Below are 61,789 nucleotides of genomic sequence, written 5' to 3'. Positions count from 1 at the left end.
GAACACAATCTTTTTTTCTATATTCTATCTCTCTTTCACATTCTCTCCTTTGTCTCTCTCTTTCTCTATTTTCCACATTCTTTCTGACTGTCTCTCTCTCTCTCCCTCACTCTCTTTTTTCCCTTCCTTCTCTCCTTCCCCTTCCCATCTCTTTGTTTCTCCCTCTTCCTTTTCTCCCTATCTCTCTCTCCCTTTTTCCCCTTCTCTCTTTCCCTCCCTCTTTTCCACATTTGCTCTTTTTCTTTCTCTCTCTTGCACTCTCTCTCTTTTCCTCATTCTCTTTCTTTCTACCCCCTTTTCCTCTTTCTCTCTCACCTTCTCTTTTTTTTCTACTCTCTCTCTTCCACATTCTTTGTCTCTCTTTTCCTGTCTGTCTCTCTTTTTCTCTATTCTCCAGATTCTCTCTGTCTCCCTCTCTCTCTTTTCCAGTCTCTCTCTTTCTTTTCTCTACATTACCTCTCCCTTTTTCTTTCTTTTCCAGTCTCTTTCTTTCTGTTCTACATTCTCTCTCCCTCTCTCTTTCTTTTCCAGTCTCTCTCTCTTTCTCTCTCTCTCTCTCTCTCTGTGAACCCATTGTCCTGGTTGATGGTGCTGAAGGTGATTCCTCTGCTGTCTCTCTCCCTCAGGAACGGAAGAATGGAGTGATTTATGTAATGGTTCATTTTTAGAGGGGAAAGGACAGAGCAGGGGGGGGATTACCCATCAGGGTGGGTGTTCACTACAGAGCTGATGGTGTGACCTGAGAGAGTGAGAGAATGATACGTGTTAATAGTATGCATACACACACATATATACCTCCATCACCACCAATTTTTTTTTTTTTCGTGAGACACGAGAGGTTTATAATGAAATTTAACTGAAGTCACATATTTGCATCCATTCACTTAGTCCTTCTCATACAATTGTTCACAAGCTCCACCTGCAGTGCTGTGCAAAGGTAAAAGACCACCCATGAGTTATTTAATCTTCAGTCAAAACAGCCATCAAGTACAAGTCATTCATTTTTCAGCATCAGAAAAAAGCAGAAAACATATTTAACAGAAAATCAAATCAACTTTTTCAGTATTTAGTGAGTCACTCTTTACCTTTATTACAGCTTCCATTCTTTTCACGAGACTCACTTTCAGTTTTTCAAAGAAATCTGCAGGGATATTTTTCCACACCTCTAAAGTTCAGTCTTAGACGTTGGTTGCATTTTCTGCTTCTCACAATCCAAATAATCCAAACACATTCAGTGATGCTCAGGACTGGGGTGGTCAGTCCATTGGTCAGTCTATTTTCCTTTGACATTCCCCTTTCCTTATGCAAGCTGATTATCTTACTTCTAATGTCCTCAGAAATATCTCCTGAAAAAATGAATAACGTGTACTTAATGGTCATCGTTACTGTAGATTTAATGAACGAAGGGCGGTCTCAGACTTTTGCTCAGTAATCTCCCTTATAGGTTCACTATATAAGTGAACAATTACAGACTGCAGCTCATCTGTTGCTGCACAGTTAATCATCCTCCCTCTACTCTATTCATCATTGGTCAGTTTCATCATTGATCTGAGGTCAGAAACTGACCACTGATGTTGAGGTCTGGATGGTCAGAAACCGGGCACCAACAGGTCAACTGGTCTCTAACTGTGACTCTAACCTAAGGAGAACTTGCTGGATACTAAAATAACAGTTGAATGTCCACAGTGTGGTTTTTCCTGTCTGTTTTCATAAGGATTTATCTTGGACCCATATTTCATTAAAATAATACGAAAGGTTTTTTATTAAAATATATTATTCTTACTGTGGCCAAATCTTTTAAAGCTCTGCAATCTCTCCTCTGGGACTCAGAAAATGGTAAGGGTGGTCTATAACGTTTATTATAGGCTTGGAATCAGTAAAATAAGCCTTTCCAAATATGAACTAGCAACAATTAATAGCTCTAATATGAAAGTCTGGCGAGTAATGACCAGTGGAAAACCCCACATATTTCCCGTCAGCAGTGTGACATGGATAGACACAGTAATTAAATCTCTGTGGAACAAGTTGTTCTGTTCTGGCTGCATCTGGATTGATCATATCTAATGTCTTTGTTTTACTTGCAGTTTTGTCCACTAAGGGTCAACCACAAAGATGTATGTGTGAGTGGAGAACTGTTAGGGTACATGCTGTGATGTTCTTTACAATTCAGGCTGTCAGAGAATATGAGAATATTCAGTGTCTGTGTGTGCGAGAGAGAGATAACCTAAGAGACAAGCTATCAGCCAAAGAGGCAGGAGGAGAGATGGAGAGAGGCAGGAGGAGAGATTATACCGCTTGTATAAGGAAGGAGAAAGTTACATGAAAATAGGTGAAAAGAAGAGTTTTCAAAACTGGAGTTCAACTAATGATTAAAGGCTACAGAGAAAATGAGACTCCCAACAACCACCTGGTAGACACCAAACCTGCCCCCATCAGATAAACAGCACTTAAAGCTTTCATCTCTGAGAGAGAGGAGAAAATCAAACTGCTTCAGATCTGAAAACATCCACAGGTGTTTCTGTCCATCCTTCCACTGTGAGAAGACAACTCAGCACTATGAGTCTGAAAGGATGTGTAGCTGTTCAAGAAGCCTCACTGAGAAAAGGAGATGGACACATCAAACAAAGAAGCTGGACAATGGACTGACCACTCCAGAGTCCAGACCTCAACATCACTGAATGTGTTCAGATTACTTGGATTGTAAAAAGCAGAAAATGCAATCAACTTCCAACAAACTTTGGAGGTGTGAAAAACATCTCTGCAGATTTCTTTGAAAAAACTGAAAAGAATGAAAGCTGTAATAAAGACAAAGAGTGGACACACTAAATACTTAAAAAAATGATATAGTTGTTTAGCCTAAGTGAAGAAACCTTCACATATATATATATGAAGGTTTCTGTCTCTGATTTTTGCACAGTGCTTGACCCCCCAACAGGCCAGGGCCAACTGACCAGCCCAAAGTTTTATTACATACTTCTATGCACCTAAGAATAGCTCAGCTAAAGTCCCTGTAGTTACTGAATAATAAGCCTTAGTATGTAATAAGCCTGAGATTTTAAGGGGTTAAATTATGCACGTAACTAATAATCTTGTAAAAAAATATTTTCTATTTTTTTTTCTTTCTCCTGTTTAGGTTTATTGCTAACTGCTTCAACAATAATAAAATACTCTGCTTGTATAAGTAAACTTGTAACATTTGTGCTAGTAAAGCACTATTGAATGAGAGAGAGAGAGAGAGAGAGACAGAGAGAGAGAGAGAGAGAGAGAGAGAGAGAGAGAGAGTATGTAAGGTCATGCGGTTGTCACTAAGAGTACATTCAGAGCCAGTTTCCATATGCTGCAATCTTCCTGGTAGCCAAAACACAGGGAACAGGGTCAAGAGGACGACTGTAAGTCAGCAGAATTCATAAATATTAATAAAGTTTTAAAAACTTCTGCTGTTTGGAAGGCAGAAGGGAGCAAGGTCAATCAGAACATGCTACCACTTAATACTACAGATGACCTTTATTCTTGATTATGTGACCTATCACAGTGTAGGAGTAACATTACGCTCCTAAAAATAACAGTTCTTAAAAGGTTCTTGGTTCTAGGTTCCAGGAGAAACCTTTAATTGCGTCAAACATTACATTATGCTGAGGTTCTTCGCATCTCATTTACAAACGTTTCCATCCACTGGAAGTGGTTTGGAAGTGGCAGCGCTCCAGAGAACCTTTTATGGCACCTTTATTTGTAAAGTTAGCGCCAGTGTTTTTAGGACAGCGAGCTTCTCCATTACGCTCGGACTGGAGTGACCTGTTACATTTTTAATATAACTAACCGCTGAGCTGTACAGCTACCTGTACTCGCTCAGGTTTCCACACAAAATCTTCCACAGGGCTTCATGACGCTGTAGAATCAAGCCGAAACACTTTAGCAGCTTATTGAAATGTATAAGTTTATCTTGCAGAGTTCGACATTTTCCCCACTTGGACTGGCTGAACAGCTTTAAAAGCAAATAAATAAATGAGTGAGTGAGTAAATAAATCACTGAATACAAAGATATTTTACGCATTACTCCATGTATTTGTAAGTGCAATGCTGCACCGCTCTTTCTTCTCTCTGTTACGTTATCTTAATATAAAAATACACACGAGGCAAAATGCCAGCACATTCATTTGTACACGGAGAGGAGCAGAAGGTAAGAGAGAAAACCATGGCAACCCTCTGCCTCTTGCCTCTTAGCTCTATTTAAAATGGAGGAATCCTTCTCTCTCTCTCTCTCTCTCTCTCTCTCTCTCTTTGTATGTCATTGAACAAGGACCCTGTGGTGAGGCCTCTTTATTGCTAAAGATAATGGCCCCTATTATCAATGACAATTAATACGTTTTTCACTTCTTCTACTTGGCCATTTTTTTTTCTGGGTCAAATGAGATTGGAGCCTCTTAAAGGGCTGGTGGGCTGGTGGGGTAAAGAAAGAGAGAAAAAGGCATAAGAGCAAAAGAGAAAATAGAAAGAAAGATGAAAAAGAGAGGGAGTAAGAGTGAGAAAGAGATATAGATGTCGAGAGCAAAAGAAAGAGGATGGGAGAGAGGTGGATGGAGAAAGAAGGAGGTGAAAGAAGGAGAGGTAGTGAGAAGATAGAAACAAAATATAAAGAAAGAGAAGAAAGGGAAAGAGAAAGAGGATGGGAGAGAGGTAGAGAGAGGGAGAGAAAGAAAGAAAGGGAGAGAGAGACAGAGTGTGAGAGAGAAATATAAAGAAAGAGAAAAGAGCAAGGGAAAGCGAGCAAGCAAGGGAGAGAGGAAAGATGGAGAAAGAGCGTAAGAAGGAGAGAAAGGAAGAAAAGAAAGATACAGAAAGAAAGAAAGAAAGAAGCAGAAAGAGAGCGAGCAAGAAAAGAAAGAGGAAGAGGAGGTGGAAAAAGCAAGAGAGAAAGAATATGAGAGGGAGAGACAGAAAGGGGTAGAGAGAGAGAGTGTGTGTGTGTGTGTGTGAGAGAGAGAGAGAGAGAGAGAGAGAGAGGAAGAGAGAAAGAGAGAGAAAGAGAGACAGGTATAAAGACAGAGGGTAAAAAGAAGAGGAAGAGAGAGAAAGAGAGAGAGAGAGAGAGAGAGAGAGAGAGAGAGAGAGAGAGAGAGAGAGAGAGAGACATCTACACCTCCTCCCTCTGGAGCTGCTTCTCTTCTGTTACTAGGCAACCCCTACAGGCTGCATGTGCTAAATAAAGATTAACACTGGGTGCAGGATGGAGTCTTAGAGCCTCAGTCCAGCTCACACTGTCCATAACCCTAAAACTCAGCCTAGCTCACACTGTCCATAACCCTGAACCTCAGTCCAGCTCACACTATGCATAAGCCTGAACCTCAGTCCATCTCACACTGTCCATAACCCTGAAGCTCAGTCCAGCTCACACTGTCCATAACCCTAAAACTCAGCCTAGCTAACACTGTCCATAACCCTCAGTCCAGCTCCCACTGTCCATAACCCTAAAACTCAGCCTAGCTCACACTGTCCATAACCCTGAACCTCAGTCCAGCTCACACTATGCATAAGCCTGAACCTCAGTCCAGCTCACACTGTCCATAACCCTGAAGCTCAGTCCAGCTCACACTGTCCATAACCCTAAAACTCAGTCCAGCTCACACTGCGCATAAGCCTGAACCTCAGTCCAGCTCACACTGTCCATAACCCTCAGTCCAGATCACACTGTCCATAACACTGAAGCTCAGTCCAGCTCACACTGTCCATAACCCTCAGTCCAGATCACACTGTCCATAACACTGAAGCTCAGTCCAGCTCACACTGTCCATAACCCTCATTCCAGCTCACACTGCACATAAGCCTGAACCTCAGTCCAGCTCACACTGTCCATAACCCTCAGTCCAGCTCACACTGACCATAACACTGAAGCTCAGTCCAGCTCACACTGTCCATAACCCTGAAGCTCAGTCCTGAAACCCTGTCCAGCTCACACTGTCCATGATCTTTAGTCCAGGTCAAACTGCTCATAACCCTGGTTACATCAGTCCGGCTCCCACTGTCCATGACCCTAAACCTCAGTCCAGCTCAAGCTGATCATAACCCTGAGCCTCAATCCAGTCCAACTCGAACTGCCCATAATCCTGAGTCTCAGTCTAGCTCCTACAGCCCGTAACCCTGAACAGCACTCTAGTTCCCACTGCTCATAGTCCTGAGCCTCAGTCCAGTCCAGAGGTCTGCACTGACATTAATTATTTCATTTGTTTAGTAATCCCAAATTCAAGGATATTCATTCATATAATTATTGTATGTGCAGTGGACTGTCCCCAGTCTTCAGCAGCGTTCACATCATCTCACAGCTGATGATGGTAGGCTGTTTTCTGGCATCCTCTGTAGAATATCTAAAATGTGTAGTCTGTATTCCATGTGTTCAGTTAAAATGTGTGCTTGGGGTGACTGTGTTCCTCTGATGGTTTTACACCGTCGGTGCTGGAGTAGCTCAATCAAGCCTTTGCTTTTGAGTCACCTTGTGTCTGAAGGTCCAAGGTCCCCGCAATGCCCCTGGCAGACAGGGCCTCCTGGGAACTTGGCCGGTCAGTAATTCATCCTTGCTCTTACCTGCGACTTTGAGACCCAACTAGACCTGACCTGAACCTGCTCGCACAAGCTAACAGAGATGGATTATCGCAGGCACGGTTTTAGGGAGAGAGAGAGCGTGCATCAAACTTGTAGCCAGCAATCTCGTGAACAAAGTTCACAAAGTCACAAAGTTAAACCTGTAGTAAATAAATGCAAACATGCAACAGCGTTTTTATTTATGATCGTGAAGTGTTAGATCATTTAGTCTTTACAGAAGTGTTATGATGAACCTGTGCTGACTTAATAAGTTAACTTTCTTTGTGGGATATTTCTGCACCTTTATGAGCTAAAGTGGTCATGGTCTTGCAAGAATATCAGGCAAAATTGAGCATTTTAAGAAGTGACATCTGTGTAATGCTCACTCTGCCCATAACCCTAAACATCCGTCCAGTCCAGCTCACACTGCCCATACAGGCTGTGGCACAGCAGAAGCACAGATTGACTTCCAAAGCCGGTTAAATGATTGATCCAGCCACACACATGCTATAGGCCTGGAGGCCAGGAAGCTGGAGAATTTGCAACAAACTGAATTTGTGAAGGGCCTGGAGCCTCTGGCTTGAGCTACAAAAGAGCTCTATCATCAGCTTACTCCATCTCCTACTGCTTCATCTGCTCACAGCATCTCCTACTCTATCTATCATCCTCTCCTTCAATCTGCTGCTGAGCTACACTCACCTGGAAGAGCACAAACACTGACCCAGAAGCACACGGTGCAGAGGTTCCCCTGAGATCAGCCAATGACGCACAGACTCTGAGAGAGAGAGAGAGAGAGAGAGAGAGAGAGGGAGAGGGAGAGGGAGAGAGAGAGAAACTGTCAAATATACAAGTGAGCAAGAGCGCAAGGAAAGATGTAACATGGACTTTTATGTAGTTAAACAGGTTGAAGTAGAACTTGCTGTTGGTCATCTCCTCATTTTGCCATAGAAACACCATCTGTATTTTTGACAGCAGTCAGACAGATATTTATTGAAATTCCCCCTGAAGACTATTTTTGTAGCTAAGCCTTCACAAAATGGGATTAGTTGTTACAGTGATGTTACTACAAAACCTCCCCAAACAACCAACCAGAGAAGTCTGTTTCCTTCCATATAAATTCTTAACAGATCTCCAGGACATTTTTATGCACAGATTTAAATCCAAATCATTCTATGGATGGCATGTAAATAAAACAATACTGTGCAAAAGTAAAAGACCACCCCTCCTTTATTTAACTTACAGTCAAAACAGCTGTTAGGAAGAGGTAATTAAAAAAAAATGTAATAAAAAAAAAATAATAAAACACACACCACTTATCCTCCTGGGTCGTGGAGGGGAGCTGGGCCTATCCTGGTAGTCATTGGGCGGAAGGCAGGAAAACACCCTGGACAGGTCGTCAGTCCATCACAGGGCAATTTTCTATTTATTATTTAACCAAAAATATACAGAAATCTCAGCAATTAAATATAGAATCAGATTTTTCAGTATTTAATGTGTCCACCTTCTGCCTTCATTATAGCTTCCATTCTTTTCAGGAGACTCACTCATACTTTCTTTCTTTTTTCAAAGAAATCTGCAGGGATGTTTTTCCACACCTCCAAAGTTCAGTTTTAGAGGTTGGTTGCATTTTCTGCTTCTCACGATGATGTTGATGTCTGGACGCTGGAATGGCTAGGCTATTGTATTATTATTATAATAATAATTATTATTATTATTATTATTATTATTATTGCTATTGTGTATATTATTATTATACATTTAGGTTGTGAAGCTCATGAACAAACAACATAGAACTGTACTGAATTGTGTTTGCATCGATTTACAAGACTTTTTAGTGACTGTTATACTAGCCCTGTCTATGAGGTAAGTTGAGACATCTTCACTCATTTCGCATTTGATTGTTTTCTTTTCACAACTAAAAGGTGCTGGAAACAAAGTTTACATTTATATTTATAGTGGAGTTATAGTGGAGGCTGCTTGTATTTAAAAAGGTACCACTTTGAAATAAGACTACCCTTATAAAGCGTTCATGAATGGTTTAAAATGAGTTTAATTCATGGTTATTAATTAGGTATTAAAGACCTTAAAATCATTCATAAGCATTTACAACACATAAATAAAAAGGACAACAGTGACCTGTTGTTTGCCAAAATGCCTTGATTTATACAGTTAAACCTCAGATTTTGATGTTTACTTACTTTGTCTTCTTCATCAGTCAGCATCAAACCTCTCAAGCTTCATCACATATTCATATTCATCAGATATAACAGTTCACTTTTGCTCCTTTTGTTACTGTGTTATAACTGCTAATTGATGATTAATGAAGTGTTTATTACCTAACTTAAAACCATAAACAAACTATTTTTAAACCATTCATAAAGCTTTTATAAGGGTAGTCTTATTTTAAAGTAGTACCAAAAGAAAAAAAAGACAAATTTTCTAAATTATTTTGCAAAAGCTCAAATGTGACAGGCTATGTTTTGCCCTCCCCTGGTTCAAATCTGTATATTTAAAATATATAGCTAAAATTAAACTGTCTTTATTTGTAAGAATATGTGCAGTTAACTGTGTATATTTACCAATTAATAGAGTGTATGATAACAGACTGCATGAATGATAAACAGATTTAAACCCTGCCTATAAAGTGTCTTTGAGTCTAGATGAAAGAGAGAGAGAAGAGCTTGGACGCAGTGAGATAAAAGAGAGGTAGAGAGAGGAGATGTGGCTGTCTATGATCTCTCTCTCTCTCTTTGCTATTTTCCCCAAACTCTCACGAGCGTCATCGCTCCCTCAGCTTCCCTCTGAAGAGCTCCCACTTAAGCGGTAATCACTAAAGCATGCAGCACAAACAATGCACTTAAGAGACCAGAGGAGCTCAGTGCAGCTTCATACAAATGCTCCATGGACAAAACAGGCTGCGTTCTGACTGAAGCAGGACGTATTTTGGCACCCAGTTTGCTCTCCCAAACCCGTGTCAGCACTGCCCTGTATTGTGTTGACCACTGGCTGGAGTACAAGGTGGTCACTGTGATCAGGCCTAATTATTTAACGTGGTGAAAAATTAAATGCATACGCTTCTTTAGCACCGGAGCTATGAGGCTAGTGTAGCCAACAAGTAATAGAAGCCACTAAACATTGAAAAGAGGCCTAAGAGCATTAAACAATGGGGAAGTACACTGATTATTCAAAATGTCTACATAATTCATGTAAATGAAGCCATTCAGAGTGGAAACTTGCTGACTCATTACTTTACAGTGGTGGTGATAGGAACCAGGGGTCACAATGTCTATAACGTAAATATAGCCACTTTATTTACCTTTCAAAACAACCAGAGATAATGGTAAAGTAGCGGAGAATTCATAAAAATATGTTTTTTTGGGGTATTCTTTTGTCTTAAAATGCTCTGCCTGTACCTATCTGCCATAAATAATGTTTAAAATACTTCAAATGTCTAGTTCCTACCACCACCACTGTGAGCAATTCTGACTCTAAGCTTTTCTCAAATTGAGTATTTCACATGAAAATACTCTAATTTTCTTTGTTTACATCACAAATGATGTTATTATGCAGATTTGTTTTGAAAAATCAGTGATATTCCCCTTTAAGCAATCTCAAAAAGTCCATCTTATGTGGTTTCTGACACTGTATGATATACTGTTATCTATATACACGTACAAAAGTACAGACACAATCCAGGCTTTAAGATGGCTGCTGGCCTGCTGCTGTTTTTAGCTACGCGACGCAGTTCAGAGTCAGCAGACATGTTTATACAGGGGACAGAATGAAGCCGTCTAAATTTGGAGAGCGCATTATATTTTTAACTGAAGATGCTGGGCTGTGAGTGCATTTAAGTGGGCTTTAAGTATCTTTGACCACAAACATAAACGGATGTACAAGTACGGAACTGCATGTCTGAGAGTGCTTGTGAGGTTGGTGCTGTTTTCTGTCTCATCAAGGTTAAATGCAAGCCTGTAGCTGTCTTCCTGCACAGAGAGAGAGACAGAGAGAGAGAGAGAGAGAGAGACAGAGAGAGAAAGAGAGAAAGAGGGAGAGGGTAGACATGCCAGAGAGGGAAAAGCCACCTAATCCTCACATGAAACACAAATTCATCCCCAGCAGACTCTCTGCTCTCTCAGTCATTGCATAACCCTTTCATTACATAATCCCAAATGTATATTCATGTCCAAGAGGCTTAGCTCAGTTTAGCACACTCCAGTGCGTGAACCCAGCAGCAGCAGCATCCTATCCAGAGTGAGGAAGAGAGAGAGGGGGAAAAATCCAATACGCTCCATCCCACCAGCATCCTCTCCATATGTGGGCCAGTGATGCTCTCTCTGCCTCCTACGGGGGTTTTGCTATGAATCAAAAATAGGAACCTGATGTCGAACGAAACAGGAAATGTATATTTAAGGAAACAGAGAGAAATTCTTAAACATACTATATACGGCAATGCGGTGATTTCTCACCAGTGAATAATACCTCCTGTATTGTTTTACACAATGCCATCCAAGTGAGGATGGAGATATGATGGATATATATATATATATATATATACACTATATGGACAAAAGAATTGGGACGCCTACACATCACACCTACAGGACCTTATTAATACGGAGTTGGTTCCCCCTTTGCAGCTATCCAACTTTACAGTTGGTGTCCAGTGGCATTGTGCATTTTGATCTTAGGCTTGTGTGTAGCTGCTCAGCCTTGGAAACCCATTTCGTGAAGCTGCTAACACACAATTCTATTGCTGATGTTGCTTCCAGAGACAATTTGGAACTCTTTAGTGAGTGATTCCACAGAGGTTAGACACTGTGCACCTCAGCATTTGGCAGCCCCACTCTGAAATGAAAATGAAAAACGAAATGAACCTTTTTTTAGCCAACTGTGTCTGAACACATCGGAATTAGACCTCAGCATTTAACCTATCCGTGCAGTGAAACACCACATACACACTAGTGAACACACACACACACTAAGGGGCAGTGAGTACACTTGCCCGGAGCGGTGGGCAGCCCTATCCACGGCACCCGGGGAGCAGTTGGGGGTTAGGTGCCTTGCTCAAGGGCACTTCAGTCACATACTGTCAGCTGAGGGGATCAAACCAGCGACCTTCCAGTCACAAGGCTGGTTCCCTAACCTCCAGCCCACGACTGCCCTGTGGGTTTGCATGTCTACTGTACCTATCATTTAGCGTTAATGGTGATGTGCAACTCACCTATGCCATGTGCACTAATGCACCCCATATCATCACAGATGCTGGCTTTTGAACTGTACGCTGATAACAAGCCAGATTGTCCCTCTCCTCGTGGCATCCATGATTTCTAAAAAGAATTTCAAATTTTTTATTTGTCGGACCACAGGGCATTTAAATGAGCTCTGGCCCAGAGAAGGTGGCAGCATTTCTGGATCCTGCTTATATATATGGTTTCTTCTTTGCATGGTAGAATTTTAACTTCCATTTGTGGATCAAGCAATATTTTTAATGCAGTACCGCTTGAGGGTCTTCTCTGAATTCTCTGAATCTTTTAATGTTATTATGTACAGTAGATGATGAAATTTGCTGTTACTGCAACAAAGGAGGACAAACTCCCTATTAATAGCTTTCATTTCAGCAGAAACATTTAATGAGCAAGTGCCCACAAAACTTCTGAATATATAGTGTTAGCATGTGCATTTACATACATATAGACATGCAAATGTGTTTGTACAATCATATATATATATATATACACACACACACACACACACACACACACACACACACATATATATATATATATATATATGTGTGTGTGTGTGTGTGTGTGTGAGTGACACTATAGTATAGTGGCAGTCCTGACCACTGAAGAACATTTACAAGAACAGGATGAAAGGGGGTTTACACACACATATAAACACACACAGACGTATGTAAACGAATAGGGTTTTCTCTATCACTGTTGGTATGATGCATTCCTTTTATTGCTTTTGCAGCAATTACAATTCACGCCGGTAAAGCCATTTGAATCTGACTCTGGGAGAAGGGCATTCTCTGAAGGTGGTGAGATGTAGCAGTAAACAGGGATTTTATGGCTGATTTAATTAGCGGTATTAGTGTGAACTGCAGGGAAAATGGCACCTAAAAGCTATAGTGCATTATAGAGCATCACTCACCGCTGTCCTTTACTGACAGGACAGCCAGTGTGTGTGTGTGTGTGTGTGTGTGTGTGTGTGTGCGCGTCAGATAGACAGAAATAACTCTACTTGAACGTCCTCAGTTGACTTTTTTGAGGACACCCCCCCCTCCCCCTTTCTGCAGCAGTTTGTGGCCACTACAAAGCTGCTTCTCCGCTTTACCTCACATCCCCCCTCCTCCTCTCCCTGCCTCCCTCCCTCCGCTGTTAACACATTGTTATGGGAACGACTCTCTGTATTCAGTTCAAGATTCTGTCTGCCATGCTCTCTTAAGCAGACTCTGACTGTGTTTTGAAGCAGACTGCAGCCTTTTCTGCCCTGTACAAACTTGGCAGCTCAGGAAAGTTACTTTACAGCAATAGTCTGGCAAAAAATCAATTAGATCTCAAACAGCATCAAGTTGTTGAAGCCGAACTACGTAAATTTTTTTGTTAAAACTGAAAGAAATAGCTCTACTGAAGACAAAAAATGTGCGTGCACTGGCACAAGTCGCCATCTAAAGCCAGAAATAATAATATAAAAGTCAGAGGTGTTGGGTCGGATTTGGAGGGAGTTTTTCAGAACACGTCATACGTCTTTACATATTAATGTCACACACACAGGCTCAAAAAGAAGGTCCAGCTCATTGTTTAGGTCTTAAATGCAAAATCAATGTTATACTGATGAAGATATGAATGACAATAGTAGATTATGCCCTCATATCCTCGGATGCCCATCAGTTCTCTTGGAATTCTCTTTCAGTGCACTCTTTCAAATCATCAAATTCATCCACTAGGGGAAGGGGTCTGATTCCCAATGTTTCAAAATGTTCCTCTGCATGTTGCATGCAGTTACATGTTTCTGCCAGAGGGGTCTCCAAATCCCCAAATGTTACATAGGTTAGCTTTAAACATTCTCAAACAGACTTATAAAGTTTGTGACACTGAATGATATGATTGTCTATATAGATGGACACAAACAGGGAAATGCTTCAGGGTGATTTCTACAGCTACTTAACAATAACAGTATGATATACAGTGTCAGAAAACACATAAGCAAGTCTATCTGACATTGCATAACTTCACAACGTAGTCTGAGGCAGATGTAGACATGCAGCTTGCATGATGCTAATTAGTCTACATAAGATTCCATCACTTCACCCCTCTCTGTTCGTGTCTCCTGGCCTGTCCATTTCTTTGTCCTTATGCTCTGCTTTCAGAGAGGATGGAGCTTGTTACCATGGTGATGTCGCCAAGCCAGGCTGTGCCAGCCCCAGCTCTGCGAGGCCCACGGAGCACCATCAGTCCACCCTAAACAAGCCAAACACACTGTTAATAACCAGATGATGTACCAGAGCTGCCAAAAAAAGGAGAAGTGGAAAGTAGTGTTTGCACTACAGATTTCTGCCTTATGTAAGAAATTGATAACATAAAAACACAATCACTCACAGTGGTTTGATGTGAAATGCTCTGTTCTAGCAAAACCGAGTCAGAATTGTCAGTGGTGATAAGTCACCAAACTGTGCTGACCTCAGTTTCCCACCCCTAAAAGCTCCATCTCAGAAAGTTATTACATGAAATTGTTATAAATACACTGTCTGATGTCTGTGAGACTGTTTTACAATAATTTAGCAAGAGGTTCTGGCATTTTTTTAAATGCCTTCATAGCAGAGAGGTACATGCAGGGAGTTGTGACGCAAACATTCTCCAAAGAAAACTTTTTAAAAACATTTTATCATTATTTTACCATCATCAGCATTCCATATAAAAACTCAGAAGACACATGTAGGTTCACTGGTGGTTTGGGATAGTAAATAAAGAGGCTATATTTGTGCTGTTGACACTGTAACCTTTGGTTCCTGTCACCACCACTGTAAAAAGTCAATACAATGAACCATTTTACATCAAACCACACTGAATGACACTGTTTACATGTCAACAATTGAATTATGACACGCCAGATAAACCTACCACAGAGTGTTGTTTCTGTGACTCATGTGGGGGTGGGCGATTTTCAAAGGGGCTAGACAAAAATGCACCTGAGGGAACCGGCATGAACAAAGCATATCGCTGCTTTTGGAAGAAAATGTATTATCTCCATTTTTGACATCTTTCAGTTTTTGACGTCATTTGAAAATGCCTGTTGCCCTTTATATAGTGCATAGATTTCATGAAGAATGGACCAGAAACGTCCCAAAATTACTTTGAAAAAAATCTGGTTCCACTGATTTACAATAAAAGTGAAGTAGGTTTTTACCTTCTCCTGTAAAGCTATTATTTTGTAGATACGAGGTTTTCTTCTGACAACAGCGATATGACCATACTGGGGTGACCAGGTAAACCAGAACAGACCAGCACTAGGCATTAAATGCTTGCTGGTCTGTGCTGCTTTTTCAGCAGGGAAGCAAAGTGGTATGCAGCAGCAATGAAGCACATTAAGATATCTTACTTACCAGTTAGTGAATGTGAAACCCTGAACATCACCTTGATCTTCATTCTATTTCTTGCTCCAGAAGACCTGTTGATGTGCACCTCTTTTCCATCAGAGTAATACACTGCACGGAGGTGTCCATGGACATGCCTGTAACCAATTAGAACACAATCGACAAAATCCTGAGTTGTAGTCAGCTTAATGTGCAATTGATATAAAACCTCTGTGGCCAGAGCAGCTAAAACTGGGACTACAGGTTGCCATACCCAACAGAAGGTGGAGGAACCATCAGAAGAAGCTGCAGTTTGAAACGTTTTAAATAGTTGACACACAAAGTGAGACCACCGCTACACTGTACAGTTACAGTTAGATGTCTTTATCCTTTAGTATTTTTAAAAATGATGGTTATTTATATGAAGACTTCTCAAGTGCTCAATGACAACCTATTGCATAGTAATATTACTATGCAATATATATATATATATATATATATATATATATATGAAGCAAAAAGAAATACACGACTCTAAATATATACACAATATACAATAGTATTTCCAATGTAAAGTTGTACAGTAATAAGTTATGAAATAAAACTTATTGAATGAGACAAAACTTCCAGATTGTACAAGATATGGATAGAAGATGTAAAAGATGTCAATCTATATGTGTAAGTATAGATTTGCTAGATCGAAGGTGCAGTAAGATCAGACTGAGTGTGTTTGAGGTGTGTTTGAGGTGTGGATTGTCCATGGAGATCATCATCATGATAATTCAGAAGTGTAGTGACAGGCCTATAGACCGATACACCAGCACTACTGGCTGTTCAGCAGCCTGATGGCCCGAGGGAAGAAACCGTCTCGGAACCGGCTGGACTTTATGTTTCTGTACCTCCTCCTGCTTGGCAGCTGTGAGAACAGAGAGTGGCTTGGGTGGGTGGAGTCCTTCAGAATACTCCTGGTCTTCCTCAGGTAGCGGCTGGTGTATAAATCCAGGAGGTTTGGGAACTGGACCCCAGTGATGTGCTGGGCTGTCTGCACCACCCTCTGCAGAGCTTTCCGCTCAATGGCAGAGCAGTTCCCATACCAGGTGGTGATGGAGCCTGATAGAATGATCTCCACAGTACATGTGTAGAATGTTCTGATGGCAAACCTCCTCAGCCGCCTGAAGTAGAAGAGGCGCTGTTGTGCCTTCTTCCCCGCCTGTGTGGTGTGTTTGGTCCATGTCAGTTCCTCTGAGATGTGAACACAGAGGAACTTGAAGCTGGTGCTGGCAGTGTGCACTTTTTCTTGCTTTCTGAAGTCCACTATGAGCTCCTTGGTCTTGTCGACGTTGAGAGAGATTGTCCTGGCACAAGTGTGTCAGGAAGCTGACCTCCTCTCTGTAGGCCTCTTCGTTGTCATTGGAGATCAGGCCCACAATCGTGGTGCCATCTGCAAATTTGATGATGACATCGGAGCTGTGTCTGGCTGAACAGTCGTGGGTGTACAGAGAGTACAGGAGAGGGCTGAGCACACAGCCCTGAGGAGCTCAGGTGTTAAAGGACAGTGAGGAGTTGCTGTTGCCCATGCCCGTGCTCTTTCTGTCCAGATGGGAGAGGGCAGTCTGAAGAGTCAGGGCTATTGCATCATCAGTGGATCTGTTCTGTCTGTAGGCGAACTGCAGTGGGCCCAGAGTGGCAGGTGTTCAATTCTGAGATATATACAGTGGTGTGAAAAAGTGTTTGCCCCCTGATTTCTTATTCTTTTGCATGTTTGCCACACTTGAATGTTTCAGATCACCAAACAGATTTAAATATTAGACAAAGATAACACAAGTAAACACAAAATGCAGTTTATAAATGAAGGTCTTTATTATTAAGGGAAGAAAAGAAAAAGAAATCTAAACCTACAGGGCCTTGTGTGAAAAAGTGATTGCCCCCTAAACCTAATAACCGGTTGGGCCACACTTAGCAGCAACAACTGCAATCAAGTGTTTGCGATAACTGGCAATCAGTGTTTTACAGCACTGTGGAGGAATTTTGGCCCACTCATCTTTGCAGAATTGTAATTCAGCCACACTGGAAGGTTTCCGAGCATGAACCGCCTTTTTAAGGTCATGCCACAGCATCTCAATCGGATTCAGGTCAGGCTCACTTTTTCACACAGGGCCCTGTAGGTTTGGATTTTTTTTTTCCCTTAATAATAAAGATCTTCATTTATAAACTGCATTTTGTGTTTACTTGTGTTATCTTTGTCTAATATCTAAATTGTTCGGTGATTAATTGTTTGGTGATCTGAAACATTTCAATGTGACAAACATGCAAAAGAATAAGAAATCAGGCAGGGGCAAACACTTTTTCACACCACTGTGTATGTGTGTGTGTGTATATATATATATATATATATATATATATATATATATATATATATATATATATATATATAAACATACATACACACACACCACACCTATGCCACTTATCCTCCTGGGTAGAATACATTATACCTAAAAATACTACTAAATTAATAATAAAATAACAGTAAACATAAAATTAACAGTATCTTCCTGTTTTCTCCAGCAATCAAGTTTTGAGCGGTATAATGCTGCATTATGGCTACTGAGTGCTGACTGATTGTTGAGTTGATCAACTCGTCTGCCTTACAAAAAAATTCAGGCCCAAGACACTGTTGAATCTAATTAAGCCTAGTGGTGTCTAATTGAACTGATTCTAATTATTAACTAAATATGGTTAATTGGTTGATGAAGTAACTAAGGAGTAAATTTCTTTTGAGTATACTCAAGTTTTCTTTGTCGTATATTAAAGCTGGTTTGAAGATCTAAAACGTGTGACAAATATACGAAAACATCAGGTGTTTTTCACAACACTAGGAAGGTGCATAGAGTGTAGCGTTAGAATACGGGGCACACTGCTGTAATTAAGAAATAAGAGTAAGAAAAAGACATCATATAGCATAACACAAGAACAACAGCAACAGGCTTTTTTATTTCAAGTTTTAATAAAAGGGGAAGATGTATTTACAGTATGTAAGACACTTCCATGTGTCAAAATGAACTGCATTCCGGGCATCCCAACAAACGGGAAAAAAAACAACAGCAGACCACAGGCCCACTTTGGCATTGACTTGCTAAACATACATCAAGCAGTTGGTACAAGCTCTGGCTGAAAGCAGGGCTTAGCAGAAACAATCCACGTCTTTCATTTCCTCCTGAAACCACTGTTTACATAAACAAAAGATAAAACAAAAGCAATTCAAACTTTAAAAAAATGTTTTTTTCTAAAATAAACGTAATTTTACTGTCCCAGTTCCAGAGGTCACCTAGGGAACTACGGGCCAGTCCATATACTCTATATAAAAAAGGGGTGATGGCAAGTCTAGGCAGTTTGCTCAGAGCTTTCTATCTTCCCCCATTTCTCCACTGTTGGACATGTCTGGCTCCAGAGTGACCCATCTCGCTAAAGCTCTAGCACTCCTCTAAGGTCTCAGGTGCTGCTCACATCCTCTGAGTCGTTGGGTTTGGACTCCGCAGATCCGTTCTGCTCCGTGTCTGATCCCTCCTGCTCTGGTACGGCCGCCTCTTGGCCTGGTTCCTCTTGGTTCTCTGCGTTTCCTTCTTGAGCTGCTGCTGCACCTCCTTCCTTCTTGCCCTGCTTGTCCCGGAACACCTCCACTCCAACCATGCGCAGGTAGTGGAGGCGCTCGTTGCGGGGAACAAAGGCCCTGATGGATGTTTTACCCCTCCAACCACACAGCTCTATGGGGCACTGCGGAGCACTGGGGTCACTGCAGAGAGAAGGAAAAGACATTGTACGGTCAGTCTTAAATTATTCAATTTAAATTACCAAATCTCTATGTGATGATGCAACCGGTTTGTGGGGGGGGGGGTTACTTAAGTGCAATCTAACCACATGCACTCATGTGATTTACTCTTTGGAACAGAGACTAGCTACAGGGCTAGATATCAGGCCAGAAAGCAAAAAAATGTAGGCATTATAATCCATTTTTCAATTTCATTTACTATTTCTGGTCTGTGTAGTGAAGAGACTAATAATGTGTGTCATCTGTTTAGAATCTGTGGTGCTAATCAATCAAATGAACCTACTTACAAAATTCAGTCCTGAGGACAAATAAAATAAACCTAAATGCTCAACTTGAAAATTCTTGTGTATTATTTACTTCACTGTGTTCAAAAACTACGCAATTACAAGTCCAGTTTTTCATTAGTATTTTTTTTATTAAAAATGTTCTGATTATCACTTTAAAGGCCAATGTAATTTGTATAAGGTCACCTCATAGCAGTTATGGCACTTAGTACCCTTTGTTACCCATCTTTCAGAAGCTACTGAAGAAAGAAATCCAAACAAACATCACCGCTCACAAAACATTCCTCTCTTCATGTTTCGGTAATGTTATCTTAGTTGTGACTGGTCCATAAATAGTAAATACTACTTAAGAGAGGAGCAACTCTACCTTTTGGGAGCAGACGTCCCTCCCTCCCTCCCTCCCAAAACTAAAAACCTCAAACGCACATGATTCATGGCAATTATACAAAACAATGAATTTTGCCAAAAGCCAAGAAAGTGCATGTTTGCCTACAGGAAAATGTTTTTGAGCTAAGGTGTCAGGCTCTCTCAAGCACTGAAATGTCAAAGTTGAACTTCAAAAAAATGGCAAGCTTTAATAAAAAAAAATAAAAAATAAAAAAAATAAAAAAATCCTCTTCCTCTACCAGCCTGCATAAAGCACATATGAAAACCAGAATATCTCCATTATTGCATGGCTGCATTTCATGATCTATTACTGGATAAATGAGTATTAGTTGGCCAAGAATAATATATCTGTCCTATACTAGTCATAAACGGTTTACTGTACAGTTTGGCACCAACAGCCAAGAAGCAACACTTTTACTTAAATGTAATATTTAACTAAGTTTTCTGATGGTTTTTACGGAGTCCCGCTGGTGACATACTGTATAAATAAAAATAATGCATGGCCACGACTTAGTAAGGCATGGGAACAAGATAATTAAGTTGTGGCCACGACTTAGTAAGGCAGGGGAACGAGATCCTATTGCGTGACCACGACCTAGTAATGCATGATCTCGTTCCTATGCCTTACTAAGTAGTGGCCACGACTTAATTATCTCATTCCCCGTCCTTACAAAGTAAGGGCTCCGTAGGTTTTAGTATACGGATATGCAGTACATTCATATTGTCATTCTTATATTCACAGCTTGCTGCATGTTAAAGACATCGGTATGGTGAAAGTACGAGGTACAACAAAATTTTTTATTTTTTTTGCTAAACTAAAACTAACAAAGAACAGAAAGAAACGAGTGAGGGACCCAAACCGGGAGCGACAGAGTCTATAATACAAGAAGAAGAGAAAAACAGAGTTAGGGGGTGGAGAAATGGACAGATTACGGCTGAAGAACCAAAGAAGACAGATAGACAGGCTGGGATTAATGATTGTTGCCAAGCAGTAGGAAGGATGAAGGAAGCTTGAAGGGAAAGGAGTAAAGACAGCTTAAGGGGGAAAAAAGCAAGAACAGAGTGAAACAGATAGATGGGAGGCAGCCAGCAGCATGAATTTAAAAGGAACAGGATGACACTCCAGAGACAGCATGATCACACAGTGACATCAGAGCTCCTCTTACACAGCGAGCGTAAGCTGAGAGGAATACTCACGTCAGTGTGCGTGTGCTTGTGGTGGGGGAGCACTTACTAACAAAATATTACACATGGATCTGGTAGCTTCACTTGGGCGAAATTCCATGTCTGGCTGTGTGTTAATCTGACTTTCACTGATTAAATGCAGAAAGCACCACACTACTGTGCACTGGCCCATTACAAAAGACAATTTTGCCGTATTTAACATCTCAGATTTCTTGGAAACACATCAGACATCAGAAAAGGAATAAACTGGTAGAGCTGAAAAATCATTGTTTTTAATATTGAAAAAGAGTGAAATTTTCAAATCTTAAAAGCTGCAGTTTTAAATGTAGCCTACATCAACAACACTGTCTAAAGTTTCATGTGGAGAAATTTAATCTGTTGACATGGAGCTTGTGAACTGCCTGTAGCATCACAAGGCAACCGAACAACCATGTGCTGTGTTCATGATAACCATAACTAACTGGCTGTAAATGGCAGTGTTCAAGCCTCAAGTCTTCTGGGTCAAAACAGGTCAAAACCTTAAATTTATAAAAAGAAAGGCAATATTGGTCAGATAAATTATAAGATTATTGTTCTACAAATTATTCAGATCTACCAACATGTAGGCCGAAAAACACTGTTGTCTTAAAACGAATTTGTCAACCAAGTAGGGAAACTAATTCTTATTTTTATCATCAAGTACTTGTGCATAATTTGTGTAAGTGCATAATTTGTGGAACTCGCACTCAAGTTTTTCACTCACCTGTGTCCCTGTACTCTTGTGATGTGACAATAAATCTGATTTGATTTGATTTGATTTGAAGTAATCCACTGACTATTATTCAGCTAATTAAACTATTAGAACATATGGTGAAATATGCTGAAATACTGAAAAACCGAACATTTAGAAAAATGCATCAAAATTTAAACGGACACTCCTGTCAAATATTACCCATATCTACATCTGTAAACATGCCTATTTGCATCCTACAGCAGTACGCAGTCTCTAGAGTGAGGTTTCTCAGTTTAGCTCTAACCCTGATCCAACACACCTGATCCAGGTAATGAAGGCCCTCAGGACCAACTGAATGTTTAGAGCCAGGTGTACTGGATCTGAACTCTTCAGGGTGGTAGATCTCCAGGACCAGGATTGGGCACTTCTGATTTAGCATTTTGCGTCTTTCGGCAAACTAACTCTTCACAAAAGTGCTGTTTGTGAGCTAGAATGTATGAGGTGATTGGGCTAGTACAGTTCCTTTAAGAGAAACAGGTGATAAGCATTGGTCCATCTATTTTAATGACCTTAGACTGACTACCTTTCTCTGTCAAATCGTCAAATCATCCATCAATGTGATCCGGTCTGGGTTTAACTTAGTAAGAAAATTTAATGTAGTAGGGAAACGCTGAGTGGTGCTCAGAGAAATTAAGCAATGCTAGAAGTCTCAGAGCAGCAGTGCACGTCCACATCACGCCCTCATTAAAAACAGTGTTGTCAAATATACATGATTTCGTATTTATAAGTTTGGGCACGCATCGTCAAATGACCTGTTTTGTTGATTTTGTAAGTGAAAGTAAGTTAACAAAAAAAAAGTGCACATTTTAATGCACAATTAATGTCTAATATGTTAAACTCATCAAACAAATTCAAACTGATTTGCAAAAAAAATTAAGAGGATGTCAATTTATTTAAAATCAACAAAACATTCATTCAATTTCACCACAGCCGTTCAAACTTTTGTATACGACTTTATATGCAAGCATGCAGGCCAGTGCGTGAGTAAGAGTATGTGAGTGAGAGTTCCTGCACACACACTGGTCTCCCTATGACCAATTTTCTTGGCAGTCAGGGCCACTGATGTGAAACATGGCACTCTAGTGAGGCAGACAATGAGCTTTGTGGTGAGAGAGACAATGAGGAGCTATTTATCGGTGAAGAGAGCAGCTCCATCAGTTCAGGCCCTCTAATTATCACACAGGAGTAGCAATGGCAGAGCACGTCCTATCCATTCACTGTCTGTCGCCTCACTGTTTGATGAATAGCGTGAACAACATCACACAGCTCTCAGTGTACAAACAAGCCTTTTATGAGGGTAAAGTGCCAGAATATCTCTCTATAAAAAAGTAAACTGGTTAATATTCATTCAAATGAGGCGACAACAAAAGAGCATCACTTACTTCGGATCTGGCTGGTATCTTAAAACAATGCTGCCCATTTCTGCAGAATAAAAGAAAAGGTTTAAAAGCACACATGAACGTCATTTAAAGGGGAACTGCACCAATTTTCCCACATTTGCTGCATAATTAAGATGTAAACAGTCATTCAGAGTGGGTTTATGTGAAACGCTTCATTGTAAAGAAACTGTCTTTATAGTGGTGGTGATGGGAGCCAGGGGGTCACAAAGTCTACAAATATAGACATTTTATTTACTATACATGAGACCCACTAAAACTACACGTGTCTGAAAAGCTTTAAATGTTGTGTGAAAGACTGTAAACAGTGGTAAATCTGAACAAAATGTCTTTTTTCTGGGGACTTTTTTGCCTTACAAGACCCAGCATGTACCTCTCCACCAAAACCTTTTCAGAAGTATAGTGAAACCATGTCTCATGCATCAGGCAGTGTATTCTATAATTATTTCATATATTAACATTCTGTGATGTATTTTTTTTAGAGGAGTTAATCTCTTCAGATGTCTGGTTCCCATCACTACCACTAAGTTTCTCTAGAATGAACCATTTTACATCAAACCACTCTGAATGACCCGGTTTACCTCATAACCGTATTATTATGCAAAAACTTAGCAAAATCAGTAGAATTCCCCTTTAACACTTCAACAAAGTATTACTGCAGTCTCTGAGAAGACACACTCTTAAAAGTGCTAAAAAGGCTACACTGATTGACAGCGTTTTCTCCTTGGCCACAAACTCAACTTAAACTAATCTTTTAAGTCTCAGTGGAGATGCATGGCCTTCACATATCTGCGGCTGTGAGGAGCTGCAGGGCATGGCTGGGAGACTAACCGAGTTTCTTGGCCTGAGCATGAGCGTCATCTCCCAGCCTGCTGAGAAAAGGATTCTCTTCAGTTAAGAGGACCTTCACGTCCTCCACGCTAATGTTGATCACACGCGCTCTGATGTAGGGATAGAGAGTGTAAATACCCTGGGGAGAGAGAGAGAGAGGAGAGAGAGAGAGAGAGAGAGAGAGAGAGAGAGAGAGAGAGGAAAGAAGAGGGAGAGAGGGAGAGGGAGAGAGAGAGAGAGAGAGAGAGAGAGAGAGAGAGAGAGAGAGAGAAGGAGAAAGAGAAAGAGAGAGAGTTGCCACAACAGCCACTAAGTTCAACTACACACAACCAAAAATAATTCATCCCTGCAAAATGATGCTTTTCTCTCACATATGTTTAAAAAGTGATGGCAAAAGTTCAAGCACTGCATGAAAATGAATACAACAAACATGATTAAGAGATTAGACATGTACTGATTAGACATCTGTTACAAGTTTTTTACTTTAAAATGATGGAAAATAGCCAGCTATGATTAGAGATTAAACAGTAAACAGTAGACGGGGGTGAGGGTGGAAATTAAAGTCCTATTAGTCAACAGCAATGATTATTTATATATGTATTCATATTATTTCAGTAGTAATAAACCTTAGCACATTTGCACTGACTAACAGTAAAGGCTTTAACTTCACTGCTTTGTACATCTAGCTGGCAGATGAAAATTAAAACTCAAAAGCAATGAATATTTGTGTATGTATACATGGTATTTTGGTACATACTGACAACAGAAATAGTAGTAACAGGAGAACTTCAGTCATTCATGCACAAGGCTAAGGCTAGCTGAAAACCATCCAGCTGTTTTCGTGCTGTTGTGTGAGAGAATGGCTAGATTTCTATTACTACTATTTCTAATGTCAGTATGTACCAAAATAATATGTATACATACATATTGTCATCCCCAGCCGCCCCCACCACCAAATTGTCAACTGGTTGTCTCGACTCTCCTGCACTCACTGTACAGTCTATTGTATAGCATTTGTATAGTTTATCGTCCATATTAATTCTATATTTCGGTTTTAAAATGTTGTTTGCTGCTGTTTGGTGTTAAATGTAGCACCGTATCCCAGAAGAACTATATTTCAGTCCTCACTTATCGCGTCTTTGGTGAGAAAGGATGACAAAACTGACGCTGAATTGGAAATTACAACGTATTCCTGCAAAATCATGACATATTTCCAAGTGAGGTATGGCTGACAAATCTTTTTATATTGAAATCACAATTTTATTATTCCCCACTATTTGAAAATGCCAGCTGCCCTTTACACTGTGTAAACATTTCATGATGAATAGCGTGACAGACTAGGGGTGGTGGTCTTTGAATTTAAGTGAGAAAATTTAACCTCACACCACAGAGCTCGTGAACTGCCCACGAATAAGTTAGACCAATCAGATGCAACCAAACACCCATGTGCTGAGTACATGACAACACAAGCTAGCAGTCTGGAACACTATGTTCAGTGTTTGAGCCTCAAGCCAGAAAAAGTGGATGTCCTGGTCATCTTGGTAAAAAAGATAACTGCAATATTGGTGACAAATCGCAATTAGATATTTTCCCCAAGTTGTTCAATTTTAATATCAGATTTTCAAAACTAGCTGAGCATTTTTGCTCTATGACAGGTGGGGTGTGGAGGGAGGGGGTGGTAAAACTATCGCCCACTGGTGCACAGTGACGTAATCAAAGATCAAGACATTTTATTTTGATGTACATTTTGATCACAGGAAAACAGGATGACTTTAAATAACAGATTAAGGTATTTAAAGTGATCCTGAAATCTAAAAAATAATGTCATCACTATCAAAAATGCCTCAAACTCTGTTGCTTTAAGAAAAATGATTGATTTTGAAAATTACTGTTATTTTACCGCCAGGCCTCATTTATTACATATATGATGAGCACAGGCTCAGTGTTGGTGATGGGTTAAGTGTGCGATCTGGTTTGTGGTCAGGTGATCGAGGCCTACCTCCTGGGCCAGCCGGAAGGCACAGCCAAACTGTTCCCCGTCGTTATTTCTTGACCACACTTTCACTCCTGTGTTGATCACCTGAGGAGGACAGCCATGGAGAATAAGGAGGAGCATGTGATCACAAAAGAACATTCAGAGAGAAGCAGCTGACATTTAGCGAAGTGTCTCCATCCCTTCCTGAATGATTCGCCTCGGTCTCAAATGTCAGCCCATCCCACACTCAGCTGTGAGCTCATTATTTTAATCAGCAGATGGCAGGCTAAAGGTCCAGCCTGACCCCAGAATGAGAGGGAGGTTTGGAGGGGCTGCTGTTTGAGGCCCAGCTGCTGGAGTGCCAGGCTGCATCACTTCTACAGGTGAAGACTGTTTTAGCCCTCAGGCTGTCTTCAGTCAGGGAGCTTCACAGTGAGTGTGTGCATGCATTTTTGGGCAGCACTGCCATTTACATTTGCATAAATATAAACGTCTGTATGACCTATTTAAAAATAAAGATTCCAAAACATCTTTTACCCCATAACACAGATCACATTGATAAAAGTGCATATTCTGAAATGGCTTGAAGGCAAAATATGTGAGGTGTGTAAGATGTATATTACCCACAACCTTTTACAAAACTCTGAGCACACATACTTTGGGGAGCAAAGCCGTTTACATATGATAGCAGTCGTAAGAACGTCTCTATGAAATGCATTTTTTTGGCAATTACTATGATTATTAGAGATGCATTGTACCACTTTTTTCAGACCAAGTACAAGTGCATGTATTTTAGTAACAAGTCAGATGCCATTATGAATTATCTACTTAGAATTAAGAAGTTATTAGTGTAAATGACTGCAACATACCTTAACAGTTAAGTCACTAAAATCTAGCTGATTTTAAATAATGTGCATTAGCTAGCTACGCTACATTAGTTACCTTTGATCAGTTAGCGCTGCAGCAGGAAAGAGCAGGCTTTGTTCCACATAAAAAAAAAGCACTTTTGTACAGATGTGGGTAAAGTATGTTTCATAGTTTTGATCATCAGTCTCTGTATCTCCGTATCACACTGTTCAAAAAATGCTCGATCCATGCTACGTGAAATGCAGCCTCTAAACATGGCCCTGATTATGGACAACTACAAATAAAGCTGTTTCACTCAAAATAACACTGCGCAGAGCAAACATGATGAGAAACTGAGCATCAAATCAACGTATTAATGTTTATACTTCTCTGTTATGTTCAATCAAACAGAGTTAAGTCAGCATATACTGTTTAAAGTGATTGATAGCTTTGTGTCCAGTAACACACTGAGAGTGGACCCTCGTTCCACTTGAGTCTGCTCATTAGAGTGGCACTGTACACTAGGCTTACACCACATGGTATCAGTGGAAATTGAATGCTGGTACTGGTGCATTTTTAGGAGAGCAAGTATGAGTAAATGAGCACAGTATCAGGCCGATACCCAGTACCAGTATCAGTATTGATGCATCTCTAATGATTACTGTTAATATCCCCTCCCCAGTTGCCCTTTACACTGTGTAAATATTTCATGACGAATGGGATAACAGAAAAAAGGTGGTGGTCTTTGAATCCTTGGTTTCTTAAAAAAATGAAAGCAAAAAACACCACCATATCCCCAGAAACTGGATGTGGCCACATGGAAGAAGAGATGTTTTGTTTACTAACTAAATTCCCTCTACTGCGGATAACTATTGCTTACACAGTCATTTGTTTATGCATGATGCACCGAACTAAACCAAATTTGGCTCATGTATTATGCATTCTAAAGGAGCCATATTCCAGGATTTGTAAATACACACCATATTCTTCCTCTATTTGTCTTCCCCTGAGGTCCAGTTAGGTTTGTATGTATGTATTTGTATGTGTTTCCAACTTCCTTGTCTTTATTTACAATTAACCTCTTATAAACTCTCAAAACTACATATTTTGCATATTAATTTCATAGCAGTTACCAAATAGTTCACAGTTATGGAGTAAACTTTAAGATTAATAACTAAATAAGTGTGGACTTCTTGAGGTCAAACAGGCTGTTTTAGGTACTAGTGTTTGTAAATGACCTCTGTTCTGATTGTCTGCCATGTATTGTGCCTCATTCAGAAAGTAGCAGTCCAAGCTGAAACACTCCAACATGAATGAGTGGAGCTAAACTGCCCGAGGTTGAATAGGCACATTTATGTAAATGCATGTTTTCATGACATCACAAAAACTAGGTGTATTTGTAGCAAAGCGTATATATGTAGACTGAATGAACTGTGGAGTGAATGGTATGCTCTGAGACTCATTAAAATAATAAAATAAAAATAATAATAAAATAAAAAAGACAAATTTGGCTTTCCATGATATCGGCCTTTGAAAGACGATTTAAGTCTTCTTTTTTTTTTTATTCTGATACAATCAAACGGTTAAGATTTAACCAAAGTCATTCAGATTGGTTTGATGTAAAATGCACAGCTATTGAGATACTTACTGAGCCAGAATTGCTCAGTGGTGACAGGAACCAGACATCCAAAGCATTAATGCCTCTAAAAGCTCTTTCATAGAAAGACATTACACAAAATGGTCATGAATACACTGCCGGATGTCAGAGACTTTGCTCCCAGACAGCTTTGAGAGAAGATTTTGGGCCAAAAAAAACATTTATTTCAAAAGCAATTTTGTTTAGAAAAGCACATGCAAGGCAACGTAAAGTAACCCAAAGAAAATGATTTTACTATTAATTACCATTACATATAAAAACGATGGTATGTGTAACCAACTGGTGGTTTGGGCTTCTAAATAAAAGGAAATATTTGCACCATAGACATCGTGACCCCTGGTTCCCATCATCACTACTGTAGAGATATTAGTGTCCGTAAAGGAACAATTTCACATCAAACTACTCTGAATGACTGTTTACATCTCAGTGATTGAAATTGTGCAGAAATTTTTAATCGAATAAGAATAGAAAATAAGAGAATTCAAATGTGTGCTCACTTTCATTCTCTCACTGTTGTTGAGCAGGACATTGCGCAGCTCCTTGGACACCATGTACAGATGCCTTTTTTTCCCCTCATGAGTCCTAGTCAACACATTCAGCTTGGGGAAGTCTGGAGACAGGTCATAGAACGCCCTGCAACGAGTGCACACACAGACAGTTAGTCAAACAGGGGAAATGGAAAAGACAAGAAAAGAAAAAGATGTGAACAAAGACACACACACACACACACACACACACACACACACACACACACACACACACACACACACACACACACACACACACACACACAGCCAGTGTTAAACATACTGTGCCATATGGTGCAGAGGCGGAAGTCGATCTGGTTGAGTTGTTTGAGTCTCTGAGTGGCTAAATCAAACTGGCATGTTGCCAGGAGTAAAGCTATGTGCATCTGTCTCCATACAGAATATCAAACACAGAAGAATTCCCTCTGTGTGACACGAGCTGGGATTTTAATTTATCTAAAGGAATGAGTGGCAGGTTTAAGAGAGAAAACGCTTTTCGGTGCAATTTAAATTTCACATTTAAAAATTTAAAATCAAACTGATGCACACAGCATACATCCTGGTACTATACAAAAGCCTTAACATGGTCAGTGTCCCCAATGTGCTTAAACTGAACTTAGAAACAGCCTTAATAAATCTTTGTTTTTTTTTTAAAGCTTTGCTGTTTATTTCCATGATTTGAATGAGAAAAAGCCTCAGACTTTTAGACCCCACTGTATGTCTAAACTTAAACTAAACCTCAGCTAGTAACAGTGAAGTTTTAGTTTTAAAAGAAAGGAAACATGTAGCTTTTGTATAAAAAAAAATCTGAGGTCTATTCTGTTGGCCCTGTAGGTCAGCTCTGTTTTTCTCTGGTCAAAACATTTGTGTTTTTAAAACGTACAAACACACTACATAACAGAGGTTTTGCAAGCGTTTGTCAGCCTAGTAAGTGCATGCTCACGCATACACGGCACAGGCTTTGTAAATGGAGAGGCACTCACTGGATTGGGGGGAAGACGGGGTCATCCTCCGTCAGAAACACAAAGGGATCCTCTTTGAAGCCGAAAAGCTTCATCTTCTTTGAAGGCGGGGGGCTGGAACAGAGCAGGTCGTGTCCACAGTGACCAGGATAGATGGCAAAGAACATACACAACCAAAATCAACTACATTTCTTTCAGCCAACTCATTTTTTACAACTGAACTTTGGACCATGAAGCTGGAGTCTCCACACAGGTTTCAAGGTTGTTTCTTTTTAGTGAATGTATAGTTCATGCGCTTCAGTCATGCAACACGCTGGGTACTGTAAGGCAGGCAGATGCAACATTTTAAATAAACAAGATCCCAAGCAGGCAAAATGTAAAATCTGTTCAAAATGAGCACAGAGGCCTGCACTCAGCAATTAAACAAGCAAGAGATTCTAACTGCTTAAATCTTTATATCACACAAACAAACAAACAAACAAAAGGTTCCCGAGTGGCGCAACCGTCTAAGTGTTGGCCCTATCATCAGGAGATCGAGAGTTCGATCCCTGGTGATGCTACAGTCATCCGTAGCCGGGAGTCCGAGAGAGCACAATTGGCCTCGCTCTCTCTGGGTGGGTAGGATGGCTGCCCTTCTCCCCGCATCACTCACTCAGCGCGATGCTAGTCAGCGCAGGCGTCTGTTAGCTGACGTAACAGATCTGGCGGTTGGCGCTTTCCTCCGAGCGCGTTCGGCTGTCCAGTGACGTTGCGTGAGCGCCAGCTCGAAAAGAAGCGGTGGTTGGCTTCACAGGTCTCAGAGGAAGCCTGTGTTAGCCTTCACCCTCCTAGCGTTGATAGCATCGCGTGACTGGGGGAGTCCTAACTAGCGGGGTGGAATTGGCGACGACTAAATTGGGGAGAAAATCGGGTAAAAATTTAAAACTATTGCTTATAATATTATTATAATCTATTGCTTGTTTAATTGCTGAGTGTGGGTCTCTATGCCTCTTTTTTAATCTTGTATTTTGGAGAGCCAACACACCATTAAGCACGTTTAATAAAAAGAAAAAAAGGCCTACCACTTAAGTGTTTGAAGTGTTATCTTAAATTGTAGCCAGCCATGCTTAAAATACTAAAAATATGTTTTTAAGGTGCAAACTAGTTTTAATTTCTAGAGTCTAGGGTTGGCTCGAACAACATTTGACAGGCTCTGAATACTAGCTGGTATCTCCAAACACTTGTTCTCAAAAATCACCCTTAAAAACAACGTTTGAGGCCTTTTTTCAGTCACCTGTCTTGACGGAATAGAAGCGCTTCCATGTTAATCGGTGTTTCGGTCCACACTGAATTATTTACTTAACTGTGATGATATTACTGCCATTGTATTTCCAGAGCAGCTCTTGTGGTGTACCAACAGTTGTTGAGCTACTCGGACACCAACTGTGGCAAAACCTTGTGACCATTGTTTTGTCGCAATAAACAGATCTGCAGTTTGTGCTGTCAAATAATCTGCTGTGAAACTGTTTATTAGAGAAGGAAAGGAGTAAAGAAAAGACCTAACACTCCCACCTGAAGTGGTTATGTGACCGAGCTTAGTCAGAAGGAGTGCGTGTCATGTTTTAGTGTGAATCCAGCCTAAGATCACTACACTTACTTAGTGATGACTCAAACTTAGTGTGCCTCCATGTTACAGCAACCTCTCATTGCAAATTCCGCACTGAGCATTTTTAATAGTCTCATCATTTAAAGTGCTCCTACACACGATTCCTCAGACAGCTTTGCTGTTTCAGCTTCAATGGTCATATCAAAAGAGTCGAGGTGACACAGATACTCGACATGAATTTATAATGCATTCAACTACAGCAGCTATTATTGTATTACATTTGACATTTTCCATAAATCACCAATAACTATTCAATCTAAAATCCTTTGCTGTTGAAATTTATTGTATTTTTCAATACAATTTTAGTGGCTTAAGAAAAGACAAAGCTTCCAAATACTAGCGAAACAAGTACTAACATAAATAATTGAGCATTCAAATAATTCAGCCCAGCCCTACTGGAGTCCAGTGTTTATTAGCCTTTTTATCAACCTCAGGTCAAAAATAAAACCTTCTTATTGACTGAAGAAAATCTTTAGTCCTAGACAGCCCTAAACACTACAATGCGAAAGTGAAAGAAAGGACAACGGCAGAAAAATAGGCAGAGAAAAAACACATACAGTCTTATTTAAAGCAAGTGCTGCTGTTGCCACTCACCCACACACTCCGTCTTTCTTAGCCTCTGGCTCCGGGAGCTTTTCTGGAGCATCAGAGTTACAGGGGTGTCCCTCTGTGGGGGTCTCCCCGTCTCCCTCCTCCGCAGGAGGCTCCTGAGCCTGAGCTCCCTCACTGGAGGAGGTGGCCTCCTTGTTCCGGAGCTGAGGGGGAGGGAGGGGGGGGGAGGAAAGGTGAGAATAAGTAGCACTCTGGTAAACTATTTTAAGGGTTCTAATTAGGCTACAGAAACACACACTAAAAAAAAAGGGTGAGAGATCATTAATCAGAAGGAAGAAGAGGAAAAAAGTTACTGCACATGAGAGAGAGAGAGAGAGAGAGAGAGAACAGAAAAGGAGAACACAGCTGCAACAGTCAGAGTCAACAGCATTGATTATAGAAAAAATATCCATGTGGTTTCCACTGTGGAAGCATCATCTTAAATAAATAAACAAACAAACAAACAAACAAACAAATAAACAAATGGATACTGTAGATTTCAATACAGAATGGGAAGCACGGGGCAATATACAAGGAGATTCACTTGAAAGAGGCCCTGAATATTCTGTAATAACTCTCTCTAGGACGAAGCAATCTGAACGAAACAATAAGCCGGGATGCCCCGCGTCGGAGCTCTGAGGTAGGTGCCGGACAGCCGTCGCATTGGTTAATCCCCGTTTGCAACTTCTGGGTGCATACCCCCGTGCTCCTTCAAGTGGCAGAAAACGGAGATCACTTCCAGCACCACATGTAATGCAATCGATTACACATACATCAAGGTATGTAGCGTATTTTTTTGGTTCAGACTGCTTCACCCTAACAGGAGTTACTACAGAATATTCAGGGCCTCTTTCGAGTGAATCTCCCTCGATCCTCGTTCCTACTGTTACCTTGCACCATAAAAAATAAAAATAAAAATAAAAATAAAAAAAAAGCTTTGAATGACAGCAGCAGGAAATTAAGAAGAACATAAGAAGTAAATTCAATTAATTAATTAACTGATGAATAGTGGATAGGTTCATCGATTATATAAATAAATCATGACTGGCCCTAAAAGAGAACACACTAGTGTTTTCCCTATTTTTAAAAAAACAGTTATATTAAAATATAAAGGAAGTGCATCTCGACTAATTTTATTAATTTTGTGGTTTTGTTCAGCCGACATTAAAGTGCTGTAGGTTACCTTTTTAATTGACAGCACAAGGAATATGTTTTATATTTAAAAATAGCTGAGGGAACACTAAGAGTAACAGAAGCTGCCAATTCAGATGAGCTAATGAACTAACCGCCACAACACTGGGTGCTGATGGGGACTCGTCATCTTCTACAGGTGTATGATGTGTCAATATCATGTTTCTGGACTTAGCCAACATAAGCTGGAATAGATCGAGCAACTCAGCCCTACATTAAGGCATTTGTTTTTTTTTTTTATGTCATTCAAAGAAAGAGTAATTTAAACACTCACCCGCAATTATGAGTGAAACAAATTTTACTGTGTTAAAACATAAAATCAGCGTTTAACTAAACTGTTACACTTTAAAAAGAGATGTGATAAATAACACACTTGTGTTTCCTGTTTTAATACTTTTTGTGTCATTTGTTTTCTGATTGAACACAAACTGTGTTAAAAGTAACAAAATATGTTTTGCCTAACTGGGCACAGAAATATTTCAACACCTTTTGTAATGAAAGTAACACACAATGTGTTACATCCAACTAAACACACTGATGTGTCTCGTTAGAGACTGAATACGTTGTTTTTTTTATCTGTTTTAAGAGTGTAGTTTGTACGTTTTCTCCATCTATCGGTGACGAAATGAACTGAATATACAAACTGGGATTTCAGCATCTCAAACAGCTAACCGAATTCTCGGGCACCCGTGTGCATCCTTAATAAATATAATAATAAAAAATAGTAGAAATTCACAGACATTGGTACACTGGCAGGCTGTTAGTTTTGTAGCATTTTTTGTTCTACACATTCACGTTTTTACATTTCCAAGAGTAAAGATGCAATTCAGAGCAGCGGCGTGTAGCCAGCTCAATTATAACGTCTGCTCTAGCTTTCTGACCTTAGATCACAGTCAGCTTTATTCACATATTTTTGGTCCTTAAAGTAAAACATTTTCCGCAAATTGAAAGATTAATTTGTGGCAGTTCTGTTGAAATTTCATTAAAAAGAGAAAACTTGTGGCATGGTGTGTCTCTGCAAACATCCAGTAGGGGGCGCTCTCGCTGGTTCTCTCATCAAACAGATAAAAGCAATCAACTTCCTACAGCATTATTCAGCCTTAAGAATCAAAAGCAGATCTGTTTTGGCTTTCAGATACGCTGTGTCCAAAACGGTGCCCTATTCACTATATAGTGCACTATTTCAGGATTTCACCATTTTGTAGTGTTGCAGCAGATCCAGCGCATTCAAACAATCCCACAATGCACAGCAATAAGTAGTGTAGAACCAATGTACCCTAGCAGGCAGGGAATACCCATAATGCACCGTGTTGTTTGTAAGTAATAAGCAAACCCGTATAAACATCAGCGTCTGAATCGCTCACTACCATCACGAATTCTGCTCCTATATTAGCGATCCAGATTTTCAGATGTAGGGTTTAGTGATTAGGGGATCATTTCGGACAAAGTGACAGACCTCAAAGTTGGATTAAGGAGCTAATAACACTATTCTTTTACATTTCTATAGAAATACATGCAAACTTATTCTTTGAACTGGAACTGTAAAGGATTCAGTGGCACATGACTTTTCTAAAAACAAACAAACTATAAACAAACAACTCAATTACAAATGCATTTCCTGAAAATAAATATGTGGAGGATGTAAAATGTATTCACAATAGAGTTGTCTGTTCCCAGTATATCTGTGTTTTTAAATAATTCTTTGTGAAGATACTACAGCCCTGTTTGTGCTTGATGATACCACACTGGCACAACAGCTCTAGTAGCTTTAAATGGTCTACAACCTGGTGTGAAAAAGAAAAAAACAAAGAAAAAAACCCAGGAAACACCGCATACCATCCCACACAGTCCGTATCTGGATGCGCTAAAAGGAGAACTTACATTTCCTCTCAAAGGGCGCAGATCTAAATCCCTGTTTTAGGAGCCGGGGCACAGAGCTCGCTTTAGCAGGCTTCAGCGCTGCACAGCTTCAGGGCTCCAAGAGAAATATCCAAATTCATCACCACAGAAATACAGCTTAAGCTTTACTTTACATTCCCATTAAAGAGAAGCGAGAGAGAGGAAAGAGTCAAGGCCACAGTAACAGGAAAACACTACTTTCATCAAGTGACTCCAGTTCATCAGCACAGATGGAATCTTATGGTAATGTGATGGTCACATGACGACAGACACTGAGGTCAGCTCAAGGGCATTAATAAAGTTATCTGTAATCAACGTTCACCAGCATTTGTAATCACCAGATCTCCATAATCGGAATCAGACAAGACTGGAATTGTCAGATTTCTTGCAATGCAATTAGACAAATTTATTACTTGAATGCAGATAATACACCTGCACTAATCATTACATAAGTATGCATGACTCACTGCGCTAAACAGCCAGTTGCCTCTTACTTTATTTGATTCATATTATTAAGGTAGCTCTAAACAGCCATGCTTAAATCAGGGTTATAACAGTTAACTAAGACTATTACTAAAATGAAATCTAGCAATCAAAAAATGTAATTGTTACTTGTAAAAAATGAATAAATAAATAAATAAATAAATACAACAATACTTATCAAAAAGAAAATCAAAACTATAATGTCCACTGCTAAAATGAAACAATTACTGGGAAAAGATTTAGTGCGCTGAATGAGAGCTCAGACGTGGATCCCCTCTGTGTTTTATGAAAAGCTGGAGTCAAGCTGAACTCAGTCTACTGTTGTGTTAATTTTACTGTACTCTAATCAAAAACCCACCATCACAGCGTTCATAGTAATGCTAGAAACTACACTGTTATATTTCAGAAAATAACGACAAAACTAAAACTATTAATGCACCCTTAAGATGAACTGAAACTAACCAGAAATCAAAACAAAATTAAAAATAAACGACTAATGAAAATTTCAAAATTATAAACCTGGTTTGAAAAAGATTTGTGAGCGTGAACAACATTGTAACCCTTCATATCTTGCACAGGTTCAATACCAATTTCAGGGCTCTTTCTGGAACCTTTATATTATGTGGACGTTTTCTTACACATCTCATTTGCTAAAACGGTTTCCCAAGAACTATCCACTGAAATCGGTTCTTCTATTGCAGTGGTTCCCAACCTGGTTCCTAGGACCCCCTCACACAGTGCACATTTTCCTTCATCACTATTTGTTGCGAGTTGGGTTGGAGCAAAAACGTGGACCATCTGGGGGTCCCTGAGGAACAGTTTGGGAACAACTGTTCTACGTCATTGTGGAAAAAATAAACTTTAAGCACCTTTGTTTTTAAGAGTGAACATACTGGAAGTACATGGTGTTCATTTCAAGTTTAAAAGAAATGCTAAACACTGTGTCCAACAGATCCTCAGTAAACACTGTGCATTTCAGTTTGAATTCTAATAAACAATTCTGAAGGTGATGTACTGTTCATCGCCTCTGTTGTGGAGATTCAATGTAAATCAAGTGTAGGTAATAAACACAGTGCACACAGTCGATATCTAAACTGTTACCTTCGGTTGGCGGCGATTCCATGGCATGGGTGCCTTCTTCACCAACACGGCCACGAAAAAGCCACCTGTGTTCTGGTGATGAGGCAGGATCCTCATGCTGCAAGCAGACACACACACACACACACACACACACACACACACACACACACACACACACACACACAGAGTTAGGCAATTAAAATGTCATAACCCGACCTAAACAGACAGGCTAAAGGAAAACAGACAGACAACAGCACATTCGCTATAATAAAACCTCCAGCACTGCACTGCATCCAACATCACACATCCAGCCAAGAGAACAGCCTCCTCAGTAGGGCTGGAGCGCCCCCTGGTGGAGCACATTCATTTTAACAGATTAATGATTCCTCCTGTTTGTCAGGGGTCGGTACACAGTATGGAAGCAGTGTAGTTTCATTCTTAGAGGTTCTGCCCGCAGAGTTACACAGGGTGATCTACAGTGAACACTAAGATGTCCAGTCACTTTTAGCGGATCTAATTTAAAATAAATTAATTAATTAAATGATCACATGAATAAAATCAGCCAAAAATCAGCCTAAAATCAGTACCTCATGTTTGACAAGGTTACTGCCCCTGTTGTCACAGACCTATAACTTGTGATCAGTGTGAACTCCAGCAAATATTTCAGTGGACGAAGCACTTGACAAAAATACTGGAGCAAAGAATTATGGTCATAATTTGGTAATATTTCAGTGTCACACATGAACACGAACCAGTGTCATGCTGCATTTAGGTAGATGATATTTTGAGTTTCAATTACACTGACTATCTATTAACTGTCTAAGCAGTGAATCGACAACATTGTTTAGTCAATGATTAAAACAGTGCTTAAAAACAAATAAACAGAAGACCCCCATTTCAAGTTAAAAACCGATAATGTCTTATTTGTTTGGAATTTGTGGTGTTGCTCGAAAGTGAAAACGTTTAGCTCATCTGCAGAACAAATCACTTCGAACTAATCTGCTCACAAAATTCAGGTCTGAAGACAAAAAAAAAAATCAGGTAAAATACCTCATGAAAATTCAGGGTTCTTCTGTGGACAAATATTTTAAAAAATATTTAAGAGGTTTTTTTTTTTCCTTTCAACTTACACTTATTTATACAAGCAATTGACAAACAAATGTAAAATATATTCTAAATATATTAGAAAAAAGATGTTCGAAATAAAACAGTTGCCCCCATTTACTCAGGTTAGTTTGTTTATCCAGACCTTTATAAGCAAGAAATTTAAAGTAACTGGACTTTGGCAAGTTTTAGTTGAAGACCCCTGCCCTATACTTTTGTGAACCAGAGCAAACCAGCTAAAGTAGGCAGCTAATATTATGAGACATGACTGTGACAGAGCAACCAAGACAGAGCCTCCCAGAAAGATCGGTCCATTTAATGTGTTAGATTAACTACAACATTAAATCCCACTCCAAGCAAAGAAAAACAAAAATGGAGGAGAAGAAGAAGAAGAAAGATTAATGATGGCTGTCAAACTGAGTTAATAACCTGACTGGTCTGTTTTGCCAGACTAGTAACACAGAGAGAGAGAGAGAGGGAGAGAGAGAGAGTGCATGTCTGAGCTCACCATCTCTCCAACTTCATGCTCTGCAGCTTTTCCGGGTCAGTCGGGGGGAACATGGTGGGTCTGATCTGGGTATGTCGACTCGTGGGCACTTCAGACCAGTCAGAATACCACTGACCCTCTTTGGTCATCAGCTGGACATTAGAGGACATGAGGACATGAAGAATTAACAACAGTTTGCTCCTCATCAAATACAAACAGCACGCAGGAGATTCAAGTCACTCGGCTTCAAGTTGGTACTGAACATTTGACAGCTCAGTAAACAGTACTGTGTGTATGTTTGTTACCATAAGCGATCCAAATATGAACTGTGAATAAATGTCCTTCAAGTGTGGTAGTTAACTGAGCAAATACCTTCCAAGATGTGATTCCTGGCATGTACTTCAGGCCTGGCAGGTCAGCTGAGGCGTCGACCAGCTCTAATGTACCTGAAAGAGGCAGGGGACAATAAATGACCATATGAACTTGCCCATCTAACAATATATCTGCCACATGCTTTTCAAGCTTCTGTCACTCTTAAGGCTGTTAAAGACCGAACATGAATACTTACGACATGAATAAATGCAAAAATGTAAAATATTCTATATAAATCTTTTCACACCTAAACTGCGCACAGAATATATTCATATGAAAAAAGACAGGGAGCACAAAAAGAGCAAACAGTAACACTGGGACGGTCGCTTTTCTTTTCAGAAAAGGGAAAGAAGCACAGAGAGTTTCAACGCCTCATCCAGGCTTTCAGATACAGCTCAGAATCCAACAGCTTTTAGGGATTCGGCACCATACGTGACAAAACAGAAGACAAACAAATCTAAACTAACTGACATTTGGAAATAAAGCACTGGATTTGTAGCATTTTTAACATCCAGAATATCCATTTTAGTGTGCAAAGCATCAGCAGATATACACACCCAAATTAATTTGAGGACGTCCAAAAAAAGATTACACAATAAACCTCGCTCTGTGTGTAAAGAGCTTTACAGTGGAATAACCAAGACAAATTTTGATATCTGAGTATTTGTAAAAGTTAATGAACGGATGTCTGGTTAATCTTGGGGAGTTAACTGCGAAGCCACTAAATATTGTGGCCAGAATAACAGGGTACTGTTATCATAGCATATATACACTGTATTGACAATTAAAGGAAAGGCTGAATTTCTGTTTATTTATTTACAACCTCATTTCCAAACAAGTTGGGACGCTGTGCAAAATGTAAATAAAAACAAAGTGGACTGATACGCAAATCATTTTAAGCCTATATGTAATTGAAAACAGTACAAAGACAACTGACCAAATGTTGAAACTGAGAAATTTTATTGACTTTTGAAAAATATATGCGCATTTTAAAAACACATTCCAAAAAAGTTGGGATGGGGGCAACAAAAGGCCGGTAAAGCTGTGTAATGCTGAAAGGAACACCTGGTGGTTGATTGGCAACAGGTCAGTAACATGATTGGGCATAAAATGAGCATCTCAGAGAGGCTGAGTCTTTCAGAAGTAAAGATGAGGAGGGGTTCACCACTCTGTGATAGACTGCACGATCAAATAGTGCAACAATAAAGCTTCACAATATAAAATAGCAAAGAATTTTTGCTTTTCATCATTTATGGTACAATAACATTAAAAGATTCAGAGAATCTGAAGAAATCTCTGTATGCAAGGGACCAAAACAAGTTTTGTCTGGCCCTGATTTTTGGTCCCTCAGGCGGCACTGCATTAAAAACAGACATGATTCTGTAGTGGAAATCACTGCATGGGCTCAGAAACACTTCTGAAAACCACTGTCTGTGAAAACAGTTCATCACTGCATCCATAAATGCAAAAAAAAAAAAAAGTTAAAACTCTAAAACACAAAGAAGATAAACAGTATATATACTGTTTATATAAACAGTGACTTTCTCTGTGCCTGAACTCATTTAAAATGGACTGAGGTGAAGTGGAAAAGTGTTCTGCGGTCTGACGAATCAACATTTGACATTTTTTTTTGGAAATCATGGACACTGTGTCCTCTGGGCTAAAGACCACTCAGCTTGTTATCAGTGCACAGTTTAAAACCCAGTATTCATGATGTTATAGGGGTGCATTAGTGCACATGGCATGGGTGATGTGCACATCAGTGAAGGCACCATTAATGCTGAATGATATACACATGCTTTGGCAACATCTGCTGCCATCCAGACGACGTCTTTTTCAGGGAAGGCTTTGATTATTTCAGCAAGATAATGTCAAACCACATTCTGCACATAGTACAGCAGCCTGGCTCCGTAGTAAAAGAGTCTGGGCAATAAATTGACCTGCCTGCAGGGCAACATTTGGCGCATTAAGAAATGAAAAATGACCCCAAACTGTTGCACAGCTGAAATCCTGTATCAAATAAGAACGAGAACTACAGCAACTGGTCTCCTCAGTTCCCAAACGCTTACAGAGTGTTGTTAAAAGAAGAGGTGATGCAGCACAGTGGTAAACAAGCCCCTGTCCCAACTTTTCTGGAACGTGTTGTTGACATCAAATTCAAAATGGGCATATATTTTTCAATTTCAACATGTCTCAGTTTCAACATTTGACATGTTGTATTTGTAGTATTTTCCTTTAAAAATATGGTTTACATAATTTGCATATCATTGCATTCTATTTTTATTTACATTCTGCACAGCATCCCAAATTTTTTGGAAATGGGGTTGTACTTTTTGTTCAAGTGATGGGTTCGACGCAGCATGTAAAAGTTTCAAAACATGACGCTCCATAGAATCCATATATGGAAACTAAGCTGCAAAAACAGTCCTTCTTACAATTTTTATTTACGTTTATCTTCGTTCAGCCCTGTCCTTTCTATATTCTATATTAGCTGTTGAGGTGATTACAGTTAATGAATGCACAAAACACAAAAAGATCCAAGGCAAGTGGCCACTCAGGCCACAAGCTCTGTATTTTCAGTGACCACACTTTGAAATGTTGCAGCCAAGGGCTGCCATACCTTCACTTTTCTCCAGCAGAGAGGCAATGACTGCTTCATCCTCAATAGGGTTCAGAGAACAAGTGGAGTAAACCATCCTGCCACCCACAGCCAGCTGCTCCACTCCGCGCACTGCTATCCTCAACTGCAGTCTGCCACACAAAAATAAACAAACACATCCTCCATCTAGGGCCGCACAATATATCTATAATGATCTCATAAGAGGCTGTAAATATGCAAATAAATCCTTTAAGAAACATCTAAAAAGTCCAGCGTTTACCTCTGAGCATCCTGAACTACACTACAGTTCAATGTCTTAGAACCACTCGTCACTGATGGTTGCTATTTTACTCAACTATAATTTAAACACCATAGACTAAATACTATATACATTTATAAATTTGTATTAATTTATAAATCAATCCAAGAAATCAGCTGAAACAGAGTAGCAGCATATGCTCCAATGATGTTTTGTTGATTTTGTGGGGGGAAAAAAGTGAACAAAAGTTAACACATCTACAGAGATGCAAAATTACTGCTTATTTGCTGACATTTGGGGGAGTTAATGTTAAACTCAAAATAATAAGACATTTTGCACTAAAATTTGCTGGAAAATACCATATTTAAGCTTCCACTCTGTAGAGGATATATATATATATTTTTTTAATTCAAGGTTTGCCAAAAAAAAAGTAAAAACAAAAATACAGGAATGAGGGGGAAAAAAATCAAACAGGAGAGGAAAACAGTTAAAATGTAATAATAAAATAAGATAAAGGCATAATTGTCAGATCCTTATTAATATGCAGTTTGTGCTGTTAGTACATTTGTTAGCGTTTACAGACTTGCTATAATAGGTCTAAATCTTGGTCCAAGTCATGATATGGCACTAGGACAGGGCGATTGTCCACTTCTATTTGACAGTCATCCATGGCCGTGGATACACACACTTTAAATACCTTCTGTGGTAAACCCAGATCTTCTCTGAGCCAAAAGCAACACGTTAACCGTGTGTCTCTCTTACCCATGCAGATGTAAGCTGTTGCTGGTTGTCCACTTTTTCCACACATCTATGTTCTTCCTCATTGTTCCGTCTCCACTGCAGACATAAAGGTGATGCTTTAGCTTTAAGGCAACAATTACAATACTGCAAACCTATTTCGACAACACAAATACCCAGAACACTGAGAATGCATGGCAGACATTATGTGTACATACAAGGAGTAATAAAAAGTTAAATCGTATTGCCTTTTTTTTTTTTTAGCTAATAAGTAATGGAAGCTTCTAAGCATCAATCAGCCTCAGTCATCCAAAACAGACTTGCATTTGTGGTTTCTGATAAATACAAAACAAATTTTATACATACATACATACATACACATACATATACATAAATAACATTACGCTGATAGATACGATGTTAATAGTAGATAATTCACACGTCTTTCATCAAGTTTTGACTGAGTTCTCTCTGAATTCTTATTCAACACACTCACAATCATCAGATTCATCCACTTGGGGAAGAGATCTGAAACACAACCACCAACACAAAGTTGTTCTGCATATTCTGTGCAATTACACATTTCCATTTGGAGGTCTCCAAATCCCCAAAACTTACGCAGTTCAGCTTTAAAAGATACCAGTGTAGATTTTTTTTTTGTATGTGGAAGAATTTGCAACCTCTGACATTTTTTCCTTCTGACTCGGTAATGCTACTTCTTCACAGCGCAGCTGTAAATGTTGCTACTCCAACAAATCAGCTCATTAACAACCCCCTTACTGAGCTGATGTGGATGTGTTAGAGCAGGGCAGGGTGTACTCCAGGACCAGGGTAGCGGAACATGTGCTTTAAGCACTTGGCTCTTCACATGTTTTGTATTTTACATTTCTGGGCAGGTCACTGCTGTGTCAGCTATTTTAATCTAGAAAACCATGAGCGCGTTTCCTGTGACCACATGAGTTCATATGCACAGCAACTACATTCCCATCATTTACATCTGCTCTTGGCTAAGAAAAGTATACATTTTTCTTCCTCTAGGTTGGCTATTTTGAGGTGAACTCTTCAAATCTGGCCGCAATCTAATCCTATACGGGTTTCAGAATAGCATGGCAAGCTATAATCACAGCTTTAAACTACAATTCAGATCATTCCACTAACACAGAAAAGCTTAAGCAGCAGAAGCAGCCTGACGATGCTGTGTGTAACGTGCTTGCCTTTGTCTGGTGGTCATGGTTGACAATGAATATGCTACGTTTTGCTTGGCATAGACCCCAGACCTTCACAGCTTCCTAAACCATGCACACAACTCCACTAGGTTACATGCAGTGAAGAATAAGGATTTCTTGAAAATGAAAACACTCCTGCTGTGAGTGTGTAAATGTATAAAAACCTGAACTTGTCATAGTCGCTTCATTGAAGTGCTTTTTCAGAAAACGCTCTTCTTTCAAAAACTGTAACAATCCATCACCATGAAAGCTGAAACTGTATTTTTTTATCTATCAAGAATCATACCTGATAAACCTCTCCCCATAATCTCTCCCATATCATCTAGTGTGCATGCTCTTATAGTTAAAAAAGAAAGAAATTCTATAAAAGATGGATGTTAAGTGTGAGATGCTCTCTGTTTTAAAGTCTGTTATTCTATAAGTCATGTAGTGCACACCCGGCTAGAGCCACATGAGCAGAGATCCAATCTGAATCAGATTTTTAAAAACATCAAGGCTGAAACTGATTGGAAAAAGCTGAATGTTTTTGCCATTCAGACTACAGAAAATCTTGCTTAAATTAAACGTGCCACAAAATCAGTTTCTTGTCTGAACAAAGTTTCAAAGTTCGGTGGCACTTTTTGTGTAAGAGCAAGAAAAACATGTCGCCCCTGTCTCACCTGCAAGGCACGTCACACAGCACTCTGTCGTAGAACAGGATGTCTTTCTCGCCGTTTTGCTCCACCAGCAGGCGTGGGATACAAGAGGCATCATGGTTAACCACCATGATACATGGACTGTTCAGCCTTTTAGCCTGGTGCACCAGCAGGTAACAGCGCTTATTATCCACATCATTGGCAATTACAAAACCCTCTGTACACAGAGAAAATAAGAAAGAGAGGAAAAAACTCCATTACACTGAGTTACAGACTAAAGATTTAGTTGTGGGTGGTAGAACGCAGCAGTCTCTCGATCACCTCCAGCTTTAGCCTAACATGGACACCAGGCTAACTGATACAGTCAGCTGCATCAGACCGTGTTGCAATTTCACTGTCTTGTCTGTACGACAAGCCGTGGACCAGCTGGTACTGATAGTGTTGACTAACATTTTTCAAAATCCAGCAGCGTCTGACACACATGAGACAAATGACTTGAGAAATTCGATAAAGCTAAAGTTGGATTCTTATTCGAATTTCCCGTTCCACCTTAAATGGTGCAGCAGCTGCACTGAAATCTGTACAGGTGAATGTAACTGCTTCTTCATATAAGGTGGGACAGGAAATTCAAACAAAAAGCTGCCAAATTAAAAGCCAAAGTCAGCTTTGTAGAAGTTCAAACATGTCCTAACATTGCCCCCATTTTTGCCAAAAGGCAGTATTTACACTTGGTTTATTTATGTATATTATTCTACATACTATACATTTATACATAGTTCAGTTTTCTTTTTACAATTTTGCACAATAAAAATATTTCAGCTTAACTTTGGTTGTTAAAAATGGTGTTTTTTTTAAGTGAAGAGACATCCTTCAATAATACGCCAAATTATTATCATCACCAAATATAAGTTTATTTGAGAATCTAAAAAGGTTTTTAACCTATATATTTACATGTATGTACACACACACACACACACACCATGATGCATACAGAAACATTAAAAAAATTTTATTACACAATGACACACATTTTTGGCCACCTCACCCACTACTACCCAGAGTAAAATGGATCACATAAAATCAAGCAAGTCATTTCCTTACCAGGGAAAGGCACATCCATATCAGCATGGAGCATCTCTATGAGCTGAGCAGTCTTTGATCCTGGAGCAGCACACATGTCCAAAATCTGTGCATACAACACAAACAGTATAGAACTTAAAAGAATACAAACATAAACCAATAAATAAATATGTTTACAATTGGGTAAAAACCCTTTTGCAGGCAAAGAGTACCTTATGTTGAGGCTCTATTTTCAGCAGCAGAGGAGGAATCATACTGACAGCCTCCTGCCTGCTTATATTCCCCTGAGGACAAAGACAGGATTTTACAAGATGACATAGTACTAATGAGCCAAAAGCAAACTGATAAGCACAGACATGGGGTACATTTACAATAAAGGGTTGATTGGGCACAAATCATCTCCGCTCAAATGTGACAAGGATATGATTTTTGCACAGCTGTGTGAACACAAAACTGATCTTTTTAAATCAGATTTCAGCCACTTTCACACATGGTCTCTGATTGGACACACATCTCATAAATGCAAACTTATTGATGCAATTTTATTTAAGCAAAAATGACTGCAATGTCAATGCTGTATTAATAACCAAAATTTCTACCTAAACAGTTAAGATGTACACAAAGTTATTAGAGTGGTTTGGTGTTTTGGAGTCAGAAGAGTTAAACAAGAGTTTAATGCCTCTAAAAGCTCCATCACCAAACGTTATTACCTGAAATGATTATGAATACTTGACACGATGCTTGAAACATTGTTCTACAATAGTTCTGAGATAAGACTTCGGCCAAAAATGTGTTTATTTTTAAATCTATATAAGGGATAGAGGTTCATGTGGAGTGTTACAAAATGGCAAAATAGTCCCAAAAGAGTTTTATCCCTCATGTTTACCACTATTTTTCCATTTTCAGCTTTGCATGTAAAACCTCAAAAGACACATGAAGGTTTACCGGCTGTTTTGGAAAATAAATAAAATGGATATATTTGCACTGTAAACATCACAACTCCTGGTTCCTATCACCACCACAGTAAAGCATCAGTAAGGTTCTCCACAATGAGCCACTTCAAAACAAACCACACTGATTGACTATTTACATCTCAACAACTGAAATATGCAGAAAGTTTGGTGGAATTGCCCTTTAAGGGGCCTGATTAATCTCCAGAACACCCAGTACTACAGTGAGACTGCAAATCAAACTTACCGATTCAGTCTCGCTGACTAAGAACTGGTGGAATTTCTCCAAAAGCGGAGACTTCCGCAAGATCTTTCTGCTCATGTTGGTGTGCCAAGCCAGTTCATCAGGGTACCTGTGATACCACACAGATATCAAAATAAAACTGGTCACATTGTACAAAAACTGTTGAAAACTGAACTTTGATATTCTTAATATTCTTACCAACTTAGAGCCTGTGGGGCTTCTATCTTCTGACCATCTATCTCCAGGTCCTGGATCTCCTTGAAGTATTTCTCTTTCAGGGTGTGAAGGATCTCTTTTGCATGGCTAATATTTAAAATATAGAGTTGGTTGAGTTATATTTTAACATTTTCAAGTCACAGTCGTTGATGGATATTGAGCAGAAAAGGTGCTCAAAGGAGATCTCGCTCCATCAGTTAACACTAGATGATATCCAGTCATAGATATTACAAACTGCCTTAGAAATATGCCTGATGTTAATGAAAATAACAGCAGATCAAAATAAAGATTTGAGCATTCAAATGAATCTTCACCTTTTATAACCAGTGATTCGTATGGTAGCCGGCAGCGGCTCCCTCATAGCTTCCATGAACTGCTCAAACTCTCCTTCTGGTACAATCTTCAGCTCCTGGTAGTAGTGCTCAAACAGCTTGTTCTCCTTGATGATATCGGCGTAACCTGCGCCCCAACCCTGTCAGGAGAAACACAATTATCTATACAGCACATGAAAAGATACAGATTATGCCTATAAACAGGCCTTATAACCAAACAAACTAGGGTGTCAAGGTGGTACTGCATTTCATGTAATATGATATGGCTTTGATGATACATACATCTACTTAACTCTATTTGATACAATACTACTTTTCCCCTCACAGTCTTTACATTCAGGCTAGTTCTTAATGCATTTTTGTGTCTAACTTCAACACAAGAAATGTCTAAGTTTCTTTACAATTAACTATTTCACATCACACTACCCTGAATGACTGTTTATGTCTCAACATGTTTGGCAGCTTGTTTCAAGCTTTTTACTTATATTTGAGTCATTATTCAACTGAAGTAAGTCAGCAAAATTTGAATGTTAAGTTACTTGCATGATTTTATTCCAGTCTACTCACCTTCGCTGTAAACTCATATCTGATTTACTCTAACAAAAATTTATAATTATTAATATTTCATGAGTTTATGGCCTGACATTTCTCCACCTTTACTTCTACAGTTATAAGTATAGTTATAGATTTATTAATTTATTAAAGCTGCACCACTGTTATTAGAGGATGGGGTAAGGTAGGCTGATCTATCCAGGTCTTTTCCATTTATAAAAGCACCTGAACACTAACAGCAGTAAACAAACCCCCTTTAACTCCACTGATCAGCTCTCTGAGCCGACTCTAAGCACAGTGTGGACCTGCTGTAAGTCCGCTGTCTGTATTTTGTCCATTTTCCCAAACAGACTCTCTCTCCTCTCTGAGCTGCTGTAAACCAGCCAGCCAGCTAAACTCACTCACAGCATCTCTGCTCCGTTTGCCCTCCGCGCCTCCGTCTCTCTGTCTGTTCCTGTTCCTTTTGCCCATCCTGGGGAGACACAGAACCCTGGACAAAAACCTCCGAAGCGTCTTTAACCAAAACTCCTCTGAACAGAGAGTGAACTGAACTGAAGCTAAGCTAAAGCTAAACTCATGTGCAGCTCACACAAACTCAACACGCCGAGCTGAAGGGCCCTGGGGTGGCCGCGATCTCGCCTGAATTATATTCTTGAACGTCCAACAAGATTTAAAATAAATATTTATTAAATTTATTATTGTTGTTGTGGTGGTCGTAGTAGTTTTTGTTGTTGTTTTAATGTTTGATGTTTGTGCATAATAAAAAATATATATACAAATAATAATAATAATAATAATAATATACTTGTAATTACGTACTTATGATAAAAAATAATCTTATTCATGTATGTTTACACTGCTGTATGCACTGTTCTTGGTTTGTATCTGATGCTGTGTATTATTTGTTTAGATTTTTTTTTTTCAATTTAAAAATAATGGCTATTATTGTTGTTATTAGAAAAAGAAGAAAAAAAATAATGATAATAAGAAAAGGTAGAGAAAGAAGAAGAAGAAGAAGAAGAAGAAGAAGAAAAAGAAGAAGAAGAATTGGTGTAATTCATATTATTATTATTATTATTATTATTATTATTAATATTATTATTATTGTACACTATTACTACTACTTCTACTACTACTGCTACTAATAATAATAATAATAATAAAATATTATTCTAATGATAAACTCCGTCTTCTCCTCCCCTCTCTCTCTCTCTCTCTCTCTCTCTCACACACACACACACACACACACACACACACATATTATTTATCGATCCATACTGAACTCTACACACTGTTATCTGCAGTAATGCACAGTGTACTTTATGACCAATGATCTCTGCTCTTTGTACAGCATAGCACAAGTAATTTTAACTGAACTTTAAGTTCGCTTATTCATGTCTTTCTTTTTTATTCATGTTTTTGTGAACGGAGAATTATCAGAGCAATAATATCACTGTACATGTGTAAGTCGATGGCGTAAACGGATATATGTTTCCTATTGGCTTACGATAAATGAAATGCGTAATCCGTTCCTTCTATTGGTGCAGTTCGCGGCATAAGCCCCGCCCATCCTGTTTGTGATTGGTGGACACATGGGAAGACAGTGCGGTGGCGTGTGGGCACCAATTTCGTAACCAATACAGCTCTGTTACTAACTGAGCGGAGCTTTTATTCTCTGCTGCTTCTAAAACACTCAGAATTCAGTATCTTTATTATTATTAAAAAAGCAGAGGTCACCTTTGTTTTTCAAAGCAATCATGGACACAATTCTCCAGCACCTGTTTTCTTCTGAGGAGGAAGAACTTTATATTCTGGACTGTTTATCGTACCTCATGATGCTCATGGCGTTGGTGACGTTTCTGGCGTTGCTCTTTGAGAACGTGCCTTATGGGAGATACTCGGACAGGAGATATGGATTCCCAGTGAGTGTCAGAGTCGCTTGGTTTATTCAGGAGCTGCCTGCTTTAGTCGTGCCTTTGGCTTTAGTGTTGTGGACTTCAGCATCCAAGACAGTGCATCTGCCGAACCAGCTGCTTCTAGCCATGTATTTTTGCCATTATATTCAAAGGTGAGCTCTCCTGTGTTGTGTGTGGGGATGGGCGATACCACTTCTCTGTTTTCGATGCGATACCGATTATTATCAAAGCTAATACACCGATATTAGCACCGATACTGCTGCTTTTAAGTCTTTTGTGCGGACAAAAACGGTAAATCTTTATGATTTCTGCTGTGAAAAGTCATAAATGCAATATTTCTGAAAGTCTTTGCATTAGTCTTCACTACACTGGGCTGGGTTTCCCCGAAATCTTTTAGCAAAGATTATTCTTAATGATGGAAAGAGCATCACCCTGAACACCTGCTCTACCACGTAAAGGAGAACTCCACTACTTTTGCAGAATTTCTACATAATTCACTTATAAAGCTGTAAATGAAGTCATTCAGAGCGCTTTGGTGTGAAATGCATCATTCTAAAGAAACCTGCAAAGTCCGAATTTCTCCGAATGGCGATGATAGGAACCAGACATCCGAAGCATTTAGCGCATCTAAAAGCCGTCACAGAAAGTTATTACATGAAATGGTTACACATATGCTGTGTGATGCCTGAGACACTGTTTTAATACAGTTTTGCTGTAAACATTTGGCCAAAAACACAATTTTAAAATCCATTCATGGCGGATGGGTACATGCAGGGTGTTGTAAGGCAAAATAGTCCCCCAAGAAAACCTTATTTTGCAGTTTTCCCACTATTTTCTCATTATCAGCATTACATATTAAAACTCAGTAGACACGACGTTGATGCCCCCGTGCACTGAGTTTAAATAAACAGTGTGCTTCTTTCAGGTCTCTCATTTATCCGTTTTTAATCCGAGGAGGGAAACCCACACCGTTTGCTTCCTTTGCCCTGGCGTTTGTTTTCTGCATCTATAATGGCTATCTGCAGGTCAGATACCTGAGCCACTACGCAGAGTTCCCCTCTGACTGGGTTACACATCCCTGCTTCATCACAGGTGGGTAATGTATTAGCAGGTGCTTAAGACTGCAGGCCTGCTGTCTGACTTTTAGTACAGTTGCCTGGAAAACAAAAGACAGTGCAGTAGTGCTTGTGTGTGCAAATGTTTTTGCACCCCTAGTCAATGTTACATGTCTGTTGATTACCTCAGTGAGAATAAATACACATCCTCTACAGAGGACACACTTTGCTCTTCACTTTTTGATGTACAATGATTGTTTATTTGCTGAATTTAACATATTGGGGAAAGATAAAACATGAAATATGGCATGTGCAAAAGTTGTGGCACATTTTATGTTTTATGATTTATTTTTTTCAAATAAAAATAAATAGAAATAATGCATGCACAAACACACACATACACACACACATATATATGTGTATATATGTATATATGTTATATATGAAGGTAAAAACATACTTAACTTTCAAGGTAAGTCAATGGAACCAGACTTTTTTAAAGGGCAACAGTTATTTTCAAATTATGTCAAAAACTACATATATATATATATATATATATATATATATATATACATGCCCACCCAAAACTTTGGATACTCCCAGTCAAATTTCACATTTTATTGATTATAAAACAGTTATAACACATACTCTGCTCCTCATGACTGCTCCCATAAGGCTAGCTGTTACTGTAATTCAGATGTTAAGCTTTAGTTTTTGTTTTTTTCTATACACAAGCAAAAATGATCCCAGCAGTCTGCTTCTGATGGAGAGATATTGTGCCCTCATTTTGTTACAGTTGATGGATTTTTAATTAATTCTCATCTAGGGTCCTGTCTGTGGCTCTTTGGATGGATAATTAATATTCACTCTGATCATATTCTGAGGAACCTGCGCGCTCCTGGAGAAACAGGATATAAGATTCCAAGAGGTAAAACACTGTTCTAGCCTATCACACCATATTTTTTCTGCATTATGATCATTTACATTCAGTAACAATTCAGCATGTGTAAGTCTGTTTGGTTGAACTGAATAAGCTGTCTCTTTATTGTTACTCTACAGGTAGTCTGTTGAGCTGAGGCTGAAAGAAAATTTGTCAGATTAAAATTCCCTTAGCAAGCAGTTTTCAGCGTTTAATGCCAATGAGGCTGACTGCAGTTAAATTCATTAGTATTTTGCTTTGTGATAATTTACATTCAGTTAAAATTCCATGGTGAACCTTTACTTTTTGGAATAAAATGATGGATTGGACTGCAGTCAACATCTGTCAACGTATCTCTGGTGTTAATGACTAAAAATTGATGGCCAGGAGAGTTTTATGCTGACTAGTCTCATATTCATAAGCTATGTAGGAAAACTATGAATTACTGTCTTACTGATATTTGACGTGAACGGTTCAACACAAATGAGCTGTTGTAAAGTCTGATATTTCAACTTGTAACTTAGAGAGAGTAATTAAAATAAAATTCATATCTTGAGTGATCACAGAGGGTCTCTGAGCTAGCTGAGCATTTTCCCTCAGTGATAGGTGGAGGTGGGGGTAATATTATTGGTTGACATTGTAGAGGCGAGCAGAAGTCATTACACTTTGAATAAAGATTACAGAAAAGTAATTATGTAAATATGGTATGATGAATTGTATTTAATATGACAAAGGAACAATCTAACGAGGTAAAAAAAATCCATATTGATTTCACATTGACTGTATAAGTGTTTAGAAATGTTCTTATGTATGATGTTTCTTTGGGATTCCAGTGTGTTTGGCTATTTGTTACACACTTAAAACTTATAGTTCTTTAAGGGTTCTATATAGGACCATGAACACTCAAGGAACCCTTTGCGTGATTAACCCTTGTGTGGTGTTCAGGTCTGTGGGACCCATTTTCAGTGTTTACCAAAAGAAAAAATAATGTGATTTATTATTATTTCAACCTCAAATTCCTCGACCTTTGATCATTTTGTGTGAAGAACATATAAAATAACACATTTTCAGTGCCTTCACACTCTTCACCCCCCACACATTCATATTACACATGTGGTGTTGGGGTGAACCTGAGGTTGAGGGTGTAAAAGTGTGGAGGTGCTGTGTCCCTCTGCTCTCCTCCTACATGGTCTACCATCAGTGTGTGTGTCTGTGTGTGTATGTGTTTGTATATGTGTGTGTCTGGGTGTGAGTTTGAGGGTGGACAACATGGACAGGCTGCTGACTGGCTACAGCTGCTAAAGGAGAACCCTACGCTGGACACTTGTGATATTATAAACATCTGATATTTTTACAGAAATTGTTTTGGCTGTATTGATTTAAAAAACAATAATGCGGTGGGTCAGCAGACCACTGAGTAACAAAAACATCAACACCACACAAGGGTTAAAAAGTTCTTTGCATCATGAAAGGTTCTTCAGATTGATGGAGAATGTGTTGAATATGGTTCTATATAGCCCCGAAAAGGGTTCTTTTAGTATTACAAGCTTGACATCGTAACAGTAGAAAAACACTTTTTGGTGCATATATGGAACCCTTTTCAAAACAGTACTATATGGAATCATTTTCAACACATTCTCCATTCACTCTGAAGAACCCTTCCTTGATGCAAAGAACCTTTTAATGATGCAAAGGGTTTGAGTGCTCATGGTTCTATATAGTACCATTTTCTTCACTAGAGGAACCTTGAAGAACCATCTTTTTTAAGTTTGTAGGATTCAGCTTCAGAAGGTAAAAGAAACTGAAAGACTGGTCACAGGGGACCATAAACTAACCGCTTAAACCAATGCTTCCTATGCACCTTCACACAGTACTTAAATAGTGCATTTACACATACAGGTCACATAGGTTTTTAAAGGAAGAGCTGCTGCTATTTTGTTTGCTGTTACTGCCCAACATGTAATGCTTAGTGATGTTTGTACTGCTCTGCTGTGTGTAATCTGAACACTATTACCATGGCACTTGCATTGTTTTCTACAGTATTTGCTTCTACTCTGTTTTCAGCAACACTTACAAACGTAAAATGTATAGCTGTTTTGTCTTTGTTCATCATTAGTTTATGTGGAACTGCTGAGACTAATCTCACACAGGTCTGACAGTAACTCAGAAATACAGTAATGAATGTGTAAAAATATATTCATACAGAAAAGAAGCAGTATTTGTTTAATAAATTGCAACCAGAGTAGCAACTCATGGAGTTTCTCATGCAAATCTACTTTTTGAAAGATGAATAATGTTTAGGTACACATTTCTACTGCAAGCTTTCTTCTACAGATGGCAGTGTAAACTTTATTTTGAGTGCCTGCCATTTGTGAATAATTCAGTCAAAAGTGGAAGTGCAAGTGGAAGTGCTATTACTCACCCCATAGGCGGGATGAACTGTATCAGACTGAGGTGCTGGTTATAACAGCCACTAAAAAAAGTCTGATTGATTCAAATGCAGTTTGTCCACGCAAGCAAATAATATCTGCTTCAGGAGACGTAAGGTCAGTGAAAGGCTACCTTAAACATTCTTCTCTCATTGTGACTTGCTTATATGCTTCAAAACAGTGCTATATTACAGCCACCAAGACAGAGATTAAAATTATGTAGTTGAATATTGAAGTGAAATCAAGTACACAACCTTTATAGGGAACAAACTTAAATATGCTATTTGTCTGCTTATTTTAGTACACGTTTTATATTTATTTGCTGAGTTAAACATGTGAGGAACAAATAAAACATATATAAAATGTGCCATAACATTTGCACAGACCACAATTTATGTTTTCGTGTTTTTTTTTTTTTTCCAAATATGTAACACTTTATTTGGATGGTCCACTGTAGATGCTTTGGAAATGCTCAGTCTGTTTTTAAGTACCATTCAACTAAATTTCCATTAAATGCAACTGAACTTTAAGTACAGTGTGAAAGAGTTTATTAAATATATCTCTAACCTAACCCTAACCTCAAGGCAAAACCTATACCTACTCCTGACCTTAACCCTAACCATAATGTTGTTGATAATCAACTGAATATCACCAGAAAGTTTGTTAATGATTTAAGTATCTGTGGAGCATCTATAGGGGATTATCCAAATAAAGTGTGACCAATATGTAAAACTCAGCAAATAAACAGTAATTGTGCATTAAAATATGCATAAACTTGTTCTCTGTAGAGGATGTGTTCACTTATTTTGACTTAGAAAATCAACAAAACATTAATAATTTTAATAATATATAAGTAATTTGACCATTTGACTCTATTCTTGGGGAATATCTGCCCAATTGTGAGGACGTTGGTATAGTAAGTAAAATGTCTTTGTTGCATTTTACCCCTAGTTAGATTGTCCCATGTGCAGGCTTCACATCAAAAGCCTGATTTCTGCTGGTTTCATGTGTGCATGACCACTGGCCTTTATACAGTGATTGTATCCAGCTGAATTTGATGGGTGCAAAAGGGAAAATAAAAATAGGCACGCTTTGACTCATCACCTCCGACCTGTCAGTACAAACCATGTCAACAAACACTAATCATTCATGACAACAGTCTTTCTCCCTGCACCCCCCATGGGTTGTATTCATATGCATCTGTGTGTCCACTGTTTTTTTTTCCATTCTGAATTTGTAATGGTTACACAGAGCGTTCTTTAAATAAATGCTATGTTACAGTGCTGTGTAGCCCCTCTGCTCCAAGCAGTAGATACTCAGTGAGTCATCATAGACTTCAACAAAAAGGCTTTTCCTCGGGCTGTTGACACAACTGACTAGTCATAGCAAGTTAATTTGATGTGATATAGCCTATAAAATATGTTTAACTGCTGAAGATGATTACAGTTCGCATATCACAGTGCTATATTTCACAATACACCCTTCATTTATTTAATTTCCAGTCAAAACAGCCATTAAGTACAAATTGTTCGTTTTAAATTTATGAAAAGATGTGGTTGTAAGATAATCCACTTGTATAGTAAAGGGAAAAGCAAAGGAAAATAAGTTTTGAAAACTGGAGCTTAAAAAGAGATTAAACCTTACATCAACTGTGCAAGACCTGGTAGACACCAAAACTGCCCCCATCAGATAAACAGCACTTAAAGCTTTCATCTCTGAGAGAGAGGAGAAAATCAAGCTGCTTCAGATCTGAAAACATCCACAGGTGTTTCTGTCCATCCTTCCACTGTGAGAAGACGACTCAGCGCTGTGGGTCTGAAAGGATGTGTAGCTGTCAAGAAGAACCTCACTGAGAAAAGGAGACGGACACATCAAACTAAGAAGCTGAACAATGGACTGACCACCCCAGAGTCCAGACCTTAACATCACTGAATGTGTTTGGGATTGCATAGATTGTGAGAAGCAGAAAATACACCCAGCTTCTAAGACTGAACTGTGGAGGTGTGGAAAAACATCCCTGTCGAAAATAGTGGGGTGTAAGCTCAGATACTGGTAGAATCAGAAGGTCATTGACACCTAGTGAAAAAGGGACAGAGTTAAACACAGAACAGTGCAATACGATAAAATACATAAGTGCTGTACAAGACATTACAATCAATACTTAATTTAGTGCTCATTTAAGTGCTGAATAAACAGGTGTGTCTTCAGTCTGCGTTTGAAGACAGCGAGAGACTCTGCTGTACGGACAGCCAGTGGGAGTTCGTTCCACCACCTGGGTGCCAGCACAGAGAACAGTCTAGTTGCTTGCCTTCCACGCGCCTTGAAGGATGGCGGGTCAAGCCGAGCTGTACTCGAAGCTCGAAGGGCTCGTGGTGCAGTTCGAGATTTGACCATTGCCATCAAGTAGGGAGGGGCTGGTCCATTTTTGGCCTTGTAGGCAAGCATAAGGGTTTTAAATCTGATGCGTGCAGCTACAGGAAGCCAGTGAAGGGAGCGCAGCAGTGGGGTGACGTGGCTGAACTTTGGGAGATTGAAGATGAGTCTTGCTGCTGCATTCTGGATGAATGCATACTGAGAAGCTTCTGTGTAATTTTCTGTGTTCTTCTTTTTTTCCCCTGACACAGAAAAATGAATATACTTAAAAGCTGTTTTGACTGGAAATTACACACAATCTTATATATACAGTCAATGATTCCGATTCCTCTGCAATTGTAGCCTCTCACTCTCACTCATACAGCTCATAGATTCTTGTTACAGTGGAGGTTCTTGAGGGAAACACAAGTTTGCTGTTGCTTTTGTTAGTTTGCTGCTCATTGATTTATCCATAGGTCTCCTGCGAGCACTGTCAAGCATAGACTGCTGAAGATGCTGAAAGTAGCACTCACAAGCCATTTAAAGGCTGTATTTGAATGAGAGGGCTGGAATCACGGATTCTATCACAGCAACGTGCAGTGCAGCTGGGCTTCAGCCTGCCCTACTACAGATATTAAAAATGAGTGCCATTAATAATTTATAGCATTAACTTTGGCATTACACTCAAATATGTGCTGACGAAGTTGGATTTAATTCTGTATATCAGTTTATTTTGCATATACTGCAATCTTGCAGTGTGATTTATTTCTTTAAGTGGCGTTCTTTTTTTTTTTTCTGTTTTTGGTAGGTGGAATGTTTTGGTACGTTTCAGGCGCTAACTTTTTGGGTGAGATTCTGGAATGGGCCGGATTTGCTCTTGCTGGTCACTCGATCCACAGTGCGGCCTTCGCTTTCTTCACCTGCATCGTCCTCTCCAGCAGAGCAGTAGCTCACCACAAGTAAGGCCTTTAATTAAGTCTAGTTTAATATATTATGAGATTTCATTTCTTTATCCATTCAAGATATATGAATTGATTCAGTTTGCGTTAGTGGATTTTATGATTAAATGAGTTATGGTGCAGTTGTGTTTATGACAAATCCATATATCTTCATTTTAGTCCATATCTGCTTTGAAATCAAAAATTAGATAATAAACAAATATATATATATATATTTTTTTTTTTTTCATTTCAGTCCCTCAAAACAAACACAGATAGTTTCATGTAATAAATGCATTTAAATAATGAATTCTCAGCTTTTTTATGCAATACATGTATATATGTGTGTGTGTGTGTGTGTGTGTGTGTGTGTGTGTAAGGTATATAACTCATTGCATCAATGCAAAGGTAATATAGGAGGATTTGAACAGGGAAAGACACAGGAAAAAAAAAATAACACTGATAGTAAAAGATGGGGGAAAGATGCATCACTGGATCCTTAACAGGAGATGATTGTTGAAATGAAAGATCATAATCGTATTAATGTGTTTTGTTTTTCAGGTGGTATCTGACGAAATTTGAGGATTACCCCAAATCAAGAAAAGCTCTGATTCCATTTGTGTTTTGATAGTAATCATGTTGCCATGTTGCTGTTGCTATCATGTACACTGAATAACATGTGGGAAACATTGTCAGTGTTTTTATTCACTCATTGTGTTGTGAATTTAATATGACAAACTGTGAAATCTACTGGATTTTTTCCTCACTGAGTAGTTTCCTGAACACCAGATTAAGCCTATTTTGGGACAAAAGTGAATTTCAGTGTGATTAGTCAAAAGAAACTTGTAGGAATTTGCAGTACATTCATGAATAAGTACTTTAAGGAAAACTCTTGTCAGCTTTGTGCTCTAGAGAGAAGTAGGAGGGTTGAAGTCATGCAAAAAGACCAGTCTTAAAAATGTGAATAATTTATTAAAAATCCAAAACTGATCACAGAAAAAAATGGTTGACCAATAACATGCCTGTGACATCACACCCATGGTGAATTAAAAAATAAGCAGTTCTCGCAGATGCACTTCCTTTAGTTTCCTAGTTGCCTTTATAATCAACAACGTCTTAAATTTTAAGTGGACAAATTCAGACTTTTAATATGGAGCTCATGAGCTGCCTGTAGATGAGTTAGACCAATCAGAAGCAGCCCATGTGATTTGTATAAATAACAAACACAACCGAGCAACTGGAATTTCTGGCACACTGCTGGAAGTGTTTAAGCCCCAATTCTTACGCAGCCCTGCTGGTGACATCCTGTATAGCACTGTTGTCGGAACAAAACCTTGTATCTCCAGAATGGTAACTTTACAGGAGAAGGAAAAACCCTACTTTACTCTTGATGTAAGTCAAATGGAACCAGATTTTTTCCAAGTAATTGTGGGCCGTTTTTTTCAGTCCATTCATTGTGAAATTTACAAACAATGTAAAGGACAACAGGTACTTTCAAATGATGTCAAAAACTGAAAAACGACAAAAATGGAGATACGAGGTTTTCTTCCGACAGCAGCAATAAAAATAATGCATGGCCACAACTTAGGAAAGTGTGGGAATAAGATAATTAAGTCGTGGCCATGACTTAGTAAGGCGTGGGAATGATATCCTAATGCATGGCCACGACTTAGTAAGGCATGATCTTGTTCCCATGACCTAACAAGTTGTGGCCACGATTTAATTATCTCATTCCCATGCCTTACCAAGTCGTGGCCATGCATTAGGATCTCGTTCCCATGCGTTATTAAGGTGTGGCCACGCATTATTTTTATTTATATAGAGTGTCACCAGCAGGGCTCCATAAATTCTGGATATTCTGGTGTTCTTAGCCAAAATGACAGACCTGTTATTTTTAACACGACAGGACATGAATCACAAATAACATCACAGATATGCTGTCATATTACTTGTGATGACACAAGACCTCCAGTGTTCTTTTACTCAACAATTCTGCAAAATGAAGCGCTGAATATTATAAAATGTGCTTTTACTATCAGTAATTTCTACTGGCAAAAAATGCAGTGTGGTAAAGTTGGTTTAATATTGGACATTCATTGGATATTTCACTTTCTCTCATCATTTTTTCATGAAATAAATGATCAGAACTACATTTTCTCACTCCTGAAAGACAGAATTACAACCAAACATATTTCAAAAATGTCCTCCTTCAAATTTCACTGACTGCAATGTTTCACAAATGCATGCTTTGAAAATTAAGAGACTGTCTGAACAGTGAATAACATGCTTCCCATGTATTACATGAGAATACACATCATAGTGAAAAGACAGGAGCTTCCTTTACAGGGGAATTCCTCCATGTAAGCAGAGTCATTCAGAGTGGTTTAATGTGAAATGGTTCATTGTATATAAACAGACTCCGACTCTTTAGGAACCAGGGGTCACCATGTCTACGACACAAATATAACCTTTTATTCACCATCCAAAACCACCAGTGAACCTACATGTGTTTTCTGAGTTTTTATATGTAATGTTGATGATGGAAAAAACAGACATAAATCTGAAGAAATACGTTTTCTTTAGGGACTGTTTTTCCTTACAACACCTTGTATGTATCCCTCCGCCATGAATGGATTGAAGTTAATGAATTAAAGTACATTTTTAGCCAAAAATGTATCATAAAACTATGCCAAGCAGCATATATCTAACCATTTATGCAATACCTTTCTGTGAGGGAGATTTTAGAGGTGAACGTCTGGTTCCTATCACCACCACTGTGAACAATTCTGACTCTGTAAGTTTCTCTAAAATGGGGCATTTCACATTAAACCACCTGAATGACTTTGTTTACATTTCAAACATTTAATTATGTAAAAACTTTTGAAAAATCCCCTTCAAGCCCACTTCACATCCCGGTCACAGGAAGCTTACTGCAAGTGATTTGATGTGATTTTGCCTTATTTAGCTAAATACATGAGAAATTAAACTTAGAAAGATGTCCTTGTTATGCACTGTTTAGACAGCCTCGCTGACTAAAGTGTCTGAGTCAGAAAATTTAGGTTTGATCAATTTTGGACGTTTATTTTATGAGAAATCAGGAGAGAATGTTGAACATCCAGTGAATGTCTAATATAAAACTACCTAAAACCAGCATGATGTGACAGACAGAGCCACAAAACAGCCGCAACTTCAATTTCATCTCAGCTTTTTGCCACATTAACTTGAATGTTGTTTTGTGCCAGCCAGTCCGTAAAGCATTTGTTTGCTGAATTGTATTGTGTAACTTTGCGGCCAATACCAGTCCGTCATCACAGCTGTCCACTGAAAAGCTCATTTTGGAGCAACAACAGGTTAAGAATTTAATGTAGGTCTGCTGTCAGATTCCTCTTCAGAATCTGACCAAACGGGCCGCAGGTCAAACATTATCTTATAGAGGTTATGTGTCATTTTTTGGGTTTTGTATGCGCTAAATACAAACACACTGTGGGTTATGTGCAAAGAAGCAACTGGTGCTCAGCAAGATGATATAGATGTTGTGAAAAAATGTGCTATGGGGTATAACGCCTCTCAGATTGGGATGTCAGAACTAACTGTTGTGTAATGTAATAATATCAGTCACAATGTTGGTCAGTAAAATCTCTGTTAGATATTTTTCTCAAATCGTTCAGCCCTACATGAGACTCCAGTCCTCGCTGACTGCAGCTGCAGACTTCAGCAGTCTGCCTAATTAACCCAACCTGATTCGACTCATCAGCTTATTAGCAAGGCCTTCATGAACTGAATTCAGAGCATCAGATGAAGGAAAGTGCTAAACTCTGCAGAACACTGGCCCAGTTTGGAAACCTGTTTCAGTGTTTACGTTATATATCGAACTTACAAAAAAGGATGGAAAATACAGTTTTCCTTGATTGGGGTCCTTTTTGAAGGAACGTTATTTTATTCTAACAGATTGATTGTTAAACACTGTAAGTGAAATAAAAACTCAACCAGTCAAGTTCTATGGTGTTTTCAGAGATCATCAACAATAACGTCAGTGCAATAGTAGAAGGATCACGTCAGTGTCAACACTATCAGTTCTCCAAACTGCAACCACAAACACCACAACAAATCTGCGCTTTCACACTTCAGCTGCAGCGTCTGACATTTGTGACCTGTTGAAGACAAAGACACAACACAGAACACACACCCATACATGCACATGCACTGAAATTTTAAACAGACGAGCCACTCTTACCCAGACTCTCTCACAGAGGAGCATTAGCACTTTAATATATTCATGCTCGACCTTTCCAATGACAGGCTATGCTAATGTTAATACCCTTCAGCAGTAATCTCATCAGTAAGACGTTACGGATAAATTCTCACTGTGTTCTTTGAAGGTTTATGCATGCAGGAGAACAGATATCAAACTATAATGATGAGATATGAAAAGAAAAATCATTTCAGTAATATGTATGAATACATAATGCATAGCAAAAAGAAATTGTCAATAAATAATAAATAATTGAGGTAATAAATAAACTAAAGTTTTTTGACATAATTTAGAAACACCAGCTTTACATTGTCTGAATGTTTCATGACAAATGGACCAATGGCGATGATACGAAATGAACCCAAATGAAATAAAATTACATGAACTTACACAAGCAAGTAAAGGGGAATTTCTACCGATATTTCAAAATTTCTACGTA

General features: G+C 39.1%; 2 protein-coding genes across 2 annotated transcripts; one reads left to right on the top strand and one right to left on the bottom strand.

Annotated features, from left to right (window-relative positions):
* Positions 1-18,112: 18,112 nt before the first annotated feature.
* nsun2 (NOP2/Sun RNA methyltransferase 2) lies at positions 18,113-48,089 on the bottom strand. Its single transcript, XM_036566196.1, has 19 exons — positions 47,895-48,089; positions 46,920-47,077; positions 46,588-46,692; positions 46,393-46,498; positions 45,408-45,479; positions 45,217-45,301; positions 44,140-44,332; positions 42,279-42,353; positions 41,279-41,409; positions 38,659-38,732; positions 38,308-38,438; positions 36,717-36,813; positions 32,046-32,206; positions 29,828-29,920; positions 28,815-28,950; positions 25,839-25,919; positions 23,840-23,978; positions 22,994-23,033; positions 18,113-18,947 (listed from the first exon to the last, which is right to left on the bottom strand). The coding sequence occupies exons 1-19, from the start codon at positions 47,958-47,960 to the stop codon at positions 18,647-18,649; spliced, it is 2,244 nt and encodes a 747-aa protein (XP_036422089.1). The 5' UTR covers positions 47,961-48,089; the 3' UTR covers positions 18,113-18,646.
* Positions 48,090-49,207: 1,118 nt separating this feature from the next.
* On the top strand, positions 49,208-57,848 carry srd5a1 (steroid-5-alpha-reductase, alpha polypeptide 1 (3-oxo-5 alpha-steroid delta 4-dehydrogenase alpha 1)). Its single transcript, XM_036566195.1, has 5 exons — positions 49,208-49,557; positions 50,331-50,497; positions 51,287-51,388; positions 56,969-57,119; positions 57,660-57,848. The coding sequence occupies exons 1-5, from the start codon at positions 49,247-49,249 to the stop codon at positions 57,724-57,726; spliced, it is 798 nt and encodes a 265-aa protein (XP_036422088.1). The 5' UTR covers positions 49,208-49,246; the 3' UTR covers positions 57,727-57,848.
* Positions 57,849-61,789: the final 3,941 nt, after the last annotated feature.

Source organism: Colossoma macropomum, unplaced genomic scaffold, assembly GCF_904425465.1.
Source record: "Colossoma macropomum unplaced genomic scaffold, Colossoma_macropomum, whole genome shotgun sequence".
Lineage (NCBI taxonomy): Eukaryota > Metazoa > Chordata > Actinopteri > Characiformes > Serrasalmidae > Colossoma > Colossoma macropomum.
The sequence above is the reverse complement of the archived record's forward strand: the minus strand, read 5'-3'. Positions and strand labels throughout refer to the sequence as shown.

Coding starts and splice junctions, on each gene's coding strand:
- srd5a1 (XM_036566195.1), top strand. CDS start 49,247: ATGGACACAATTCTCCAGCACCTGTTTTCTTCTGAGGAGGAAGAACTT. Junction 49,558..50,330: donor TTTTGCCATTATATTCAAAG/GTGAGCTCTCCT, acceptor TGCTTCTTTCAG/GTCTCTCATTTATCCGTTTT. Junction 57,120..57,659: donor AGAGCAGTAGCTCACCACAA/GTAAGGCCTTTA, acceptor TTTGTTTTTCAG/GTGGTATCTGACGAAATTTG.
- nsun2 (XM_036566196.1), bottom strand. CDS start 47,960: ATGGGCAAAAGGAACAGGAACAGACAGAGAGACGGAGGCGCGGAGGGC. Junction 45,480..46,392: donor TAGTCAGCGAGACTGAATCG/GTAAGTTTGATT, acceptor CTTTGTCCTCAG/GGGAATATAAGCAGGCAGGA. Junction 45,302..45,407: donor AAATAGAGCCTCAACATAAG/GTACTCTTTGCC, acceptor TTGTATGCACAG/ATTTTGGACATGTGTGCTGC.